Source organism: Zosterops lateralis (assembly GCF_965231275.1).
Source record: "Zosterops lateralis genome assembly, chromosome: 19".
NCBI classification, from domain to species: domain Eukaryota; kingdom Metazoa; phylum Chordata; class Aves; order Passeriformes; family Zosteropidae; genus Zosterops; species Zosterops lateralis.
In genome coordinates, this window is record NC_139779.1 from 4,663,494 (window position 1) to 4,733,970 (window position 70,477).

General features: G+C 44.5%; 4 protein-coding genes across 4 annotated transcripts; 3 read left to right on the plus strand and 1 right to left on the minus strand.

The window, feature by feature from the left end:
- Positions 1-647: 647 nt before the first annotated feature.
- On the plus strand, positions 648-4,432 carry ALDOC (aldolase, fructose-bisphosphate C). Its single transcript, XM_083875516.1, has 9 exons — positions 648-740; positions 1,646-1,768; positions 1,853-2,064; positions 2,157-2,211; positions 2,316-2,476; positions 2,973-3,056; positions 3,140-3,314; positions 3,394-3,593; positions 3,935-4,432. The coding sequence occupies exons 2-9, from the start codon at positions 1,657-1,659 to the stop codon at positions 4,028-4,030; spliced, it is 1,095 nt and encodes a 364-aa protein (XP_083731642.1). The 5' UTR covers positions 648-740; positions 1,646-1,656; the 3' UTR covers positions 4,031-4,432.
- A 214-nt stretch (positions 4,433-4,646) lies between these two features.
- On the plus strand, positions 4,647-8,798 carry PIGS (phosphatidylinositol glycan anchor biosynthesis class S; the record flags this gene model as incomplete). The annotated part of the gene is made up of 13 exons (XM_083875308.1): positions 4,647-4,655; positions 4,898-4,967; positions 5,068-5,207; positions 5,281-5,392; positions 5,828-5,917; positions 6,049-6,140; positions 6,254-6,452; positions 6,723-6,865; positions 6,958-7,072; positions 7,243-7,388; positions 7,493-7,593; positions 7,917-8,127; positions 8,225-8,798. 13 exons carry the CDS (start codon positions 4,647-4,649, stop codon positions 8,498-8,500), a joined length of 1,704 nt encoding a protein of 567 aa, XP_083731434.1. The 3' UTR covers positions 8,501-8,798.
- A 613-nt stretch (positions 8,799-9,411) lies between these two features.
- On the plus strand, positions 9,412-27,599 carry UNC119 (unc-119 lipid binding chaperone; the record flags this gene model as incomplete). Its single annotated transcript, XM_083875334.1, has 5 exons — positions 9,412-9,529; positions 19,104-19,217; positions 20,107-20,209; positions 20,962-21,134; positions 22,080-27,599. 5 exons carry the CDS (start codon positions 9,412-9,414, stop codon positions 22,190-22,192), a joined length of 621 nt encoding a protein of 206 aa, XP_083731460.1. The 3' UTR covers positions 22,193-27,599.
- Positions 27,600-36,525: 8,926 nt separating this feature from the next.
- Positions 36,526-56,593, minus strand: FOXN1 (forkhead box N1; the record flags this gene model as incomplete). The annotated part of the gene is made up of 8 exons (XM_083874987.1): positions 36,526-37,345; positions 38,989-39,537; positions 41,357-41,564; positions 46,222-46,318; positions 47,136-47,263; positions 52,439-52,549; positions 54,707-55,213; positions 56,474-56,593. 8 exons carry the CDS (start codon positions 56,591-56,593, stop codon positions 37,074-37,076), a joined length of 1,992 nt encoding a protein of 663 aa, XP_083731113.1. The 3' UTR covers positions 36,526-37,073.
- Between the last annotated feature and the right edge of the window lie 13,884 nt (positions 56,594-70,477).

Here is a 70,477-nt window from a genome sequence, read left to right on the forward strand (position 1 = left end):
CCACCCTGCCCTGGAGGGTCTGGGGCTCAGTGCTGGGCACAGAGGTGGCCCAGATGGGGTATCCTGCACAGTAACAGTGACACCAGCCTGGGGGTGGGACAAGGGGGTGCCTGGACCAGAGGTGATGAAGGAAAAAATCTCTATTTTTAGATAATAATGGAAATAGGGGGGCACAGCCTGGGGGTGGCACGGAGGGATCACTGTCCATAGCTGGCAGTGGCAATAGGGGGATACAGCAGGGTCCCCAGCAGCAGCAGGGGGGTGTCAGACGTTCCTGCCCATAACCAAGCAGGGGTGGCGGGACATAGGGGTCTCCAGCAGCAAGTGCAGATTGCACACTGGATTGCCTGGGAAGCACGGGGGGAGCCTTCCCATGACTAGGGGTGACTCAGCTATGTCCCTGGGCGGGGACAGGGGGGGCACAGAGGGGCCCCCATCACCACCAAGACGTTGCAAAGCGATGATACACTGGGGTCCCCAGGCTGGGATTGTCACCTTAGGGTCCCCAGGAGCGGGGGGGGTGTTGCCGGCAGGGGGGCACGACCCGAGCGGGGGGGGGGGGGGTGTGTGGCCGCCCGGGGACCGCGGGCGGTGGCGGGGGCGGGCCGGGGCGGGGCGGGGGGCCGGTCCTGCCCGGTGCCGCCCCGCCGGTCACGTAGCTCTGCGGCACCGCAGCCACATTTACCGCGGGGCCGGAGCGCGCAGCCCGCAGTCTGTGCTCGTCGCCGCCGCCCTACACGGTACGGGGGGTCGGGGAGAGCCGGGGGGCCGGGGGGAGATGCCGGGGGGTCCCGGCGGAGGGAGCCGGCAGCCCCGCCGAGCATCCCGGGGGTCTCCGTGCGGCATCCCGAGGGTTGGTCCGCGCTGGGGGGCTCCAGGGTGGAGAGATCCCCGGGCATGGGGGTACTGGGGGCTTGGGGGACCCAGGATACTCCTCCTGCGCTGGAGGAGCTCGAGTTTTACGGTGCCGGCCGGGGCATGGAGCGCTCCGGCTCCCGGGGGCATCACCGGCCCCGCCACGGCGCCAGCCCGGGATATCGCCATCCTTGGGGTACCCCACACTTTGGGTACCTCCATCCGCGGGTTGTGCCGCCCTGGGGCGGCTCCGTCCCCCATTCCCGGGCTGTTTCCGTCCCCCCCCCGGTATCCCCATCCCGTGTTATCGTCATCGCCCGCGTAATCTCCCCGCGGGTTATTCCCGGCTGTGGAGTGTCTCCGTCTGCGGGGTACCCCAAAGCCCGGTAACTCCCGACTCAGGTAGTACCTCCCCGGGGTTTCTCTTCTCTCTCTTCCTGCAGTATTTCCGCCCCTCGGTACCCCCATCCCCGGGCTGTTCCCATTCCTCGCGGGATGTTCCCATCCCCAGGGCACCCCCATCCCGGTCCCCCCGTGTCCTGCGCGGGTCCCCGCGGAGCTGCGCGCCCTCAAGATGGCTGGGCTGGGGGCGGGCTGGCTGGCAGGCAGCAAAATGGCTGGGAGCCGCCCGGCATCCTCCACGATCCCTGCCACGAGGCTTACACAACGTGCCCTGGCCGCTGGGGTCGGTCCGGCAGCCCCGGGGGGTCCGCGCTCCCCGGGGAAGGGGCTACGTGTGGTTTCGGGGTGTCGCCCCGGTGTGCGTGACTCAGTCCCCGTCCGCTCGCAGCCACCGCCAGCATGACGCACCAACACCCCGCGCTGACGGCCGAGCAGAAGAAGGAGCTGTCGGACATCGCGCTGAGGATCGTGGCCCCGGGGAAGGGCATCCTGGCAGCCGATGAGTCCGTAGGTCAGTTTAGGGGGGGTAAATCTGCCCCGCCGCCCCTTTTCCCCACGCCGGATGGAGGCTGATGAGGGTGCTGGCTGCCTGCAGGGAGCATGGCCAAGCGCCTCAACCAGATCGGGGTGGAAAACACGGAGGAGAACCGCCGGCTGTACCGCCAGATCCTCTTCAGCGCCGACAGCAGGGTGAAGAAATGCATCGGGGGCGTCATCTTCTTCCACGAGACCATGTACCAGAAGGCTGATGACGGCACCCCCTTCGTCCAGATGATCAAGGACAAGGGCATCGTTGTGGGCATCAAGGTGTGGGGACTGTCCTGGTGGGTTTGTGGGGTGCTGAGGGTGCTTTGGAGGGTGCTGGTGAGGCTCAGCACTGCCTTCTTCTCATTCCACAGGTGGACAAGGGTGTTGTGCCTCTGGCTGGGACCGATGGCGAGACCACCACACAGGGTAGGTGTAGCAGGGGCTGTGGGGGTTTGGGTCTGCAGGGTTTGGGTCTGCAGGGTTTGGGGCCATGGGGTTTGTGGCTGTGGGGCTGACATGCTGCCCCACAGGTCTGGATGGGCTGTGGGAGCGCTGTGCCCAGTACAAGAAGGATGGGGCAGACTTTGCCAAGTGGCGCTGCGTGCTGAAGATCAGCGAGCACACTCCCTCTGCACTTGCCATCATGGAGAATGCCAACGTCCTGGCCCGCTATGCCAGCATCTGCCAGCAGGTACGTCCTGCTGCCATCACCCCACAGGGTGGGCAGTCACCTGTAGGATGAGTATTGACTTGTGTGGGCAGGTATTGCCCCATGGGGGTGGGCACAGATCTGTGAGGCTCAGCACTGCGCCTGTGCAGTGATGATGATCCCTGAGGATCATCCCCAGGGCTGGACATGACCCCTGTGTTGGGTAACACCTCACGTGGGTGGACATGGGGCACTGCCCTGTGGCATGGGCATCACCCACAGGGGTCAGGTGTCAATCCGTGGGGCCAGGGGTTGCTACATGCACCTCACAAACATGGATATTACTCCATAGGGCTGAGAATTGACCCTCCCAGTTTGGGCATCCCCCCTTGGGGCTGGGCATAACTGCCAAGGGGGGCATTGAGCCTCGGGGTTGAGCATCACTCCGCAGGTCTGGGCATTGTCCCATGTAGCCAGGGGGCTGAGGGATGCCCAGGGACATCACTGTGATGGCATCTGTCTGTCCTGCTGTTTGCAGAACGGCATTGTGCCCATCGTGGAGCCAGAGATCCTGCCTGATGGTGACCACGATCTCAAGCGGTGCCAGTACGTGACGGAGAAGGTGAGTTGGTGTGGTGACAGCAGGGCAGGCACCATGCTGTATCATGCCATGCCAGGGGACTCCACGCTGCCTGTCCTCCCCAGGTGCTGGCAGCTGTCTACAAGGCACTGAGCGACCACCACATCTACCTGGAGGGGACCCTGCTGAAGCCCAACATGGTGACCCCTGGGCACTCCTGCCCCACCAAGTACAGCCCTGAGGAGATCGCCATGGCCACTGTCACCGCTCTGCGCCGCACCGTGCCCCCAGCTGTGCCAGGTACTGCCCTTGGCCTGTGGCAGACACCAGGACAGCCATACCCTGTGTCTCCTCCGTGCCATAACCCCGCTCTCCACAGGCGTCACCTTCCTGTCTGGGGGTCAGAGTGAGGAGGAGGCTTCCATCAACCTCAACGCCATCAACACGTGCCCGCTGGTGCGGCCATGGGCCCTCACCTTCTCCTACGGGCGGGCGCTGCAGGCGTCGGCGCTCAGCGCCTGGCGTGGCCAGAGGGACAACGCCGACGCTGCCACCGAGGAGTTTGTCAAGCGTGCAGAGGTGATGGGGGTGGCCCTCCTGGGAGGGGACACCCATGGCTGTGTGCCCTCCCACAGGTGGGAGGAGGGGTGGCTGAGGACCATGAGAGAAAACACCAAGGGCTGTGCCCCTATGGACAAGGGATGCCATGGTCCCCATGGAAGGGACACAGTGCTGTCTCTGTGCAGGGACAGTGAGAGCTGTGTTCCCATAGGGGAATAAGGGGTGTCAAGGGCCACATGCCTGGGCTCTGCTCCCCAGCTGTCCCCATGAGCTGGGGGATGCTGAAATCTGTGTCCCCAGTGACTTGGGGACCTTGAGTGACACCCAGAGTGACCACTGACCTTTCCTTCCCCCCGCAGGTGAACGGGCTGGCAGCGCTGGGCAAGTACGAGGGCAGCGGGGACGACTCGGGGGCCGCCGGGCAGTCCCTCTACGTGGCCAACCACGCGTACTGAGCCCCGGCCGGGCACCCCACCGGCCCCGGCCCCCGCCCCGGCCCCCTCCCCGCCACCGCTCACACCCCGCTTCCACCCCAGCCGCCCAGGGGAGCCGCCACGCGGGGAGGGGAAGGGGGGAGCGCCCCGCGGGATGTCCGCAGATGGAATGAGGGCTCCGGCTCAGCCGGGCCCTGTGGGGAAGAGCCACCCGGGTGCGGTGCCCCTTTGGCCGGGGGCTCCGGCCGGGCCGTGAGGGGAGGAGGGCAGGCCGCGTGGGGGGCAGGAGGGGAGGCCTGGGCGTGCCCCTGCCCTGCCGTAGCTTTGCAGTCCTGGTCGCTGCCGCCGCCCTTGGGGCGCCTGTGTTGTGTTCGCCGTGTGCACCCCGTGTACCAAATAGCCTAACAACGAATAAATGGTAGAGACAGCGCTGTGCCGCCTCTTTCCTCGCCGCGGGGCACCCGGCAGCTCATGGCCCTTCCCCCGCTCCCCGCTCCGTCCCCTCCGCCGCTCCGGGCATCACCGGCAGCGTGTTGTGATCGCTTATGCAATGAGATGTGCTGGGTCTCACCCCGCCCGCACACATTGTGAGGATCTATGAGCTTGGCAGGGGGTGGGTGGGATCCCCCTAAGGGCGATGGGGCGGGTGAGGAGCTCCTGTCCCCCTTTCCATGTCCTGGTCCCGGTACTCGGACACTCCCCCGGTGCCCCCCGCGGTGACGCTACATGTCCCTCCGCGGCACTCGTAGCGGGCAAAGCCCGCCTCCTCACGGCCGGTACACCTACTGATTGGCTCCGCTGCCCGCCCGTCTGTGCCACCGTGTGGCGCACGCCGCGCCCATTGGCTGCCTTAGGTATTGTGAGCCCTGATTGGCTGGGCTGGCGCAGGCACGGCCTCACCGGCAGGGCCAGGAAGTGAAGATGGTGGCGGCGGCGGCGATGGCGGCGGACGAGGCAGGTACTGGCGGGCTCGGATGCTCGGTGCTTGTTCGCTGTTTCCCGGCTTACCGACCCCGGTCTCCGGGGCGCCGAGCCGGTGCTGAGCGCTGTCCCCGCAGAGCGGGCGCGGGGCCGGCGCGCCGCCCTGTCCTTCGCGACCATCGCCGTGGTGCTGGGACTCCCGCTGTGGTGGAAAACCACCGAGACGTACCGAGCTGCCCTGCCCTACTCGGACATCGACGGGCTTGCCCAGCAGCCGGTGAGCACTGGGCGGGCCCGGGGGCGGCGGGTCTGGGGGCTCGGGAGCCCGGGCTGACGCTGCCCCCGTGCAGGTTCAGCTGGTGGTGCCCATGGCCGTGGTGTTCGGCCCGGGGTCGGTGCCCGGGGACCTGCCGAGGCCGCTGCCCTTCAGAGACGTGCAGGAGATGGAGATCTCCGTGAACTGTGAGAGACCCCCTTGTCTGTCCCTGCCCCGTCCGCTCCTCATGGGTGGCCTCGTCCTTTCCTAGGGGTCCCAACCTGCCTGTGACTTCTCTCTCCAAGCCCCATTCACCGGCATCATCCTGCCCTGAGCTGGCAGTGCAGGGAGCAGGGGGTGGGACAGCGAGGTCCCAGGGTACTGCAGGGAAGGGACCAGCTCCATAGCCTGAGGATGGGGACGATGGAGTCCTCGGAGAGTGGGGTGTGTCTCGCTGGTGTGGGGCTGTCTTACTGCCAGTCTGGACCAGTGATGCTACATCCCATAGTGGTTCTCTGCACTGGCACCCAAAGCACCTCATTCCGTGTGTCCCCCTGGGGTTGTCCCTTATCCCTTTGAGCACCAGGCTCCTGTGAAGGGCATGAGATCAGCAGGTGCACTCAGGTTTTCTGCCCCTGCAGTGAGAACCAGTGTCACATCCCGCTATGAGATGCGCTATCGCAGCACCACGGGTCAGGAGGAGGCAGCACTGGCTGCGGCGACTGCACGAGGTATTGGAGCAGGGAATTGCTGGGGAGCTCCTTTCCCTGAGGCTGGCTGAGCAGAGAACACACCTTGTCTCAGACTGAGACAGGGATTGGAGTGAAATTCCCAACTCTGCCAGTGTTTCCATCTTCCCCAGAGGCTGACGCTGCTCTGCACCCGCTGCAGGACACCACCTTGGGCTCTCTGACTGTGTATGTGGTCCCTGAAACCTCCTCTCTCCTGCCTCAGGTAGGGAGCAGCACCCTGTGGCTCCAACCTCTGTGTGCTTCCCGCCTGGGAGGTGGATGTGTCACAGGTGGCTGTCACAGGTGGCACTGTGTGACACCCCGTGCCATCCCCAGGGCATCAATGTGTACGTGGGGAAGCACCGCAGCGCCCTGGTTCGGGCTGTGGGGAGCCTGGCTGCCCTGCAGGCCCGGCTGCGGGAGGTGACACAGGTGATGTCCTTCACGGCCGCCTCCATCGCCGCCGCCCTCTCGGACCGTGTGCCCGACGGCCGCCTCAGCCCCGATGCGCGGCGGGACCTGAAATCCAGCCTGGGTATGGATGTGCCCTCCAGACCTGTTCCCTGGCCTCGGGAAAGCCTCTGGCTCCTGGGGAACATTCCATTCCTGCTCTGACTGTAGCATCCCTGGATGTCTTCTGGGCTAACAGACCCCTTTGCCTGTAGCAGTTGTTCTGGCCTGGGATTGTGGTTGTTCTGTTGGTGTCACCCCGCAATGGGGTGGGCCAGGGAGGAGGGGACCGGCCCTGCTGCTCTTGGGAGCTCTGTCATGGCCTTGGTGGGTCACAGGCTGTGGGTCCTTGCAGGGTATGAGATCACCTTCAGCCTGCTGAACCCTGACCCCAAGTCCCACACCGTGGACTGGGACATTGAGGGGGCTGTGAACCGCTATGTGAAGCCTGTCCTGGACAAACTGAGCTTGGTGGCCAACTTCTCTGTGGACTCACAGGTGAGGGCTGGGAGAGATGGTGGGGAAAGCCCTGCCCTGAGCTCCTTGGGATGTGCTTCTCTGCCAGCAACGTGTCCCTTGTGTGCCTGCAGATCCTGTACTATGCCGTCCTAGGAGTGACACCACGTTATGACAAGGAGTCCTCCAGCTTCCTCCTGAGTGCTCACAGCCTCCCACACGTCATCAATCCTGTGGAGGCCCGGCTGGGTGAGCACCCTGCCCGTGGCTCACTGGGATCTGTCTCATGGCACCGTGGCTCCCTTTCCCCTCAGCCCATGTGAGAGCTGCTGGGGTGGCTGTGAAGGAGGAGCTGGGCTGTGGGCTGCTCTTGCTGTCCCTGCCAGCCACAAGAGTTCTGTGACTCTGTCCTACTGCAGGCTCTAGTGCTGCCTCACTCTACCCCGTGCTGAACTTCCTGCTGTATGTGCCAGAGCGCTCCCACTCCCCCCTGTACATCCAGGACAAGGATGGAGCCCCAGTGAGCACCAATGCCTTCCACAGCCCTCGCTGGGGTGGCATCATGGTATGGGAACCATGAGGGCAGTGCTGGGACAAGGTGGTGGCTCCCTGTTCCCAGTTGGTGGCCCTGAGGCCCTGGCTATGCCTCACTGACATGTTCTCCTGCAGGTTTACAACGTTGAAGCCCCTGCTTCCCCCCAAGCCTCCTTCCCTCTGCATGTGGATGTGGACATGGCACGAGTGATGGAGGTTTTCCTGGCCCAGCTCCGGTGAGGATCTGCTCTTCCCTCCCCAGGCCTCTGTAGACATCAGTGGGAGTGAACAGTTTGTTCACTCTTCCCTCCGTGGCCTCTGGGAGGCTGAGGGTGGCTCTTTATGACCTTCGAGGTGCTGGCTACTGGCCATCACTGCTCTGTGGCCAGGGATGCTGGCACATCACCCATCTCCTCAGGTAGGAGGCTTGGCTTGTTGTGCCACACATCCAGGAGGCAATTAGGCAGGACTGGGACTAAACAAACAGGGAAGAAAATCAGGGAGCTCATGGGAATGCAGGCTTGTGATGTTGAGCTGGGACCATCCCTTCTACTCCCAGGTTACTCTTTGGGCTGTCTCGGGAAGAGGTGCCCCCTGAGTTCCTGCTGGAAGGCCCAGGGAATGAGGGGCTGGCTGACTGGGAGCTGGACCACCTGCTGTGGGCCCACACTGTGGAGAACATTGCCACTGTGTCCACCACTCTGACCTCGCTGGCCCAGCTCCTGGACAAGATTGGGAACATTGTCATCAAGGATGATGTTGCCTCTGAGGTAGGGCTGGGGCACCCTGAGGTGGGGACCAGAGAGGGCTGAGTGTCCCTGTTGCCCTCCCTGGCCAGGACTGACCCTTGGTGTTGTTCCCACACAGGTGTACAGGGCAGTGGCCTCAGTCCAGAGCGCTGTGACCAAGCTGTCCCTGGGCCACCTGCACGCAGCTTTCCAGGCCAGCAAGGAGGCTGTCACCTCCTCAGAGAGGGCTTTCTTTGACCCATCTCTCCTCCACCTCCTCTACTTCCCTGACGACCAGAAGTTTGCCATCTACATCCCACTCTTCCTGCCCATGGCAGTCCCAATTCTCCTATCCCTGGCCAAGATTGTCCGGGAGACCAGGATGCGTAAGAAGGAGCCCACCAAGATGGACTGAGCGAGGCCTGGGGCTGTCCCCACCTTGTGGGGTGGTGCTGTCACAGACTCATGGCCCAGAAAGGGCCAGACCTGGCTGCTTGGCTTGGGTGTGCCAGGGCCAGGATGCAGGAGTGGGAACAGAGGCTGCTTTGGGAAGTGGGAAGGGGTCTCAATTTGGGTGCTGGGCCCTCCTGTACCCACAGAGGCAGAGAGGGGAGGGAGGGTGCTTTCTTTGTGCACCCCCAGCCTGGTGCTGTATTCAGAAGAAGCTGCTGTGTAAATAAAGAACCCCCTGTTCTGTGAGGGGCTGATGTGGGGCTGTGTGAACCTCCTTTAGCTTTCTGTGGGTTACCTATTACCCTGCCCAGCTTTCCTGCCCCCACTCCATTGCGTTATTATTTTTATTTATATTTTTATTATTTATCTTTATTATTTTTATTTATTATTTTAATCTATCTTGTATTTAGCCAAAAATACTTAGCTGGGGAGGGAAGGAAAATTCCTGGAGGGCAGTTCCCGGGGTCTATCCCATCCGTGGTTGCAGAGCCCCGGGGACAGCCCAGCTTAGCGGGGTCCAGCTCCTCCATTGTGTGTCGGTCTGAGGGCGCTTGGGGCGGGTGTCCCTGTGTCCTGGGCCAGGTGTGGGGTCTGTCCCCACCTCACCTGCGCTCATTGAGGGGCTGGACCCCATGGCGGAGGGGGGATACCCCAGTCTCCTCCAGCAAAAAGGGTTTGCCCTGAGCCCCTGGCAGCAGCACGGGGGGGGGAGCCGCTTTCCTCCCTTGCCCTGGTTCCTCCCCTCCCCGCGGAGCCGGGCGGCGCTGCCGGGCGGGGCGGGCCGGGGGCGGTGATGGCGATGCCCCTCCCGGTGCGGCGGCGCGCAGCGGGGCCGGGGCCGCTCACACCGGCGGCGGCGGCGGCGGAGGGGCCATGAAGGTGAAGAAGAGCGGCGGGGCCGGGGCGGCGGCGGCCAGGACCGAGGAGGAGCTGGGCCGAAAGGCGCTCATCGGGCCCGACGACGTGCTGGGGCTGCAGCGGGTCACCAGCGGTGCGTACCGGGGATGGCGGCGGGCGGGGGGAGGATGGCGAGCGTGTCCCTGGGGGGCTTTTCCCGGGGGGAAAAAGAGCAGCCGGTCCTCCTTTCCGAGGGGTCTAAACAGGGGGGGAAAGAGGAGCCGTTCCGCCTTTCAAGGGGGCTAAGCCAGAGGGAAAAGGGGAACCGGTCCCCTCTCTTCCCGGGGGACAAGAAGTGGGGATGCAGCACCGCAGGGGACAGGGTCCGCACCGGGATGTGGCACCACGGAGGGCTGGGTACCATGGAAAGGACGAGGGGCTGCTCGGAGCTGGGGATGCAGCCCCCCAACTCTGGTGGGAGGTCGGTGTTGGGATGCTCCTGGCTCTCCCCATCACCCGTTCCCTGTGCCTGCGCCCCAATGGAGCTCCCACCCTGTGCCCACGGCCATGGGATGGGCTGGATCCCTGGGCACAGCATGGGGGGACTTCACAGCAGCCCCCCAGCCCAGTTTCCCCCTGTCCAGTATAGCACCTGTGGTCCTGAGGGCATCTTGGAGGTGGTGGTGGGAGTGTGTGGCTGGAGGGGCTGTTGTGCTTGCCAGAAGAGCTCGGGACAGCAGCACACGGGGCTGGGGAAAGGCCAGGACAGGGGGGAATGGCTTCACACTGATAGAGAGCAGGTTTAGATTAGATATTAGGGAGAAATTCCTCCCTGGGAGAGTGGCGGGGCCCTGGCACAGAGAAGCTGTGGCTGCTCTATCTTTGGAAGCGTTCAAGATGAGGTTGGACAGGGCTTGAAGCAACCTGGGCTGGTGGAAGGTGTCCCTGCCCATGGCAGGGAGTTGGAACCAGATGGTTTTTAAGGTCCCTTCCAACCCAAACCATTCCATGGGAATGTGTGTGCCTCAAGCCAGCCTGGCCTCAACAATGCCCAGAGACAATCTGCCCTGGTGTCCCAAAAAGTCCTTTTTCCATGTCCTAGGACCTTTGGGTTGTCTCTCTGGGCTGGCCTGGGGTCTGGCCGTGCTCCCTGTGCCTCGCAGTGCTGTGTGATGTGGCCTCAAAGCCAGCTGTGTGTGTCACAGCCCCAGCCTGTGTCACAGCCCCGGAGAGGAAGGATGCGGCTGTGGGTGCTGGTGCGTGCAGGCAGCCCCTGGGGCTGCTGTGTGAGCAGGATGGGAGGAGGACAGCCCGGCAGGGATTCCTGTCAGCCCTCAGGAAGGGCTTACAGAGGCTCCTCTGAGAGGGGCTGCTGTTGCTGGGGACCTTTGGGTCCCTTTCTGTGAGCTGAGCTGCTCTGCTGGTGCAGCTGCGTGATTCAGTGCCCAGAAATCCCCTGCCTGTGGCAGGGAGAGCCACGCAGCAGGCACTGAAGCATCCTGCCAGCATCCTCAGCTGGATAGTGCATCCAGGCAATGGCTGTGTGAAGCACTGTGTGCTCACTTCATGGCAGCCTCTGTGTCCCTGCCCTGGCCAGGGCTGTCTAGAGGTGACAGGGCCACCCCACACCCTGATGTCACCTTGTGTGGCATCAGTGGGGATGGTGGTTCATGCTGTTGGTGAGCTCCTGCCTTCCCAGGGAGCTGGTGAGCCAGGCTTGGAGCAGAGCTGGTTGTTGTCTGCCTCTTCCAAGCCTGGGTCAGAGTGCTCTGGAGCACAGGGAGGATGTGAAATGCATGAAAATGTTGTGTTCCCCTCCTGCTATGAGACTTGCTGGTACCAGGGGTGCAGATGGGTCATGCTGAACAGAGCCAAGCACTGTGATGATGCCCCAGGCTTACCATGGGAAGTGCTTCCTGTTCTGCTGGATGTGTGAGAGACAGGAAATGTTCTCCACACCTGAAACCCTCAGTGAGTTTGGGGACAGAGGTAAACAGTACATCCATGTTGAACAGATTGTTTCTTATCACCCAGGATCAGTTTGCAGCTTCCCTTCTCAAGCTCAGTTTTCCTCCTGGTGGGTTTAACAGGAAGCAAAAAATATTTTTCGTATCTTTAATCTTTAATAATCATATCTAATGATTATTTTGGGCATTCTATGGCCTTTACTCGTTTCTACACCCTTAAAAACAGGTAGCCAAAAATAGCCATGTGAAACTGTTCCACTCCTCTGCTTCAGATAGGGGAGGAGGAAGGACCAGGCTGTGAGAGAAAAGTTCACAGCTGCCCCAGCATTTTGGACGTGCTGAGTGTCAGGGCAGACACCACACCCTGTTGCAGCAATTCTACCTTTCACAGTTTGAAGTTGAAGGAGGTGTTGGTGGTGGGGCTGCAACAGAAATGTCCTGGTGCCCTGGATGCCCTTTGTTGTTCCAGAGAGAGGATAATCCATCTTTATCCAAACTCATACACAGGCCAGTAGCACGACAGCTCACACTGTCGAGGGACTGCATTAAACTGTGTCCTGCCTGGCACCTGGGGAGGGCTGGCTGTGTTTTAGGGCTGCTTCATCAGCCAAAGCCCAGCAGGGCTTGGTACCACAGGAGGGTGTGTTTTAGAAATGCACACACTAGGAACAGCCTTCCAGGTTGTGCAGGGAGAGGTGGAATTCTGGCTGTAGCACAGAATGGCTTGGTTTGGAGGGAACCTTAAAAACCACCTTGTTCCAACTGCCTCACCAAGAACAGAACACCTTCCACTAGATGAGGTTGCTCCAAGCCTCATCCAGCCTTTCCTTGAACACTTCCAGGGATATGGGGCAGCCACAGCTTCTCTGCCCAACCCGTGCCAGTGCCTCAGCAGCCTGACAGGGAAGGATTCCTCCCTAATCACCTTTCCATCAGGCAGCACAGCTGGACTTTGCTCTCCCAGTAGGTGCAGCTGACCAAATGTGAGGTGGCTGGGCTGGGAGGGTGGCGAGGCAGGATGTGGCTCTGTGGGCAGCCACAGGAGCCAGCTGGCCTCTGCTCCTAATGTGCTTCTAATAAGCTTAACTGGGGAGTTGTGTGAACTGCCCTGCACATTTTGCGTCCTTCCAATGTGAAATTCCCTGGCTGCTCCGGTCCCACAACGTTTCCGGGCACGCTGGGGTCCAGCCTGATGGATTTGGGATTCTGCCCTGGGATATCTGGGCTTTCTGGCCAGGCTGGCTCTGGCTCTGCTCCAGCTGGATCAGGTGTAAAGGCGAGAGAACCATTTCCTTTGCAATTAGCGAGATTTGTCACAACTGTGGTTGGGAAAAGCGGAAAAAGCTCATGACGTGATTAATTTAAGATTAGCAAAGGAGTGGGGCAGAGCTCAGTTCAAATTGCAATTAATTACTGAGGCAGCCAGAGGATCAGAGGAGTCAGATGTGTAACAAAAGACGAGCTCCAGCCTCTGAGGCTGCCCTGCTTATCACCTGCACACTTTGTCTGTAATACCAGATCAAATCTTACATTTTAACAGATTTTATTTTAGTGAACTAAGGGGTTAAATCATTGATTACATGCTCGGAAACAGTTTCAAAACAAACCCTAAAAATAAGGAACACACACGTAATCATTTCTGAAAGTAATCTCTTCCTCGAGCTGTCACTTGGGATTTCTCTGAGACTTCTCTAGGCAGCTTTAGCTAAAGGCCAGCTTGGCACAGGACTGCCTTGATGTTAGGCAGGCTAGACCCTTCTTGGGGGACTTTCATACCAGTTTCGTACAGTTGATTAAAGAGAAAAACCCAAATAAACTCTTCCCCTGCCCTCTGCCTCAGCAGTTCAAGTCTTGTAAAGCTAAACCATCCAGGATCCATGTTCAAATCCATTTCTAAATCCATGGGGTTTGGATAGGCAAGGAGAGAGGGAGGCACTAATAGGAATGTGAGGCAGATGTGCATGAATCCATCTTCAGAGCCACTCGTGGACCATGACTTCCCTCCCCAGTTAATGGGGAGAATGTATTTGACTGTGAGCTCTGAGGAGCTGTGCCTGTCTGCGAGGTTAATAAATCCCTGTTCTGCCGTGTCCAGGGCTGTGATGTGTGGCTGTGTTTTGACGTGCTGATTTCTCGTTGCAGAGCCACATCCCAGAGCTGTGCCAAGCTGCTCTCCCCACGACCCTTCCATCAGCATCCCACACAGGCTGTGAGCTTTTCCAGGGCTCTGTGTTTCCCAGAGTCTCACAGTGCAATATGGGCTGTTAACATCCCCAGGGGCAGCACATTTGGGGTGTGTATGGTGTGGGATTCCTCCTTCTCCCAGGGTTGTGGGTTTGGGCCATCCCTGGTGGAAATGGCAAAGGTAAGAGGAAAGCTGAGGGAGTCAGCCTGAGGGCCTGGGCAGAGCTTGGCTTTGGCTCAGCCCAAAAATAGCTGATTTAGTTGATGTTGTGCACATGGTTCCAGACTTTGAATGCAATCAGCGTGAAAAGGGGGGCAGGAGAAAGTGTTTGGGTGCCTTGGAAATGGGGGAAGAAGAGCAGCTCCATCCACAGGCTGCAGGGCTGTGATCGAATTAATTGTGAGAGGGCGAAGTCTGGAAAGCTCTAGCTAAAACTGAAAAAAAGAGAGAAAAGAGATGAGCAGGCTGCCACACAAATCAGAGCCTGGTGAGCTGTGCAGTAGGGCTTAGCAACTGAGGGGCTCTGGGGACCTTGGGAAGTGCCTCAGCCTGGAGCCTCCTGGCCTAAATCCCTCTGCTTCCTTGACAGTAAATGTGCTGCTGTGGAAAAGCCCCTGTGGGATCCTTCTGGTGCAGGATTTTCCCTTTGGGATTCTGCAACAACCTAATTCCAGAGCTAGGTCAGAGGGGAGCTGCTTCCCTCCCCTGTCTTTGGTTCTCCAAACCCCATGGTTTGGGTTGGAGGGAATGTGTTTTAAAGGAGTAGATCCTGTTTCCTGGCTGACTTGGTTTCATAGGGCTTGAACTGCTGAGGCAGAGGGCAGGGAGATGGTTTATTTTTTTTTTTTTTTTTTTAACTGAACCCAGGTTGTCTGGGCAGGTGTATCAATAGCACCTGAAACCTGCCCTGCCTTCCCCTCAGGTCCTGCTCCGTGTCCTGCGTCACTGCTTGGCCTCTTCGTGGGGTCTGGGCTATTTTTGTTTCCTCCTGAGACTCTTCAATCTGATAATCTCCTAATCTCCAGCTCCTGGCAATTCCCCTGCAGTTGTCTTGGCTTTATACCTGGCTTACGTCCTGGGAGTTGGCTTCAAAATAGCTCCTGACCTTGTTGGTTAATGCAGGTTAGGAAATGGGCTGTATAACTACAGGAGCCTTCTCATCCCTTCCCTAAATTATTGTTGTCTGTGTCAGGGAGAGAAATTCCTGTTACAAGTCACTGCTCTTGCCTCAGTCTCTTGTACAGCATCCTCCTGATTTACACCCATTTCCAGGAGCAGATTTTCAGTTCTTTCTTACCCTGGCTGCACTCTGCTTTCCTTAGTGGGCTCTTGAGGCCTTAAAATAGGAGCTGCCCCATCTGAGATTAGACTCTGATGAGCACAGAAATATCCCTGGTGTCTGTGAGAGGGGACACGTGCTTCCTCCTGATTGCAGAGATGGAGAAGGCATCTTGAAAGGAGAACAACAAAGAGTGTGAATCCTATTGCCCGTGAGCTTGTGCTAAAATGTGCCTGGTGGGGTGGTTGCAAAGAGAATTTGGAAATGTAGGATCAAATTTTAGCTGTCTGTGATGAGGATCAAACCTGATCTCGTGCATTTAAATGACAGGGAGAGGTCCAGAGGAGAAAGTGCCTTTGTTTGCTTTCCTGTGTTATTTAGCACTGTATTATCCTTATCCCTCACCTTTTGTGCTCCTCTGTAATGCCAGCTGCTAAAATACACACCTGGAATTATGCACCAGGGCTCAGGACGTGCCAGTGTTCACAGGCAGTGCCTGCTGGCATTGTCCAGGCTGCTCTGCTGGTTGGTTTTGTAATCTTGGTTGGGTTTGGGAGGGCAGGAAGGTTTCCTGGATAAAAACTGTCTCTTCCCTGCATTAGGCAGTGGAAATATCACCTCAGAGCTGTACCAGGGGAAGGAGCACCTGCTGATTCTGGGGGCAAAACTAGAAAACACTGAACTGTTTGGGGTCACTTTGGAATCACTTTTTCCTACAAAGGGAATTGGAATTGTGAAGGAATTGAGCCATATTCAGGAAGCCAATCTCCTCTGCTGCTGCCTCAGACCACCACAGTGGTGTTGGTTGTGATCCAAACTCTTCACAACTGTGATAAGTCTTAAGATAGAACTTGTCTCTAGAAGTGGGGAGTTGCAGATCTTTGGGCATGATCCAGAGGTTGTGGGAAAGAAGCTGGAGAGGCACCATCAGGAATGGTGTGAGGGACAAGTGGCTGCTAATACCAGGGGAATTGTTTTCAGGAAGGGTTTGGGGATAGAGGTCTGGGACATGACAATTCCCTGGGCTTTAGGAAAGGGTAGGAAGTACTCCTCTTTTGTGACCTTTTCTTTTTGCACTACTAAATGTGGGTACTTTAGGATTAAGAACCAATCTGCTGGGTTTTCTATGGCAGTGCTGCTGTGTCCATGCCTTCATCCCTAAAGCAGGTGAGTACTGAGGGCTCAGGGACGCACCACGATGGCTCAGTTCTTAACAGGGAAAAACAGCACAACTTGCTTCAGGGGAAGTGGAAGAAACAAGAAAATATTCTGTCCTGAGAGACCAACCCAGGAGGTTTGTGGAGGTTTGATCTGCCTCATTCCCAGCTAAAATAACCACGGCTGCTGCCTCCCTTCCCCGAGTCGTGGCGACGGTGAATTTGGATAAGGGAAGCAGATGATACATTTAAGTGAGTCACGGAAGTGTGGGCAACTGGGCCCTACAGTAATTTAAAAATAAGTGTGTGTGTGATGAGATTAGCAAATCTGACAGTGCTCAGCTAAGCAGAAGGATCTGCCAATTGCAAGCAGCCCATTCCCAATAAGACTTTCCAGTGCAGCCTCAGGCTCTGGTTACGTGTTGAGGGGAAAAAACCAGCACGTGGCTACTTTGATTGATTTTTGAGCAGGAATAGCAGAAACAAATGGAATACAGACTGAGAGGAATATATATTCCTCTGGGTTTGTTTTTTTTTTTTTTTTTTTTTCCTTTCTAGGAGACTGGGCACTGCCAGAGGAGGAAAAAAACCCCCTTGATTGCAGTATTCTGGCAGCTGATCTTCCTGGATGGCACCCAGTTGTATATTGGCATGCTGATTAAAAAAAAAAAAAAAAAAAAAAAAAAAAAAAAAAAAAAAAAAAAAAAAAACCAAAACACAAATAAAAAGGGTTTAAAATATTATCAGGGCAAAAAAAGAGTTGGAAAATAACAATATAGGGGTGCAGACATCAATGAGCAGGAGCCTGGTGGGGATTCTACCCGGGGTTTACTCCTCTTTGGAGGCTCTGCTTGGCTCTCCTCTGCTCCAGATGAGTCATGGACACTGTTACTGCAGCAACGCTGCTGCCAAGGAGGGGGATAAAGCTGTTGCCATGGTGCTGGATGGGCAGGAATTCTGCAGGAGTAGAAACACTTAATAATTAACTTGCAGACAAACGAGGCTTCAGATTTGCCAGCGTGCTCCAGGGAAGGTGTCCTGGGCTCCCGGGCAACTGCTGCCTGTTCCCAACAGCCTTCCCAGGGAACAGGCAGTGTCCATGGGCTTAGGAAGGGGAAGGAGAGCTCTGGGAAGCTGTGCCTGCTTCCATCAGTTTGTGTTTTGCATGCTGGTGCTCGGAGCTGGGAAGTTGTGGGACGGGTTAGGAACTGGGGTACCTGATGTGTCAGAGCCTAAAATCGCGGTGTAATTGCAGGACACCTCCCTGAGGAATGCTAAACATCAGGGCCTAAGGCAAGGGCTGGGTTAAAATTCATATCTTGTCTTCTTGGCTGCTGTTAAAGACACAAAAGAAGATTTTTTTTTTTGCAGTTTTTGGGATATTTGACCAAATACAGGCTTGTGTTTTCTTGTGGTAGTAAAAAGGTCGAGCTTTTAGTTTGTTCTTCCTGACAGGGTGAGTGCTGCTGTCAGTTTTTCCTCGTGCTGTGTTGATAGGGAAGGGGAAATCCCTGCCAAATGCCAGGGATGCTTTGAACACTGTCCTCTCTCTGGACAGCCATTTATAGAATTGCAGAATCTCAGTGTTTTGGCTTAAGAGAGGCCTTGAAGATCATTCTCTTCCATCCCTTCTGCCATGCAGGGACACCTCCCACTAGACCAGGTTGCTCCAAGCCCCATCCAGCCTGGCCTTGAGCACTTCCAGGGATGGGGCATCCACAAATTCTCTGGCATTCCTCTGAGCATTCACCATATGGGGTTGTTGGAGAGCAGTAAAACTGTCCAGGGAGAACATTTAACACCTCTGCTCCTTGTACTGAGTTTACTTGGACAGTTCTCCAAATTCTGGAGATTTGGAAGGAATAAAAGGCTTCTAGGAAAGTGCTGGTGGCAGGTGTTGGTGCCCAGGAGCTCAGAAGTCTCTCACAGTGGCCCTGGATTTCTTAGCCCTGTGCTGAAGTTGGGTTGGCATGGGCAGGTCTGAGCTCTGAGCACTCGTAACTTGTTTTTAGGTAGTCAGTGACTAAGCCTCAGGTGGATGGATTTGTTGGTGTTTCAGAAATAGGAAAGCAGGCAGAAATAAGTGATCAGCTCAGATTAACACCAGGAATTAGTAGCTGAGAAAGTGCTTCAAATTAGAATGTTAAAGTATTATTTTCACCTTGGAACCTCCAGAACCAGTCTCCTACAACAATCAAATGTGCTCTCGTTTGAAAGTTGACCTGACTTGTCCAGATAGAGCATTTCTTTAGATTTGTCAGGGTAGACTAAGTTATTGGAGCTGCTTTCAATCTGTGCTCTGTGTGCTCCTTCCCCAGGGAGGAGGAGGATGCCTGTGCCAGGAGCTGGCTCAGGGCACAGCAAGGCTGAAGGCCAAAACTGGGGGGATTTTAGTAGAGGAATCCTCATCTCTGGAAGTGCTGAAAAGGCCTGTGGATGTGGCACTTGGGACATGGTTAATGGTGACACACAGCAGTGCAGAGAGAAAAGTTGGGCTTGATGATCTTAGAGGGCTTTTCCAACCTTCAGGATTCTGTGATTCCATCACTTTCTCTCAAAGATACCCAAAGCAGGGAAGGGCTCCACTCCTTGTTTTCCTTCAACATAATTTTCAGTGCTGAGGGAAACAAACCCTGGTGTGGGATGAGCATCAGTGGAGAGAAGAGGCCACCCTTTGTCTGCAGGGGGCTGGAGCAGGGAGGTGGCACAGGGGAGGAGACTCCTGTTCCAGTTAAGTGCAGTCGGCTTAGGGCTCCCAAAGCTGCTTAGCCCTCACATTCTGCCACAGGGCAGTTTTTAAAACAGGCAAAGCCTCTTAACACTGGAAAGGCTGGGATTTGATGGAGGTGCTGACTAGTCTCAATACCCTGGGAGGAAATGGGTGCAGAAGTTGCTGGCACAGAGCTGGGAAAAGGTGATGGCCTCGGTGTGTTGGGGGAGAGAATTCTTTCCCCTGTCCTGTCTGAGCAGGGCAGTGTGAGCCTCCAGAACTGAGAATGTCTTCAGAGACATCAGTTTTGAATTAAATCAGGCAGTAGTGGAGATGCTGCTCTCACTGCTGGTGTGTGGCCTCCAGAGAACAGCCAGAAATTCCTGCTGTTTCAGGGCAGCCTTCATTTAAATTTGCTTCCCCCCTGCAGATTATTTGTGCACTCCAGAGGAAAATGTTTACAAGATAGACTTCACCAGGTTCAAAATCCGGGACATGGAATCTGGCACAGTCTTGTTTGAAATCACCAAGCCAGCAGCTTCAGGTGAGTGCACACACAAAATAAGGTTTCCATGAACAAACAGTTTCTTTTGCCTTTCCCTACCCCTTTTAATTCATTCATTTCCCAAAAGTAGCAGAATCTCTCCACTGCAGGAGGGCTGGAGACCTGTCTTGCAGCAGGAATGTTTCTCAGGTGTCTCTTTGTACCAACAGGGTGAGCAGAGCTGGCTGCTGCTGTGCTCTTCCTGTTGCCATCTGTGATGGGAAGGGACAGATGGATGTTGTAAACAGGAGCAGAGGAGGAGGAGGAGATCACTGGGTGCTTTTTTTCTTGGCTGTTCACCAGTTTGTGCCCCCTGCACATAGTTGAGCTGTTAGTTTAACATCTCTCACTGAGGAGTCAGGAAAACGGTATTTCCAAAAAGGAGAAACTGCCAACGGGCAAATTAAACAAACTGAACATTTGCCTTTTTTTTTTTGTGTGTGTGTGTTTAATTAATTTTTAGGTGTTACTTGTAAGCATTCAAGTGTTGCCTGTTGCCAGTGGTGATAAAAACCCAGGGCAACTCTCTTTTCCTGGCCAAGCACTTTTAACCCTTCCCCACCTCCCTGCAGGTGAGAGGAAGTTTTCTGTAGCTTATAGATAGCAAACCAAGCATGCTAAGGGGAAATGGCTTGTTCAGAGCCACTCTGCAGTCCTGACATGAGGTAGGAGCAATAGATGAGGAATAGAAATCCAAAAGATAAAAAAATCACTCAAACCAAAGCCCATCTTGCAACATTCCATCTCTGAGTGACCAGTGGTGGACACCTCAGGACAGGACAAGGGTGGTTTCCTGGCTTACGTGACTCAAGAACACCCCCACAAATATTTCCCCTGAGTTTCTGACTCTCAGGCAGCTCTGACAGAGCTTTCCCTGGGCTTTTTGCAGAGCGGGAGCACAATGACAGGAAGGACGTGGACCCCAACGCCGGGCGCTTCGTGCGCTACCAGTTCACCCCGGCCTTTCTCCGGCTGCGGCAAGTGGGAGCCACGTGAGTAACTCCTCCTCTGCCTAGCCCAAAAAACAACTGAAATATCAGGGAAAAACACCCCATCTCTTCCATGTTCATCCTGCCAGGAGGTTGATTGAACTCTCATTTGTTATGAGGGTCTCCAAGTGTCTGGCCTCCTCTGTCACTCGAGGCTGTTTCTCAGCCTGGTGCTGAAGATAAATGAGGCAAAATAAAGTGGGGAGACTCTCCAAAGAAGAGAAAGCTCTGGGGAGACCTTAGAGCATCTTCCAGTGCCTGAAAGGACTCCAAGAGAGCTGGAAGGGGACTTTTGGAAAGGAGCTGGAGTGACAGGACATAGGGAATGGCTTCCCAGTGCCAGAGGGCAGGGTTAGATGGGATATTGGGAAGAAGTTGCTCCCTCGGAGGGTGGGGAGGGCCTGGCACAAGTTTCCCGGAGAATCTGTGGCTGTTCTATCCCTGGAGGTGTCCAAGGCTGGGCTGGATGGAGCTTGGAGCAACCTGTGATAGTGGAAGATGTCCCTGCCCATGGCAGGGGTGAAATTGGATGAGCTTTAAGATATTTATCTAATGGTGTGGTGTGTCCCTGTAGAATGCTTTAAGTGAAAGAGGAAACATTAATGATTAGCACTGTTGCTTTATATTTTTGGCTTTTTTTTTTTTTTTTTTTTTTTTTTTTTTTTTTTTTTTTTCAGAGCTCTTCTGCCTTTCAGGAATGGTGCAGATCTTACTGAAGCGTAAAAGCTCACATCAGTTTTACCCTTCTTTTTCAGGGTGGAATTCACAGTAGGGGACAAACCCATTAATAATTTCCGTATGATTGAGAGGCATTACTTCCGTGACCAGCTGCTGAAAAGTTTTGATTTTGAATTTGGCTTCTGCATCCCCAGCAGTAAAAATACTTGTGAGCACATCTATGAATTCCCCCAGCTCTCGGAGGATCTCAGTAAGCTCTTTAATTATAAACTTTCATTTCTGGCTTGTCACACCATGATGTTCATCTGAGGTGGTTTTGGGGGGAGCCCTTTCTTAAAAGCTGTCTCTAGAGAGTGGGTTGGGTGGAATAATTCATCCTTTTATATCTATGTTAACACTGATTTTATTTTCTAGTAGGATGTATCTCATCACACACGAGGCAGTTGCTTAGATTTTTTTTTAATTCATAAAAGGGAAGCTTTGATATCAGGGAGAAAAAAAGATAATTGTGTTATAAAACAAGCAAAAAAAAGAAGATTAAAAAGACATCCAATAAATTGATAACTTAAATGTTATGATCTCTTTTAATGTTTGATGTGCTATATTGTGAGCTTGAGAGGTTTTAGTATGAACATAACTTTTATTTTCTCTCCTCTCTCCCAAGACACAATAGCACAAGCACTAAATCTCTGTGATCTTCCTCTTTACAGCCCCTAATTGTGTGTGTCAGCACTAATATTACAATCTGTGGAAAACACAAGGAGGCCCTGCTGTCAGGCCAGAACAAATTTACTTTGAATTTGCTGCTTTATCACTGTTTTTAAAAACAAAACAAAAAGAACCCCAAGTCAAAATGTAATGGGTTCTTGTTCTGTGATGCCTTAATGTATTTGGATTATGAGCACTCTTCATCCCTGAAAGTGTTCAAAGAAAGTGTGGATGTGGCACAAGGGTTTAGTGAATTTAGGTTGGATTTTAAGGCCTTAGAGGGCTTTTCCAACATAAAAATTCCATGATTATGCTTGAATTGTTCAAAAAACTCCAGCAAGGAGCGGGTTGGGCAATTCCCATTTGGGTTTTGATTTTTCACCCGATTTTGCAGCTGCTTGGGTGACACTAAACAGTGCTTGAGCCCAGCATGGAGCATCACCCTTAATTTTATTGGATTTTTGTTTTCTTTCTTTCCCCCTCACAGTTCGAGAGATGATCCTGCATCCCTACGAGACACAGTCGGACAGTTTCTACTTTGTAGACAACAAGCTGGTGATGCACAACAAGGCAGATTATTCATACAGTGGAGGACCTTGAGCGTGGGCTGGACTGGCCCTGGCTGCACTGGCCTCCCCCTTCCCTCTGGAAGTCGTCAGGGATCCCAAAACCTCCAGCTCTGCTGCCTGCAATGTCACCTGGACAAGGACCCGCCAACCAAGGACTCTTTGCCACAGTAGGAGTTTCATGACATCCCTTTTTGAGCTTTGAAGCAGACCCGGTTCTTCAGAGGTTTTAAGCTAAAATGATCTTTGGATATCCCTAAGTTCTTTTTAAGTGTCTGCTTTGAAAATGGCCTTGTGGGACCTGAGGGGTTTCTTCCTTTATTCTGTGAATTCATGTTCTTGCCCTCGAGTATCTTTTAGGATTGCTTTCCCAAAGAATGTAATCAGAGAAACCATGGGAGGGGATGGGTGCAAAGGCAGAGGTTTGGGTGGTTGTTTCTCTTTGTGAATGCTTCAAAGGCCAATTTAACTTGTCCAGCCTGTTGAAAATATCGAGCAAAACATCTCACAGAGGCAAGATTTCATCCTCAGATTGGCTCTTTCCATGAGTATTTCATCTTTTAGTTTTGATCCTTCTGTGCCATGTTCTGTTTGACCTTGGAAACACCAAAACCTGCAATGAGGAGCAGAGGTTCAGTGACAGAGCTGTGTTAATTGGGTGTTTTTACATTTACACTCCTTTTACATTTCAGATGAGGGTAAAATGGCACTGTGGGTCTATGAACCTCCATAAGTACATTCCATTAATTTCAGGTTTTTGCAGAATAATCAGGAAAACCAGAAGGATTTTTGCTTTTTTTTAACAGTCAGCCTTTTCATGCCACACATTTCCCATGTCTATTTTCTTTCATCTCTGCTCGATACCAAGATCAGGACTTCAACACTGCTTCTTAGAGCAACATTTTAATTGTCTAGGACAGCTGAGGAGTGTGGAATTTCCAATTTTCTACTTATATCTGCATTTAAAGGAGGTTAAGACAGCATTTCCCCTTTGTTAAAAATGTTTCTCATCAGATATTAATACAGGTGATACTAAATCTTATAATCAGCAACTTTAACATGCAGGAAAAAAATTAGCACAAAAATTCTCTCTTCAGATTCTGGAAGAAGTTAAACACCAATTTAGCCCAAGAAATAGAAACACCAAGAATAAACTAGTGTGGGGTGACCTGTTGTCATGAAACCCTTACTCTGAAGGTCAGTTCACTGATACTTAAAAAAAAAAAAAAAATAAAAAAACCCAACAAAAAATAAAAGACAGTTGCAGTCTGTAGATATTGCTATAAATACTTGATGTCTCCATGTCTGTTTCTGTGAGTTGAAGTGGAACATTCTATGTTAGCCTCGGAATAGGTGTAATAATTGTAATAATTTTTATAAAAAATACCGTTTTTCCAGTCGTGCATCTCTGTAGTCGCAGCCTGCGTCAGACAGGACCACAAACAATTCCAAGTGTAGCCTAACTAAGGACAAGGGAGGTTTTTGTGCTCTTCTTGGGGTTGTGGTCACTTTTCAATGTGTCACCGTTTGTATTTGGCTTTTTTTGACTGCTGAGAGAGGAGGCAGGTTGTTTTTTTTTTATTTAAAAACACAGTGAATTTAGGTTACAGCACAGTTTTTATTGAGCTTGGTAGCTACAAACGTGTGTCAAGTTCACTGATTTTACACAAGTAGTAGCTTGTAGTAATTCTTAGCACAGTGAGACTTGTATTTATCACTATTTTTTGTCTCTAGTGTGTTAAATCATACCAGTCGCCTACAGCTGACTGATCAGTTTGAGAGAGACAAAGGATTTAATCATTATTTGTGCAATACTTTGAGCTACTGACCGTTAATTTTATAGCACAATAATTACTAAAGATGAAAATAGTTTCAGAAAGTTTTCATTCCTCCCCCAGCCTTTTTCTTTTTTATTTTTTTTTTAATCAGGGCTGTTAAATCATATATCCAATGACATTTTGCAAGTTTTAAGTATTTCTGGGTTTTGTTCCAATTTGCAGGAGAAAAAAATGTTAATTTAAAGACAAAATAGAGTGTATGTTTATAAATACCACCCTGTACAGGGTTTTTTTGGGAGGGAGTTATTTTTCACCTGTTGTTCATAACAGTCACTTGTGTACAAAAGATTTTTAAAAGTCTTTTAGGAATGGAATTTTCCCAGAATTGCCAGTCATATATGTAATATGCTGGGATGAGCTCAGTTGTACCTTGGTGTGGACTCTTGGGTAATTTGATGGAGTTTCCTCTGAAACCGTCATGTTCTGCTCCTTTTTTATGCTACCTCCTTTCAAGACTTATATAAAAAAAAGAGTAATTCCATAAAAATTTTACTGTAATCAAGGGAAATTTGAGTGCTAGACATGCCCCTTATAAAAGACCCAAGAGAAAGTCAAGAGTGCAGAGTGTGGATGGAATTTCTGACATTTTTCTAGGGTAGGTTTGAGGTTAAACACAAGAGGATGAATTATCAGCTGCTCCTCTCCTGAAATCTTTTATAGTTCAGATTATGTATGCAATAATTCCAGCCTCACAGAAAATTTAGTGTGAATCCTATGGGAGATAATACACTGAGTGAGTTTGTTGCTTAATATTATTAGGAATATTTTAAGCCAGAAATAAAGATTGGACATTTTCGATAAAATCAATTTCAACCGATTTTAGCCGGGACAACTTTACTCAAATTAAAAATCCCAGAATTTGCCACAAGCAACAAATTCTGATTCCTAAACCAAGGCAAACAGCAGAACTTTCTGTGGGAAATGCAGTGAAGGTGCTTTTTCCTGTGTCCCACTGAGGCAGTTATCACTGTTCTCTCTCTGTTTCACTTGGGAACTCTTTGTTAGCATTTCCTCAAGGTCATGCACATCCACAATCTTCACAAACATGTGGGAATCCCTGTCCAGGAGGGAGATTTTGTTCCTTTCCCACCTGGTCGTGCAGCAGCATCACACGAGGTGTTGACATGAGGCACATAAACAGCATTTAAAAAAAAAAAATCTTCAAAAAACATTTGGCTGTAGAGTTGCTGTTTTAATGCCACTTATCTCCTTGTTTTGCTTGAAAAAAACACCTTCAGAATTTCTTGTTAAAGACCAAACTTTGTGCAGCACCCAATAATTTCAACTTCCTTCTGGAAAGGAGCTGAGTTTGCTGCCCCGTTGTGAAACCCACATTTTTTTTTCCCATAAATTGGCAGCTGATTATTATTATAAACCAGTTGAGAATGAAGTCTTAGCAGCATTGTTCACAGAAGAATTTATTAATCTTCTTGACTAGCTATTAGTTTGTATTTTAACATTCATCACTGTTGGGTTTACTTTGGGAAGTTCATTGCGAAATTACCAAATATTGGCTCTGGGATAAAAAAAAAAGAATTGTTGTATTTTCTTCCTTGATCTCATTTAAACATGACTTTAATTAGCACTCCAGCTGTGTTTTAACAAGCCAGCCTGGCAATTTGGGATCTGACTTTCTGAAAGTGAAAGAAAACATCCAAGAGCTCCCCAAGATTATCTGCTAATAATGCCCGGCTGTTTCCTGTCATAAAACAGGATTAAGTGTGTGCTTTACACAGTGACTTAATCTTGGAAAAAAGAAACTGACTCTCTCTGAGTGCTAATAGTGACATAATTTTTTTCTGAGAGACAGGGAAATTACAGCTCAACACATTCTTTCAGGGGAAATTATAATTTGACATATTTTTTTTTTTCACTTTGTCACTCTTGGATTCCTTTAGTAGTCAGGGTTTTTAAGAAAAGCAGCAATACATTCATGGTGAGCTGCACAGTCTAACAACTCACACTTCCACGGCAAGGGAAAGAATAATTTCTTTTTTTTAGAATTAACACATTTTTAGCTGTGGTTGAAAAGCCTAGAAACTTTGCTCTCAGTTCAGTGGCAAAAGCCAAAATTGTTTTTCTGTGAATTATCCGTTACGTGGTGACATTTCTGAAATAACTGAATGATCCACCCTGCCTGACTCAGAGGAGTTTATTTATTTATTTATTTTAGTGTAGAAAGTCTCTCTGGGGTTGAAAACAATCTGCTGGGGTTTAGTTCTTGCTCATAATCTCTCTCTGTGTTCTGGTTTTTTTTTGGTTTTTTTTGAGCAGGTCGGTAAGATGTTCTGTTTTCCACCTCTGTCCTCTGAGTTTTATTCCAAAAATCTTGTGTGGTGTCACAGTGGTGGCTGGCTGAGTGTGAAACATGCAGGCTACCAACTTCCAAATCCCTTCAGTTTGGGGAAAAAACTGTTCAAGTATATTGAGAATTATCCTATATAAAAAATTAACCCAAATCTTCATGGCAAAAGTTAAAGGGAACTCTTAGTCATGCAAAGATTGGGGCTATTTAAGGTAAGAAAATGCTAATAGCCAACTGGCATATTTAGTGAGTATTATAAAAATGCCCTATTAATTATTCATAACCTGGAAAAGATGGTTAACAGCTCAGTTTTAATTAGATCTGATTAGGAAGGAAAACCATAGAAATCCTTGCTGTTGTTTGGGGCTGTGGGGCAGCAGCTGGAACTGTGTGTATGGCACAAAATTTGGGCAGGTTTTTTTTGCATTCGGGGAGGAAAGGTGAGGGAAAGGAGGACAAGGACAGAAAAAAGAATTAATTTCAGCTATTTGGACCCAAGAGCTGGTGAGTGACTCGATTTTCTCCTGTGTCTGAGGCAGCTGGGAGCTCCTGCTCGTGGTTCTTCTCTCTACCCCCAGCGTGAACACTGCCTAAATTTACAGAGCCTTTTTAGTATTAATGTGAAATACCACTGAGAGTTCATATCATTTAATCCACATGGGGATTCCTGATTTATTTCAGGGGTGTGATGCTCCAGGTGTCACCTTGCAGCTCAGTTGTTCTCCCCATCACTGGTCAGTGGGTGAAATGGTGTTTGTGTGTCTGCAGCCCCCCCAAAACCCCCCTGTGCTCCTCCTGCTCTGGTGTCTGCTTGTATCTTACCCAGCAAACCTGTTTGAATGTGACTTTTTTTTCTTCCTTGGCATAGAAACAGAATTGTCTGTATTAAAATGTATTTATAAAAAAATATATATATATCTCTATTTTTTGTGGAAGGAAAGTAGGATTGTGGTTGCTACACCACTGGGGAAAACGTTAGGAGCATTTTTACCGAGTTCATTTCTAATTCTTTGTACCTTGGTAGTGATTTGTTTGCTAGGAGAACATCCACTGTGGCCCATCCTGTGGCAATGCAATGAATGCACTGTCATGCAGAGAATCTGGTTTTCAGAAAACTTGGGAGTCTTTTGTTTCCTTTTTGGGACAGGAGGGAACTGAGGAAATCACCAGGAATAGAAGGAACCTTGGCACAGAATCTGTTCTGTGGCTTTGGCTTCAGCCTGTTTGACTTTTTGCAGATGAAATAGAGAGAGAGAAAAGGTTGAGACTTCAGGATTAAAAAAAAATAAAAAAGAAAATTAGATGCTACAATTTAGTCTTCCTGTAGGAGAAGGAGAGTCCTTAAATTAATTTATACAAGGTTTAAATAGGGACTGCACTTGCTTCAATTGATTTAATATTGGCAGCTTAGTCATTGATGTGCATCCTAGGGAATATGCTTATCTTTTTCCATTACCTTGGAAAATGGTTCAAAAACACGTCACTTCCATTAGCAAGTGTTTCTTCTCCTGTAACAAATTGCAAAATGTAAAAAAAAAAAGAAAAAAAATAATAAATTATTGATCCTAGAAACAAGGGTGATTGTCTATTTTATTTAAGTATTTCTATGAATAAAACATTCAAACTTTCATTTCAGGTCTCTTACATCAGTATTCAAAGTCCAATTTTTGTGCAAATGTGTGTGTGCAGCTTCATTTTTTGGTGATTGATGGAAAGACTCTGCAGTGGTTTGGGTTCTGGGGGTAAAACCATCACATTAAAAGTGTTCAATGGGATTTAACTTTCAGATTGGGAAAACGTCTTGGGGTGTGATGAAATTAAATTGGTATTAATTACATTAGTGGGACTTGGGAGTTGCACAGATCACAGCTGTGTGTCAGGCTGTGACTTTAAAAAACTTACAAATTCGAAAAGTCAGTTTGAAAAACAAAGTGAAAAAATGAAAAAAAAAAAAAAAAAAAAAAAAAAATTAGTTTCAAAGTATAAACAGAACCTTGGATCACTCTTACACACCAGATTGTGCTTCTGAAGGATTTCTGGCTGCACTTTGGAGAATCAAGTTTTGAAATGAATGTGAAAATTGCTGTTCTCTGCCTTATCGACTAAAACTGAAGCAGCTGCCGGGGCTGAAGTGAGTTTTACTGCAGTAATTCCATCTTGATGCTTTTGATATTTGATTCAGAAATTCCTGGGAGTACCTCTCTGTTTCTCAGGGGGAAAAACAACTCTCAGGAGAAGAGAAGTAGGGTGTTTTTGTTGGAAAATGTCTTCTATAACTCATTTTGATTCCACAGAATTCCTGGGGACTCCTCAATATCCTGCAGGACAAAGTTCTGTGCTGGAATTTGAGTAAGGAATTTATTAATACAAGGGTTTCCTTTTTGGATTGTGGCTTGAAATTCTTGCAAGGACTGGATGCTGATTCACTGAATACCTTCAAAAAACAACAACAACAAAGAGCAAAATCATCAGTGCTGATAACTAATAAAGCAGATTAAACAGTCTCTCTGATTTTTGGTGCACAAGTATAATTACCTGGACTTGCTTAGAAATCTTCTGAGATTGCAAAGAACCTTAAATAAAAAAAAGAATTTTATTCCCATGAAAACTCCACAGTGTTAAATGTCTGCCAAAAATACACTGCATTACCAATGCTTCCCCCCTCTTTAGCTGGTTTGTCAGCCTCATTTATTAATAAATCTGCCTAATAGTTCTGGAAATGTTCTCTCCTTCTCCTCAGATTCTTATTTCCTTTGGCATTTCTCAGCTGCTGAATTATTGTGGCAAATCTTGAGTGTTCACCTCGTGTTTCTATTTTATTTGTCATTGTTCAAGGGCATTCATCTATCTCTGACTTGCATTCCCTTAACGTTTTTCACTTGCAGGAAGAACACTTCTCAGTGATAAAGTACTCCAAATTTCCCAATTTTTCCCTCTAACACCATAGGTCTTGCTTTAAAGATAATTTTAGAGATTACTGAAATCTCTCATTGCATGCTAGGATAACCCAGAACTATTTATTCTCCCTATTCAAGTCCACAAAATTGAGCAATTCCTTTATAGAGATGATTTTTTTCCCCTTCACCAGTGCTGTACAAGAACTCAAAAATAGGAGGTGAAATCATCCTGGATAATGTATTTTAATTAAAAACTACAAAGAGAATTTAGGTAGGTAGAGCATAATTGCAGTTGGATGATTCCCAGCCATTATTTTGAAAACTGACTTGGGACCTTATATAACAAAGGCCTGTTTTATTTAATAATAATTTAATTATTCTTGAGGAGGGCGTAAACCATGTTAATGAGGCTGCATATGAAAGCAATCTGTAGCAAGAAATAAAAACAGGCAGGGAATTTACAAACAGCAATAGAGAAAGCACATAATTAAATTTACTTTATGAAAGAGAGATAACACAGACAGGAGGGAAGAGTTCCAAACACCTTCAGTCCTTCTTTTCCTGTGGAATGACGGGATAAATCAGAGGAGAGGAATAACAACTGGGTTTAAATTAGATATGAGGAAGAAATTCTTCCCTGTGAGGGTGGTGAGTCCCTGGTAGAAGCTGCCCAGAGAACTACATGTGCCAGACCTGAAAGCTAAAAATATTTAGAATCTATTTTGGTAAAAAAAACCCAAAACACCAAAAACCAACCAAACACCAAACCCAAAACTCCAACCCAAACTTTGTTTTTTATGAGTGATGTGAAGGGCACAGTGCACCAATGTTGTGCCAGTGTTACTCTGTTCACTGGCATTTAACTGGGGTTGAAAATCGTGTTTTTATTTCCCAAATGCATTCCTTACCATCCTGATCTATAATTAAGTGTCTAATTAAACCTGCTGCCTGCTTTGATGTCTGCACAGGTTCATAAGTCAGGAGAACAGAGGGTTCACTCTAACCCTTAAAATTAAATGTGCACAGAGACCTGAGCGCAAGTTCAGAGGAACAAAACACTGACCCAGACACTCCAAGGCTCTTCAGCACTGAGATGTCAGATTTTAAAGATATTTCTCCACTGGAATCCATCAGCTGGCATTGCTCATAACCTAAATTTGAAATAATTAAGTGCAAAAATGTTCCTTGCAGCTGACAAACACCGGGCTGTGCTTCCTGTGGCTGTGTGGCAAGAGATGCTTGGAGGAAACACAAGCACAAGTGTCACCACTCTGATAACTTTTTAAGAGACATTATTTCAGCCAGTGTTCCAATGAGAAAGTTCATATATTCATATGTTAAAATGAGAAAGATAATTTCCAGCCAAAACAAAAAAAATTGCACTTTTTAAATGCCTTTAATGCCAACTAAGCATTGCAGTTTCCTCCTTAGATTAACTGGGTATTTGGTAGAAAATGTTTTTTTCTGTACATTTTAGGGGTATTTAAAGTTGATCTAGAGGGAAAGGCAAGTATAATAAATGCCTGAAGGTGCCTCCAGCAGGCCTGAACACGCTGAGCTTATTCATCTATTTGAAATTAAATTCTTCAGCAGCTTCCTGGACGAGCAAGATCTTGAATTCTGTGTTCAGCCAAATAATGTGAATTCCCTTCTCCAGCATTTTTGTGCCTGAGCTCTCAGTGGGTTTTTTTTTTCGCCCTCATCAGCTGCTGGAATGTATTTCCTGGTGCTGATGGAGTGAGTGAGGAATTAATTGATGTCACTAATCAGGGCCTTTGCTGCACAGCCAGGCCTAATTGGTTTTGGCAGGAATAAATCTTTATTGGCATCTCTGGCCTCTCCTGTGCCCAGGTCACAGCTGGATCCATCCAGAGAGGGATTCTCCCATCCATCCGAGCAGCAAAATGGCTTTGGGGTGAACTTTGTGGTCTTCAAGTGTCCAAAGGGGATTTTGAGGAGTCAGGACAAAGAGAAATGGCTTCAAAGTGAGAGAGGAGAGGTTCAGATGGGATATGAGGGAGAAATTTTTGGCTTGGGTAGTAGAGTCCTTCCAAACAGCAAAACGGTTTTGGAGTGAACCTATTGTGGCTTTCAAGTGTCCAAAGGGCCTCCAGAAGGGCTGGGGTGGAGATTTTGAGGAGTCAGGATGAGAAGAAATGGCTTCCAACTGGGAGAGGAGAGGTTCAGATGGGATATGAGGGAGAAATTTTTTGGCTTGGGCAGCAAAAATCCTTCCAAGCAGCAAAATGGCCCCAGGGTGAACCTATTGTGGCTTTCAAGTGTCCAAAGGGTCTCCAAAAGGGCTGGGGTGGGGATTTTAAGAAGTCAGGACAAGGAGAAATGGCTTCAAAGTGAGAAAGGAGAGGTTCAGATGGGATATGAGGGAGAAATTTTTGGCTCTGAGGGTGGTGAAGCACATTGAAGTTGAGGCTCAATGCCAGTCTTGGAGCAACCAGACCCAGTGGAAGGTGTTGGAACAAAATGGGCTTGAAGGTCCCTTGCTACCCAAACCATCCTGTGATTTTATGATTAAAAAAAGGACCTAAAAATTATCGATTTCATATTTCAGTCAGCATTTATTATGATTATACCCAATACCTGGTATTTGTCATCAATGTGCTGCTTGAATCAGAACCCCCAGGTGAAATAAGTGCCATGTGCATTAATGATCTTCCCACTGCTGTAATTTTCAGTAATTTCCAGTAATTTCAGTGTTTTCCATGCAAACAAATATTCTTTGTGTGTGCTTATTTCTTTGAACTAAAAAGGCTTTTATACCCCTTTTCTCCTTCTACACAGACTGCATATAAATTCTGTTTTATGGCAACTCCATCATTCATTATTTTAGTAGTTCTCAATTCAATTTTTTGCTGTGACCACAGATGGAAAATGCTTCTTTAAAGCTTCCATTTATATCATTGCAGAGAGGGAATGCCCAGTGAACCAGAGAGTTCATCTCCCACTACTGAGGGTTTGGGGTTTGATGGATTAGGAGGTCAGGAAAAGCTCATGTTAAAGTGTTTGCTAGTTTTGATATTTAATAACCTAAACACAAACATTAACACACAGATCTGCAAGCTTGGAGTAGAAAAAATGAAGCAGCAACCCTGGCAAAATAAATTCTGCAATGCAAATATTTATTCCACTACTTTAAATTTGTTTGAAAGTGCCAATAAGTCTGTTGCACTTCTCAAGCTTTGTGTACAATAAAGCTGATGTGATAGTCAGTGTTTTATCTCTTCCATAATTCCAGTTAATCACTGCTGGGTTTAAGTAGCTCAGTGCTGTGCCAGGGGTTTAAAAGAGAGAATTCTTCTCAGATCAGTTCCTATCTCAACAAAAACAAGTGAATGTTCAGGGGTGATGTTTTTGTATCAAAAACAGGCAAATATGGGAGACAGAAGTCTTGTAATCATTTGGGCCCATGAGAAGAGAAAAGAGCTTCAAAACACAGTTCCAATATAAATGGTTATTTGAATGTTTTGAAGTTGAAATGAAACCTGCAATAAAAAAAAGGTTAAGCTAATAAATCCTAAACTTTAGAGTGCAAATTTTTCCTAATCATATGTTGGAGAGGGCAGCAGTGAGCACTTTATTCTGTTTGGTAATAAGATATTTTTATGGTAATTACACTTAAGGTTATTTTTTTCTCCTAGACAGGTTTGCATAATCTCTTTGGAAGAAGCTGATTAAGCAGACAGCATTAGCCTTGGACTGGGAAAACCTCATTCTTTCCTCTCTTTCTCCCCATTTTCAGAGTGCTGCTTCAAATGGAATTTAATGCAAATGTCTCTAAAATAGATTTGCAATGTGTGCAAAATACTGATTTTATGGTAGGTACAAAATAAGGTGTCACTAAGGAAATGATTATGTGCTATCAGTATGTCAAGTTATTTCAAAAGTCAAAATTAAGGATTGCACAAGCTGAGGGTTATTCTTGTATATAAACTTAAATAAAAGTAGTTAAATAAACATATTTTCAAACTTTCAGTATTTGTTTTGGAATTTATAGTATAACTCTTTTTTCATGAACTCGTTTTTCAATGAGTTGCTTTTGTGTCTACCAGAATCACTAATGCTAAACTGAAGCAAGACAATAGAATTTCAAATGTAGGAGCCTGAAGTGGAGCAGGAAGGGAAACCCAAACCCAGACAATTTATATTAGTTAATAACTTGCAGTATAGTTTGTTTGTTTACTTAAACAGAACCCTTTTAAAATAAAAGTTATTACAGGACTTTTCTTATAACTCCTGTGAAATGTCCAACCATTAATTTAATTCCATTAAATATGGAATGCACTGGAGAAAATACTTTTAGGTGCTTTGAATAAATAACTTTATAAAGGGAAGACAAACCTCTGGTGTGGATACAAGAAACCCCAGAAAGCCCAAGGAAAAAAACACATTCAAGTGTCTTTTCCCCTTTTGTTCTTTATGTCTGATCATTCTTCAAAGACTCATTACCAAGAAAAAATATAGAATATAGTCTGAGAGTTGATTTCTTCTCTATTTCTTCCTCCCCCTCCAGCTTGTGCTCATGTGTGTGGTCAGAAGCATGGAATATATTGATGTCTCTGATGGAATGGCTGAGCCTGGAGCCACACAGGACACGAGTGACACACAGGAATTAACAAATCATGGATGGGTTGTTGCGCCCATAAATTATAAATCTTTGGCTCAGAAAAAGCAGTTTTGCTTTTCTCGCTTTCAAATCTGTGAATCTGGAGTTTCACAGATGTTTAACTCAGCTTGATAATGTTGTCCAGACTCCTCCTGCCAGTTTTGATGGATTTTTTTTTCACATACCACGGGTTTGCTTTAATCATAATTATTTTATTCCATTTCTGTCGTGTTTTTAGAGCGATGAGCCATCCCACTGCACTTCCTCTGGTGTGTTCTCATGCATTTTTTTTTCTTTGTTGTTGTTGTTTTCTCCCTCTACCAAATATAAAATCCTGCTCATTCTGTCAGGAATACCTTGCAAAGGCCTGTAGTGGTCTGGCCATGGTGTGGTTCACTGTGTATGACTCAGGAGGGGAATTTGTAAGGAGTTTAAAAAGGATTTAACAAGAATTTGGTGCAAACAGTGATTGAAAGTCGTGGAGAACTGAGCATCTCACCCCCTCGGGGTGCTGCAAATGTTTCAGAAAATCCCTGGGTCAACTCCTTGGTGTTTGCAGAGAAAAACTTGGAAACAGAGAGAGTCTTATCTGGAAATTCCCTGAGGATGGAGGTGTGCACAATTCCCTCTGGGACTGAAGTGGCTGGAAGGAATTTGAGGAGTTTGGAGGGTCTGGACACCTGGTCTTGCCCTGGGATCTTCTGTTGGAGTCTGAGCTCACAAACCCAGAGTAGAGGGAACCCACCCCTCCCCTGGGCCAGACCTGTGTCTAATATCCACAGAGAACATTATTTACTAATTATTATTTTTGGCTGAGGAGGGATGGTGACATATTTTAAGCCATCAGAGCAGCTGTGTGTTGGAGAGCCACAGGGATGCACAAACAGTGCCTGAGCACAGGGCAGGGGCTGCTTTGGTTTTGCTTTTCTTCAATGCATGTCTGTATTAAAATTAAAATTAAAATGCGTATTTTTTTTAAAAAAAGTCACTTAGGGTAATATTATCCTTCTAATAATATTTACTCAGAGGTATTTTGTTGTAAGCTGGTGACTCTTAAATTGCACTGTGTATATATATATATATGTATTTATACTGTATTTTGAATATATATATAGTGTTATATATATGCTGTTTATAAATAGTATTTTATACTGTTTATAAATAGTATTTTATATGTACATATAATGTTATATGTCCATATAATTTTCTGGTCATATACAGTGTTTTATATACACATACTGTGCTTTATATATACTGTATATATATTACACACATTGATATTTATATTTCTGTTTATGGGTGTGTTTAAGGCTAAGATATATTTATATTTATATTTATATTTATATTTATATTTATATTTATATTTATATACTGTTTAGCAGCTTTATACTCACTACATGCTTTAGTTTTACCATAATATTCACATTTCTAATAATAATACTTAATTTTTTCTATGTTTCTTTATCTAAGTGTTAAGATGGCCAAAACCTGACTCCCCCAGCTCTAATATGTTTTCATAACTCTCATCCTGCTGGGTTTTTTTTTCTCCTGGAGCAGCTTGGCCAACCTGGCTGCCTTTCTTCCGCTCCTCATTGTCTGTGCAGGAAGAGGAGTTGGAGTCAAGCGAGGATTTCTTGGTGTTGCGTGAGGGATTACAAAGCTGCACCACACGTGTTCCTCCTAAGTCGCCTTCATCTGTCTGCCCCTAATCTCATTTTAAGTCCGGACTGGTAGGGAAGGGTGAGGGTGCAGCTTTGGGCCTGGCTTTGGGCAGAGCTCCCACCTTGCTGTGAGACAGAGGTCAATCAAACCCGTGTGTCTTCATTTTAACAGTCCCACCTCCTTTGTTCCATCCTTGGGAATCCCTCCTCGCTTTCTCCTGGTCTAAATCACTCGATCTGACCCAAGTTTTAACCTCCTTGGTTTAGTTTGAGTTTACATCATCTGTGAATAGAGATCAGGGAATCCCAGAATGGGTTGGGCTGGAAAGGACCTTAAAGATCATCCAGTGTCACCTCCTGCCATGGGCAGGGACATCTTCCCTTGTCCCAGATTGTTCCAAGCCCTGTCCAGCCTGGCCTTGGGCACTTCCAGGGATGGGGCAGCCACAGCTTCTCTGGGCAACCTCATATTATTTTGACTTTCTAGACTAATTTCCAATAGTGCTGTTAATTTCCTTCTCCAGCTTACTCTGGGTTTATATTGCATCACTTAAACCCAAATTGTTTTATTCTATTTTATTTTTTTTTTTTTAACTTTTAAATTCCATCTTTGTGAAAAATCAGAGGGAGAAGGGTATTCCTGAAACGCTGACCCAAGTTTAGTTCACAGTAGGAACCTGCTGCAAGATTTGGTTCAGCATCACAATAAACCCCACTGGAGGTATCAGTTAAAACACAGATTCCCTCTGGATTTGGCCAACTGCAATTTCTCTCTTCTTTCTTACTACTATTAAAAAAAAAATCTTAATTTAATGTCTTAACAATTCATGATAACGTTTAGTTTATGTGGCAAAAGATAAGAAGCACGAGTGGGAATAATTTCCAGCCAAGTAAAAATTCTACTAAATAGTTTTGTTCTTTTTTTTTATTAAAAAAGCAGAGTTTAAAATTTCTTTTTAAATACAGTAAAACTTAGATATTTTCCACTGAAGTACATCTGTTACTTTGGTTTAGTCTGTCAGCAGCTTGTCCTCTATCTTCTAATACTTGCAGAATTTTCAGTCCACGTTTACCAAAACCCAGAACTTCTTTCAAGGGGTCTATAAATGTTTTAATAGGTAGATTTTATATTTTGAGTGGTGGATGTTGTTGCCATCAGTGGCTCCAAGCAATAAGTTAAATTGTTGTCTGCTGTGAGTTCTGTGTTCTTTTTACAAGCAGCTTTTGTTAAAGAGAAAAAAAAAAAAAAAAAAAAAAAAAAAAAAAAAAAAAAAAAAGAAAAAAAGAAGGTCAAGAATTTGTTTTCCTCTTATTTCTGGAAGATGAAGAAGATGAGTGGCTTGATAAAATGGGTGTTGACAAGTTCAGCTGGTAACCATATTATCTTTAAATAATATTTCATTTATTTATTTATTTATTTATTTAATATCTGTCTGTAGAAAATCATCATAGTAAAGCTACATATCCTGCGGGCGACTTCTGGGGAAAAAAAAAAAAAAAGAAAGAAAAAAAAAAAAAAAAAAAAAAAAAAAAAGAGATAAAATTCTCATTCCCACGGACACTGACATCACTGGGGTTTTTTTGGGCTGCGGTTCACATTAAGGCGATGGGTTTGGAGCCGGGGCTGCTCAGGTAGGAAGGGGACACCGTGTCCAGCTCCATGAAGGCGGAGTAGAGCGTGGTGAGCTGCAGCTCCGGCGCGCTCCCGTGCGCGCTCCCGTGCGCGCCGCCGGCCGGGAGGGGCACCCCGCCGCTCTCCAGCTGGCACTGCGAGGGAAAACACTGCGAGGGCATCGGCGAGGATGAAATGAGGACAAGGGGATCCACGGCCAGGCTGTCGTCTTTCAGCTCCTCCCAAAGATTCCCTACAATAACAACAACAAAACTTCATTAATCAACAGATCGATTCAACTTCCTTTGTGTTTTTCTCTCTGTGTGTTTCTGCATATCTGCTTTATTTGCATTACTGTGTTGTAGGAGATGTTGGTTAATAAACATTAATGTGCAGGTGATCCTAATCTCTTGGGATTAACAGATTGATCCAGCTTTCTTTATATTTTTCTCTCTGTGTGTTTCTTAATATTTGCTATTTCCATCATTGTATTGCAGGAATTGTTAGTTAATAAACATTCACGTGTAGGTGATTCTAATCTCTTGGGATTAATAGATTGATTCAGTTTTCTTTATATTTTTCTCTCTGTTTGTTTCTTTATATTTTCTATTTCCATAATTATGTTGCAGGAATTATTGGTTAATAAACATTCATGTGTAGGTGATTCTAATCTCTTGGGATTAACAGATTGATTCAGCTTTCTTTATATTTTTCTCTCTCTGTGTTTCTTAATATTTGCTATTTCCATCATTATGTTGCAGGAATTTTTGGTTAATAAACATTAGTGTGTAAATGATCCTAATCTCTTGGGATTAACAGATTGATTCAGCTTTCTTTGTGTTTTTCTCTCCGTTTGTTTCTTTGTATTTTCTATTCCATCATTATGTTGCAGGAATTATTGGTTAATAAATATTTGTGTGCAGGTGATCCTGATCTCTTAGGACTGAGGAAGGGAAGAGGTTGTTTAGATGATTATTGTTCATCTCCATAAATTTAAGAGAAAACAGAGTTAGTTTATGAAAATTCTTCCTAAAATTCTGTTAGAAATGTATATTTAAATGTGTATATATATATTCTATATGTATATTTTACAAAGAATATAAGAAGACACCTCAGAAAATAGAATTGTTTGGGGTGTAGATCCTATTACTGCCTTGGGAAGTGGAAAAGAACATCCTTTTTAGCAGAGATGTGAAATCAATATTGAGCAAGAAGAGCGCTAACATGTTAATTCAATAAAATTTATATTTCTCTTGGTGCCTTCCACTCGACAATTCTCTTGTAAGAATGGCACTAAATAGTTGTGCTCGAGTACCTTTCAGTTGAAAATAGGTCTGGATTTAAAGAATATATTCTAAATACTGTATTGCAGTATTTAATATCAGCAATTGTAGCCGGGGGAGGGGGAGCAGGAATGTTTTTTACATTCTTGGATGCAAATATGTAACATCCTTGGGAAACCTTTTAAAGATTTAAGGGCAAAATGTCATGGTGTTTATGTAAAATGTAACCCAGGAAGGTGAGGTTTGTTAAAAAGATGTAAAAAAAAAAAGGGTCAGAAATGGGTCTTGTGGAGGATGGGATGGGATGGGATGGGATGGGATGGGATGGGAAGGGAAGGGAAGAAGAGAAGAGAAGAGAAGAGAAGAGAAGAGAAGAGAAGAGAAGAGAAGAGAAGAGAAGAGAAGAGAAGAGAAGAGAAGAGAAGAGAAGAGAAGAGAAGAGAAGAGAAGAGAAGAGAAGAGAAGAGAAGGGGATGGGATGGGATGGGATGGGATGGGATGGGATGGGATGGGATGGGATGGGATGGGATGGGATGGGATGGGATGGGATGGGATGGGGTTGGGGATGGGATGGGATGTACCAAACCCGACTCTCCAAGACAAAACCACCTACCCTGGAGATCAAAATCAGTAAGGGAGGGATTAAGGGCATCGATGTCATTGCTGAGGTCTCCCTCCTGCAGCAGCGTGTCCTGCACCGTCCTGGCCGGGGAATGCTCGGGCAGCATCTTCATCCCGCAGCTCGGGGGGCTCTGAGCCGGCACTGGGGAATCCTGAGGGATGCTGGGCTGAGTCCGGAGCTGACTTTGAGCCTCCCCAGCACAGAACAGGCTCTGAGGGTCCGGCGTGTGCTGCATCAGCGCGGTGGGGATTTGGGGGAAGCCCTGGGGCGATGTGTAACACCCGGATTGCTGCTGCTGCTGCTGCTGCTGCCCGGCCAGCAAAGCGGGCAGGGGGCTCTTGGCGTGCAGAGCTGCCGAGGGGTGGATGCCGTGTAATCCCTGCGGGATCCCGGAGGACAGCGGGGGCTCGCACAAGGGATGGGATTGCGCTGCCATCTGCCTGGAGAGGGACGCGCCTGCAGCGCCCGGCGGGCTGCAGGACAGCAGGGATGGGGAGCGCAGCTTCTCGCTCTTCTCGCCTATCAGGGTGTCAAGTTCTTCTGGAAAAAACAAAAGGAAACCCGTGGTTGACTTGGCCCTGGATAGCTTGGGGCAGGGATTGTGGTGTTATCCAGGAAATGGCAAACATAAGTGATATTTCTTACATATTAAAATCTCCAAAGCTTGAAATGCTTTATTTTAAATTGTCCTTGCCAAGTGAGTATGTGCGGGGATGCTGGAATTGTTTTATAGGTTTTTAGTTATAAGTTTGGTATGGTTTGGACTTTAACCCTAGCCAGATAAGAGCTCCTGTCCTGGAATGTTCTTATCAGAAGTTGATAAGAGTTTCCAAGACAACCTAATCCTCTGCCTGGAGACTGGTCATCCCACTGTCTTTTCCCCCATCCCAATGTATCTTCTCCCCCTCCTGTCCATCAATCTCCCAGGCCCAAGACCTTCTGAGAGGTGTCGGCCAGTGGTTGGTGGATCCCCCAGGGACCCCACCCCAATTTACCTGATTTGTTAATGTTTGTGTATTGTATTTGGCATTACCCACCTTGCTTTGTTTCATTGGTTTTGCAACTTGAGACTTCTGGTGAACAAAAACCCCCTGCAGACCAGGCCCTGGGTCACTCTCCTGAGGCACAGGCCTGGGACCAGGGACTGCCCCTGTGTTCCCCAAATAAAACCTTCTTTCTGAGCCTCGAGAGTGTCCCTCTTTCAAACCACAGCCGTGACAGCCAAGGCAAAGGTGCTGCAGAGCCAAAAACCCACGCAAAGGTCCTGTTGAGGTGTATCAGAGCCAGCAGGGCGGTCCAGCCGAACGCTGGGCTGGCCTCAGAGACAGATACGTGAAACAACAAGTATTTGAGGCCAGGGATACCGATAATAACAGGGTTGGACTGAGACAGGAGTAGATACAACCAATATGGTTAATTCTACAAAGTCCCTCTGTTTTATCTAAAATGGCAGGTTATATACTTTTTTTAGATAGTTTACAAATACAGACACATTTTTATTGGCACACAGCAAAGGAAAGAATGTAAACACACATTGTTTGGTTTATCCTTAAGGCGGCTAACACCTGTATATTAACAATTCTATTCAATGACCTTCAACACCCTATTATCTTTCCCAAACACCTTAATATCTAATTCTTACTGCACCACAACTAACTGATTTTTTTTTTTTGCTGTGTCACAGGCCTTGGGCCTCAATTTAGGCCTCAGATTAGGCCTCAGTCAAGGTAGTTCAATATCTATATATAAATCATGTGGTTTTTTTTTTCCCTAAGAAATTTAGCAACAAGTATGTAATAAATTCTGCTTTTAGGTTTAAAGGTTGGATACTTAGCAGTTAATCTCAGGTTTTATTTGTTTCTCATGCTCTCTGTTCAATAATTCTCTGCTTGATATAAACAGTTGCGATGACAAATATTTGCATTCATGAATATGAATCAAGGGCCATATTCCTTATTTCAGGGGTCCTTTTATCACAGAGTGGTTTGGATTGGGAAGGATGCTGTAGATCATCTCATTCCACCCCCTGCCATGGACAGGGTCTCCTCTCACTGCTCCAGGCTGCTCCAATCCCCATCCAACCTGGCCTTTTATCTTAAAGCTCAGTGAGATATCAACACAGAATATTTTCTTGGTGAAGCTTCTCTGTGCTTATCTGGAAACACCAACAAAACCAGGTCTACCTTAATTCTGCTTTTAATTTTTTTTACTTGTTTTAGCAGCCAGGAAAAATCCTTATATGCTTCCCTAAATCATGTTTAAGTTCTCTTACAGATCTTGGTGAAAAGAAAAATTCTGGATCTCCCCAGAACTTAAAATAGTTTCTGTTTGAGAATTAAAACCCCAAGAAATGACTGACCTGGCTTTGCCATGCTCTTCCTCACAGCAACTGGGTCTTTCCTCTTCCATTTCTGAAGCTCCTCCTGCATCTTGTCGATCTTGGCTGGATTCAGAGCCCACAAACAGCCCTTCCGAGAAGAATTCCCTGATTTGTTCTCCACCTTCTCAAAGCACTTGTTCAGAGATAAATTGTGGCGCACGGAATTCTTCCAGCCATCTGGAGCTGTCTGGAGAAACAAACCCAATGTAAGAACAGAACTTGGAGCTAAAAAAAAAAAAACCCTTCTAAAATTAAAAATGTATGTGTGTGTGTGTGTATATATATATATAAATAGTTCTGTTTTGACTGGTGAGGTTACAAGAAATGCTGTTTAAGTTTGTGCCTTCTGCAGTGAGAAACTTGTACGTTAGAGGGAAGCCACAAAAATGTGACAGTCGTGTTGTGTGGGAAGGGAGGGATCAGATAAAATAGGAACTGATCTTCTAAGCAGAAAAGGTTGTCAGAGATCTGCTGGATCTTTAGGAGTGAATTTGCACGTCACGACAATCAAGTGTGTAAAAAATTCATGTTCCAGAACTAAACAAGAAATCTACCAGAATCTATTTTGGAACACTTAGAAATATTTCCAACTCTTTATTAAAAGTACTGTGTGCTACCTGAGCTCCAGTTCAGTGTCCAGGCAGACTTCAAAGGGATTTCTCAGGCTACTGTAGGTGTAACTTTGTGTGCTGGCCAATTACATAACCAAATGGTTTAATCACAAACCCTCCAGATGAGATACAGGTTTTCACAGCTGATCACTCATCCCCGTGCTTTGCATTTATTTTTAACTCAGCAGTAGCAGCTGGGAGGTTCTTTAAACTAGATCACGAAAATTATTATTTTCTTGTTTGCCAAAAAATCCTCCTATTTTTTTTTTTCAATTCCTCATAAGAACTGCAAGAAATGAAACAATTCTCTGAAATGTGGGGAAGTTGTCTGTGGCTTTTGATTCCTATTCATGGATGCAAATATTTGTCATCATAACTGTTCATATCAAGCCGAGAATTATTGAACAGAGAGCATGAGAGATAAATGTGGGTTTCCACAGTCTTTAAAAAAAAAAGTTAAAAATCAGAATTTCCTCTTAGGCTCATTAAGTTTTCCTTTTTTTTTTCCATTTTTCCTTTTTATTAATAGGATCCTTCTCTCACAGAAAGCCAGATTTTTGATAGTTTGATAATTTCTTTAATTGTTGCTTGGTCCATCAGACTTCCTCTAAGACCATCTTTTACAAATGGATCTGAGTCCATTTTGGCTTTCACAAGGCAGATTGCTGTGAATTCTGAACATACCTCAATGAAATAATTTTATCAGGATTTAATTTTTTGTTCATGCTTTTACAAGGAATGTAAAACCCGTTATTTTGTAGCTTGTAAAGAACTATTGCGTGGATTAAGGCATTAAAAGCCTTATTGCCCAATTGAGGGTCAAATTTAATACCCATTTTCTTCATTAAAAAATAAATAGGCGTGGAATTAAATACATATTGTTTATTAAAAGAGAAACTATTTTCCCTTCAGAGCAGCAGAGCTTTTTCCATTTTGGCCCACCTGATGTCAGCATTTCACTGTTCTGTCTCATGGGTGAGACAACACAAACTGTAATAGAAAGGAAGAGAGAGAAGAGAAGAGAAGAGAAGAGAAGAGAAGAGAAGAGAAGAGAAGAGAAGAGAAGAGAAGAGAAGAGAAGAGAAGAGAAGAGAAGAGAAGAGAAGAGAAGAGAAGAGAAGAACCCCAAACCTTTAAAACCTTTTCTGCCACAGGGTTATTTATACTGAACGTGACAAATCATTTTTTTCTACCTTGCAGATAACATTCAAGCAACTTTCTAGTAGTTCCAAAAGTGAATAAAACTGTTCCTCCCAGGTAAATTGTGTATTTAGCTACTGAACAATCTGACCTGGAAGAATATTCCTGTTTCTTCCCCTGCACAGAGGCTCCACACCCCCCTGTGTGTACCCAGACAGGATAATTGGTGTTTCTGCTCAGATGGGAGCGGCACAGGCTTCTCAGAGGTTCTCAGAACATGTGGGGGTGTAAATTAGGAGATGGTTTTAGAAACTGTACCAGCAAAAAGCACAGGGATTGATTTTGGAGGCTGCAGCCCGGGAGCTGAGCAGGTTCTTGCATTGAATTTGGGACTGTTGAGCTGTGAGAATTCATTTGCCCAGGTAGGGCTTGACACATTCAGTGGGTTAAGTAAAAAAACCACCGGTTTTTAAAGCAGATGTGAGTGTTAAACGAACAAACTTTGGCTGCTGGGGTTGCTCTTGGGTAATCTCCTTGCTGTGGCTGATTTTGGCCATTGCTGTGTGCAGGCAGCACACTGGGGTGGAAGTGCAGAATCCCAAAACCAGCCGGGGAATCCCAGAATCACTGAGGTGGGAAAAGCCCTCTGAGGTCACCGAGTCCCACCAGGGCCACCAGCAATCCATGTCCCCAGGTGCCACATCTACAACACCTCCATCCCACCACAGACCTTTCTGCCCTCTTGGCCCACTGGCAACAACTCCAATTAAAAGGATGAAAGCTTTTCTGTTACACTCACTAATCCCTACCAAAAGAAAATTATTGTCCAGCCCCACTGATCCTGACCAGCTCTTGAAGTTTAAAGACTTCAGTGATCTTGCAAAACCCTTTCTCTTTAAATCTAGGTTTCAAGAGAAGGGAGAGGTACATCAAAGACTAATTCAACTTTAGCTGTGTAGATTTTTTTTTTTTTTTTTTTTTTTTTTTTTTTTTTTTTTAAGGACGTAGGAGTTGGATTGCTCTGTTTCAACTAGAAATGAGATTGTTGCATCATAGAAACTAAATTTGCTGTGGCAGCAAATCCCAGTTAATTTGACTCGGCTTGTATCATCCCATGTCTCCCAGCAAGGCTCTGTGTGTTCTTGCACCCTTTTTCTCCTCAACCTAAACTTCCTCCTCTCTCTCTGTTGTATCCTGATTTTTAGTGAGCTCTGGTAGCAGCAGTAAAATATTCTTTGCTGATTTTTATGTGATTTTATTTTGCTGAAGACTCTGCAAAAGCAGGGAGGATGGAGGATATTTATTGTTGCCATATATTGGTAATTCTCTGCTGTAAAGACCAGAGACAGACAGGGATTGATGGCTGTAAATGTAACATCTGATTGCTCATTCTCCCCTGGTTATTTTAAGGATAAAATAAAATATTTATTTATTATAACATATAAAAATATATTTATTATAAAATAATATTTTATTTTATTTATTTTTATTTTTAGGCAAATACATTTGGCTGCATTTATAATTAAAATGCAAAAATAAAGCTGCTACAAAACAGGGAATGTTTGGATAGTACCCCCTGCACTATTCTCCTCCTACAGCAGTAACCTCATTCTCACCAGTTTTTAAACCAATTTGAAAAGAGGATATGAGGTTCTGAAAAAGCAGGAAGGACCAGGATGGTGACACCTGGCACAGCCACAGCTCTGAGGCCAAGGATTTCTGCCCATGCTGGCAACAGCAGCATTTGGTTTAAAGCTGCTGATTAATTTTATGATCAATTGTGCTGTAAGACAACAGAGAATTAATTTGTTTGATCTGATAGATAAAGCCTGTAAAAATTATTAATAATATTCCCTCCTCTCTGCTAGAAACTCTTGCTATTTTCTTGTGGATTCCTCTGGGATTTTTAATGGTAGATTTCTTTCTTTTTTTTTCTCCCTTCTCTTGCTTGTAACAAATGATAGAGTAGTCAGGGATTCCTCTGGGAGGAAATCTGGGAGTACAGGAGAGTGATGGATCCTGACAGTTCTTCCTCTGTGATAATATGTATTTTTCTCTGATTGCTGACATATTCAATCTTCTCATTTTTTTGTGTGTGTGCTCGGTGTCCAAACCCACTGCAAAATTGTATTGGAACACTTATTTTTCATTATTCTCAGAGTTCCTTTACTATAAATGTTTGAACAGCCTTGCTGTGGCTGTTTTGAATTTGCCTTGATTGCTGCAGGGCTGTTTGCAATAGGAAACAGGACAGACTCACTGGCCTTATTTTGATTTTTGGGCCTTGCTCACAGCTGAGGTCACCCACTGTGGACTTCAGTGAGTTGCTTTTGAAGAATCAGCAGAAACAAAGCTCTGTGTGGAGCAGCACTTGATGATTCCATTACAGCTCTTAAAAAAAAAAAAAACACCCACCTTAACTAATCCTCCCGCTTTTGGATCCCTGTGCTGAGTGAGCATTTTCCACCGGCATTCCAAGTGTGAGGAACCATTCCCTCCTAGCAGGGATCCAAATTTCAGCAGTGCTGCTGCAAACCATCCACCCTTTTCCCTCCCCAGCTCACCATGTAATTATGAGCTTAGTGCCATTATCACACACTGCACTTTGCTTTGTGCAGGGCAGGCACTGGATGCTGTTGCCCAAGAGGAATATCCCAGCTCCAAGATGGAGTGAGATCACCTGGAATCCTCTGCTTCCACACCAGTCTGGAGGTGCTGCTGGTGGCAGGGGAAGCTACAAGACCAGTTCTGCCTGTATTTTAGAGCTGAGATGAAGCAGTGAAGGTGTTTTTAAAATTATTTGCCCCTTTTTTATGGGCTGCTGGTGAGGAATGGTCACTGTTGTACACCCAAGCTCACAGCTGGAACAGTTCTTAATGTCTTTTTGAGTTAAATATTTCACACATTTCACGTTTCTGTCAAAGGTGCAAAATGCTGGGTAGCTTGTGATCATGAAAGTATGTAGTGTGTAATTGATTTGCATTAATCACCTAAGAAATGATCCCTTTTCATAGCTGGAATCCCATCCCTTATTCCCTCTGCTGACAGGGAAGCGCTGAGGGAGATTCCCCTCCCCACCCCTGTGGAACTCACCTTAAAGTAAGGGAAGTGTTCCGTCATGAAATTGTAAATCTCACTGACTGGCAAACTCCCTGTTTTGCTGTTTTTGAGGGCCATGAAGATCAGGATGCTTTAGGGAGAGAAAGAAAAGTGTTTTAGCCTCTTCTGCCTGGCTCCTCAAAACCAAAACCAGATAATTTTTCTCACTGTGTGTAGTTACTCTGACTTTCACTGTCATAGCACAAACACAGAGATGATTTTATGTTTCCACTCAGTTGTTTACAACAATCTCCTTAACTCCTACAGCTCATGGAGAAAATCCAACCTGTGTTCAAAATAAAATCATATAGAAAGTAGAATCAATTCCCTCAAATCCTGCTGGTGTGTATTTATTGCAGGTTTTGTTTGAATGCTTCAACTTTTGAAGGCCACAAAGAGAATCAAACTGAGAGTGACAGAGGGATAATTAAAATTTAATTGTCTGATCTACTTTGGGGGCTAAACCCATGTGGTAACTGCCATGGCTTATATGTTTTCTAGGTGCTTCCTCACTCCAGTAACTGAGGAAAAAAACAGTTTTAATCCAAGTGCTGGAATAGACAACTAAAGCAGCACCAGCCTCGTGCTGACAAAATTCCCAACACCTAAAATTTTGCATTAGAGAAACATCTCCCTTTTTTTTTTTTTTTTTTTTTTTTTTTTTTTTTTTTTTTTTTTCCTCTTTGGGGAGTGATCAGGACTGTTTCCCTGCTTTCCAACACTCGATTTCCCAGTGCCTTGGCTGGCCCCAGAGCCTGGGACGTGTCGTGATCCTCAGGGACAGGACAGAACACCCCGGGAACGAGACAAATACGAGCGAACGTGTTGCTGCAAACGATGCTGGAAAGGGGCCAGGGGTAAACAGGGTATTTCCTGTAAGGTGAGGGCTTGGAAAAAGATTGTGTTACCTGTAGGAGTAGATGGGTTTGGGGAACAGAGGCTGCTGGGATTCTTGGCTGCTTTGAGGAGCAATCCTTTGGTAGGGGTAGTGCGAGGAGGTGATGTAAGTCACGGGGTAGCTGCTTCCTGAGGGGTACTGGGGGGACAACAGAGATGTTATTTCCTTTAGCAACAAGCCCCCCCAAAAATCCCCCTAATAACAGCATTATTTCTGAGGATACTGTAAAAAAAAAAAAATTTCTTCTTTATTTCCTGCTATGTGAAAACCTGTGTTCTATTAATTGTCTCCAGATAATTCTTTATTTTATAGACCTAAAGCTTATCTCCCTGCAGCCATCTCTTCTGGAGTATTTCAGCCTGCTCAGCCTCCCCTGAACGTGCACCCAAATAATGAATGATGTCATTTTATTGACATTAAAACCCCCAAAACCACCAGAATAAAACGCTTCAATGTTCACCTTAGAAAAACCAGCTGCTAAAAATGTCAGAAGAAATAGGGAAGTTTTGCCTGAGCCTTATTTGGGTTTGTGTGCTATTTTTGTTGTTGATGTTGTTGTTTTTTCTTTAGGTGGAGAGGGCACAGAAAAGAAAAAAAAATAAAAGCATATAATATCTGCTCCTGAGGGAATAGTATCCCAAAATACCTGTTAAAATCGCTGTTACTGTGCAAGGCAGGGAAAAAACCAACAAACAACAACAAAAATGCACCAGAATATATTTAAGATGAATGTATTATTATGGAATAAGTCAGTGATGTCATTGCAGGGGGCAGGAGAGCAGCACAGGAGATATTTTGGGGTGATTTCACATTGCCTGTTTGGTGCTGCTCCCTGTCTGTTCCCCCACAGTCAATTCCAAGGAAAAGGCTTCTCTACAGGGCCAGGAATTCATGTGCTGTTAACCACCACCTCAAGTGACTTTCCCACTCCATTTTCTCTATCAGAAAGCTAAAAGGAATAGCCAGGACCCCTAAAATCAGACAATATTTATGCCATTCTTGCCCTCCCCCTGGAGCAGCCACAAAAGCCCCCTGAGGAATGCTGACCTGTCCCTTCAGGAGATCTCTAAGCCTGTCCCAAGACAAAATAAAGTGATGGTTTTTTATCACCAGGATAAAAAACAACCAGGTGAAAGATTGGAGATGATCCTCACAGACAGCCTGGATTGCACCAGAATTTCCATAGATTTGTTCTCAATTTTTTAACACAGCACTTGCTCTTATTCTTTTCTGAACATTCCATTATTTTCTTCCTCAAATTGCAGTTTAAACCCGCTGGAAAGGGACTTTCAAGAGCAAAGGGACACAATCCAGTTTAGGTGAGATAAAATCAGCCTCCTCTCTGGGAGCTCTGCACGAGAGGAATTTCTGCCTCTTCCAGGTGAACCTTTCCATGTGCCAGGGGTGAGGGCATGGCCAAAATTAGAAGCCCTATGCTATTAAAATAATAATAATAATAAAAAAATCTACCTGGATGCTTTCCCTGGTACTCAAAGGCTGCTGACCCCTATCCTGGTGTTTGACTGCTCAGCTCCAGCAGTTCTGTGCCATGAGCTTTGTAAAATTATAATGTAGCTCTCAAGACTCAGTGGGAAAAAAAATCCCTTGGACATCTCCTTAGTTGCTAACTGTAATTCCTTTATTTTTTTGGTTGCCCTTGGTCTTGGTCCCCTTAAAACAGCAAAATATTCACAGTTTATTTATTTTTTTCTTCTCTATTCTGAATAATTGATGTCATTTTCTCTCTGTAATTGTATGCTGGCTGTTGGAGTTTTTCCTTGCCTGTTTGCTTTTATCTTTCTAGCACTGAACTGCCTGAAATGGAATGTGGAAACCCAGACTGAATTGGACTCAGTTGTTTGCACGGTGAAAGAAATGAAATGTACATAATTAATCCTGTCCTGCCTTGTTAAACTAAATATTGGGCACAATTAGAGTCTCCAGAGGAGCTGAGGACTAATTTTTGTGTGCAGTGTGGTGCTCCCTGCCTTGTGCACTGGGTGCAGGTTTTTCCCCCAAGATTAGAAAACTGGACAATTCTGATTTTTATTGGTTTTGGTGGCTCTTTGAAAAGAAACAGCACCAAGGGCTGGTTTTGATGTCATCATGAAAGGCCAGACTTGGGCGTTTTAGGGATTATTTCTGTTTTATTGGTTTCATTAGTCCTTTCTGAGGGAAGGGGAATGGGCTGGAATGACAGGCTGGAGCTGGTTTTACAGTCTCTCGTGGCATGAAAGGTGTTTTATGGTGGGTGGGTGAGTGACTCCAGCCACTGTCTGCAGCTTCATTCGGGTCAATAATAACTCATTTTTCCTTCTGAGTCACCACTTCTGGTGTGTCCAGCAAAGGGGAAGGTGAGGCTGTTTTATCATCTGGACAAAATTAATGGTGGGGCTGAATCCCTCTCATCCCTCTAATGAAAAACTGAGGCTCAGTTTGAACATCCTTCACTCCAGGGCCCGTTCTCTGGAGTGGAACTTCCTTGGAGTGATTGAACTTGCACTGCCCCATTCCAGCTGGAAATGAAAAGCATTAATGACGGGGCTGCTCCGTGCAGAAGAGGTTATTCCACTTCTCCTCAGCTGCATCCCCTGGTCTTTTTCATTTCCCAGCCTGTGATTATGGCACAGGGATAACAATTCTACCTCTTACTTAATTCATGATTTTATTTTACCTTATTTTATTCTATTCTATTCTATTTTTATATATTTATATTTATAATATATATAATTTATTTTTATATATTCATTTTATTATAGATGTTTATTTATGTTCATATTTATATTTATATTATATAGAAAATTTATTTTATATATTCATTTTATAATATACTTATTAATATTTATATTATGTAAAATTTATTTTTATCTATTTATTTTATTTTAATTTAATTTTATTTATTTTATTTTATCTTATTTTATTTTTATATATTTATATTTATAATATATATAATTTATTTTTATATATTCATTTTATTATAGAGATTTATTTATGTTCATATTTATATTTATATTATATAGGAAATTCATTTTTATATATTTATTTTATAATATATTTATTCATATTTATACTATATATAAATTTATTTTTATCTATTTATTTTATTTTATTTTATTTTAATTTAATTTAATTTAATTTAATTTAATTTTTAAAATTATTTAATTTTTTATTTTATTTTATTTTATTTTAATATTTTTAATTATTATTTTATTTTATTTTATTTTATTTTATTTTATTTTATTCCTAAGCAGTAGAACACATTTAGAACAGACTTTTTCTACATTAACACCAAGCACAGCTATTGAAAAGTCTGACAGAAACCTGCTGCACTTTCAGAGATTTGTCCCAGTGCCAGCCTGCAGGTGGATGGAGGATTTTCCTCCTGGTGCCTGTTGGATCTTGCCTGGCAGCTCCCAGGAGATTTAAATCTGGAGGGTTTTTTTGGAGTGCAATCAGTACAGAAACAGCACTGGTATCAAACCAGGAGGGACAGGGGAAGGGTGCCTGCTGCAGAATGGATAATTAAATTAAAAATGTTCCATGAATTCACAAGTTAAGTAGGGTTTTTGCACACAGAAATGGCATTTTTACAGTCACTGAGATATAAGGAGCTGTGACATATCCACATTAGTTTATATTTGCAGCAGAGCCTTTTTTTGGCACCATTTTGGGACCATTTTCTTCTAAAATAACAATAATGGATTTGTAAATTGGGATGGTAGTGCAATGTCACCTTTCCTTTTATTATATCTATATCTATATCTATATCTATACCTCTACCTATATCTATATTATATATATTATTATATATTGTAATATATATTATATCTATATCTATATCTATATCTAATCTATATTATATATATGATATAACATACATATTATACATATGTATGATATCTACATCTATATCTATATCAATATTAATTTTAGTTTTAATTTTTACATTTATTTTTATTTTCACCTTTATTTTTACCTTTTATCACTTCTACTGAGTTTTAAGGTAACAAGAAAACACAACACAAGTAAATGAATTCTGGCAGCGTCAATAAGAATTTAAAGACTGTTGCCTTTTTGCCACGTGTCAGGGGAAAATAAGGCTCAGAAAAGTCTGGCTGGTGGAAAATCAGGGTGATAAGTAAAACAAAAAGGCAGGAGTGACGAGTGTTTCCATGACTCAGTGACACCACAGGAATGAACAATGAGATGTCACACAGGAAAACCTGGCTTTGGTTTTCTTTGCCCGGTTTGAAATCCCTGCTCTGTCAGTGACATCTTTATACTCCACGAGGCAGCTGAGTGAGATGGGGCAGCTGGTGGCACAAAATCTGTCATCAGTCCCTGGCATCAAAGGAGGCAGAACTCAGGTTTGAGCTTTTATCTCCACTTTTTTTTTTTTTTTTTTTTTTGAGTTTCCTTTAAGTTTCACTAAATTCAGTTCTAATAGTTGGATGCTTTTGTATGTGGATTTTAACCTAAAACCCTCAAAAAATCCTTCTTGCCTTAATTTCACCTCAAGTTTTTTGTTGTGGTTTTTTTTTTTTTTCTTTGCTTGTTTGAAATCAGCATATTTTCATCCTGAAGATCTCCCTGAAAATTTTATACCTTGCAGGTAATAATAAATTAAAATAAAGAGGCTGAAAGAGTAAAATTTCAAAGCACTGAACAGCAGCACCATTTCCATCTGAAGGGAATTATTTCAAGTGCCAATGACAAAGTTACATTAGAGAAGAACAACCCTAATCTTGCACATTCTCCTGCATCATCAGCATTATTGTCAATTATGCTTCAGCTGAATAATCTTTTTTCTGGGGATGATGTAAGAGGCAGAAGGTTTCAAAAGAGATGTCTGTGCCATCAAACAGAAGGAAAGTGAACATCATTTTGCTGTTCCAATTTCACTTTAAAATATTTTTCTATGGTCTGAATTTTAATGGTCACATCTATTTTTTTTTTCCTGAAGTTAAAGCACAGTTAATTAAGATCCTGAAATATCAGAAGTTGTGGTAATAATTGGTCTGGCTTCAAAGCAAATTGAAAATATAAATATGCAGCACCAAGATTCCATTTCCACAAGTTTTAGTTGTTTTCTTTTTCTTCTTCTTTTTCTTAATGACCATCTTAAAACCTATTTATCTGTGATTCTTTTTCCATCCTATTCTCATAAACAGAATACAGGAATATAAACACAGCCCTGCAAACCCAGAAATTTAAAGATATTTCAAAACCCTTAAAAAAAATCATTATTACAACAGTTATGGTACCATTTGAGTGCTAAAAATGCAATATTTTTGATGCCCCAGTTGTACTGACCTGATGGAAAGGGTGTGAGGGGCAATACATCTGCTGCACCTGGGGCTGGTAGCAATACAAACCAGGCTGCCCTTCCAGGGGGGATGTCCTGAGCTTCATGTCTGAATCCTGCTGGGAAACATTCAAGGAAGGAGTTATTAAACAGCTGCATTTCAAAGGGGATGATAATTCTGTTAAGTCACTGTCTGGATTTGCCTTTGTTATATTGATTTTTTTTGGGGGTTAATTCTGTTTTAGTAAGGGTTAATAGAGGTTGGTTGATGTTTTAATGGTGAAAATCTGGGGATGATCCATCCATTGGCCAGGTTGGACAGGGCTTGGAGCACCCTGGGAGAGTGGAAGGTGGTGAATGATCTTTAAGGTTCCTCCCAACCCAAACCACTCCATGATTCCACAAAGACATGAACCAATCCCTGCACTTCCATAATTACAACTCCAAAAAAAGGAAATCCTGGACCACATTCCATGCAAAGAGCAATTCAGAAAACATCAGGCTCCGTTTATATATATATATATATTTTTTTTTTTTCTCCCTGCTTCACCCCTCAGTGTGCACGAGTGTCTCCCTCTTTTTTTTTCATTCTGCCTGATTTTATCTTGCAGGCTGGCAGTGCCTCCAGCTGCCTCTGGAATTTTTGGCATTAGCTGGAGGGTGAGGTCTGTGATGGACAGGAAAGAGGTGGCAGAGAAAAATCACACTGGGCTGACTATTGGTTCAACCAAGGTGCAGGGAATATATAAAAATGAAGGAATCCAGTGAGAATCTTGTTTTTTTCAAGAATCCAATAGCACTTATCCTTCTCCTTTAAAAACCAGCCTTTTATGGCATTTTAGTCTGTCTAAAAAAATTGATAAATAAATAAATATACATTTCTTATATATCTCTTATATCCCTTATATTATCTCTATTTTATATATCATGCATATATAATATATCTAATAAATGCATACATGCATATATATGTATTATATCTAATAAATATTTAAAATATTCAGTATTTAGTGGTATATTATTAGAAGCACAAATTAGCCTCGGTTGACATCCACTACTAATAATCATCCACGCTATTTTGGTGACCACCAGATGAAGATTTTGAGAAATCCCAACTTTCCAGCAGCATGGAAGTGATTTAAAGTGGGAAGTTGGGCACTGGCAGAACCAGGGGAAACACCAACAGGGAGTAGCTACACCTGGTTGTAAATGGTTCCTGCAGTGCTGCCTTTGCATCCTGCACACTCTGCAGCCCAGGGATTTGGGAACACAATGGGAATTGTTTTTATTCATCAGCCGTTCATAGGTTTTGCACTGAACTCCTTTGACCTAGATGAGTGTTTATCCAGGAAATAAGAGATTTAGATCAATTTCCTCCTTAACCTGGATGGCTTCAATCCCCAGGTATGTTCCCTGACAACATCTCTCCATTCCCTGGTCTTAATCCAATTAAGACATTTTTTTATTTTTTTTTTAAACCCCTCCTCTTTCATTTAGTAGCCATTAATTCTTCCTTTCCCAGCCATTCAGAGCCAGCTCAGGGCCCTCCTCTGGCAGGTGGAATTGTTCATTTTGGCTGCTGTAGATGATCAAGATACAATTTACAGCCTTGGATCACAGCAGAGATATTGTGGAGATACTGCAGGGTAATTTAATTTGCTTTTCAGGGATCTCTGCTGCCCTAAACAGGCAGTTGCCTCAATCTAGTGTTGAAATTAGGCCAAGTAACTTGACACTGCCCATATAAACAGAGCTGATATTTATTTTTGGTGGCACTGATGCCTTGGAGTTTCTCTTCTATTTGTACTGAGAGAAGTGCAGCTGAGCCGAGGTGTTGGACCAAACCTGCTCCACATCCTTATGCTCGAAAACACCGTTTTGTGAACTTTCGTCTCTTGAAAACATCAGCTGATGGCAACTCCTGTTGTCAGGGAGCATTTGGATATTTAGGATTCGTGATTTAGGATTCATGTTCCCCATCTAATGGAAAATAATTTGTCCTTGTGCATCTTTCTGAGGGTTATTTGAGGAAAGGCCAGAAAATAGAGAATATTTAGAACATTTAGGAATTTTAGAAATTCAGGACTATTTGTCCAATAGAAAATATTGGACAAACAAACTTGGATGTGTCTAAATGTGCTTTCCCTGAGCTCCAGCCTGTAGAGCTCGACACAACCACAAACACCAATGTCGCCGCGCCGTAACAAAAAACCACTCCCAAAAGCACATTTTTACCACTGAAAACAGTGAAAACAGCTACAAAAAACCCCACTGACCATGACTTGAGAGCCATGGTCCTGCCCCGTGGTGCTGTACTGGAGGCTGCTGCACCACGGCTGCTCCGCGGAGATATTTGGGATGTGGGTGGGAAACACCTCCGGCTCCTCGGGACCAGCAGATCCTGGCAGACCCTCGAAGCCATCGATGCCTCTGTGATTTTTGAAGGGAGAAGCTTCTGGTGGCAGGGCCTGGTGAGCTTCCTGGAAAACATCCTCGCTGATCTGCCTCTTGTAGGGGTGGAAGGGGTTCCTGCTGCTCTTGAGGAACCGGTCGTAGCTGCTGGCGGCGTTTTCCTCGTAGCTGTAGCGCCGGAATTTTTCCGTGCTGAAGGATGCCTTGAATTTGTTCTTGCCACAGGGGAGTCCTTGGCTGGCAGGGTACCTCCCGTGGATTTGGTCCTGGGAGCCTGGGGAAGCTGGGCTGGGGCTGTGAGGGGATTCTGAGCTCCTCCTCTCTGTCCTGGTGTCTGGCTCGAAGGGTTGGCAGCTGTAGTTGAGGTTGTCCTGTGGTGGAATATTGACATTTATTTATTTAAGGGTTGGTGTTTAAGTTTGAGCAAATATTTTATTATTTTCCTTACCTAAGTTAGTTATTTATATTCATTTCTGAGATATAGATTTGAAAAATCCTAGCTGAGAAATCCTCTAACAACTACTAATAGTTGTGGAGTTTTTTCCACGTAGTTTCAATTTCAGAATTTAAAATTTGTGTTTTAATGACACTAAAAATGCATTTTTAATGGTAAGTATGAAATTATTGGTTCTAACCACCTCCATGCAGAAAACCCCTAAAGAGATCTCAAGGGTTTTCTGGTTCCTTTTTTCTATCCAAAACTATTCAGTAATTAATAAATAAAAGCAAGGCCAGGTTGGATTGGGCTTTGAGCAGCCTGGTGTAGTCACTGACATGGAACTGGATGATCTTTAAAGTCCCTCCCAACCCAAACCACTCCATGATTCCACCAGAAAACTGAACTGTCCTTGAAAAACAGGGCACCTCGACTCTGGTCTGATCATTTCAGGGAAAAGCTGAGGAAGATCAAGCGATGAAAGATTAAATGACAGGAATGTGATAAGTGCAAGTCTTGTCGCCTGCAAGTTTAGTCAAATCAGCTTGATCTCATCCCCTGGTGGTGTTACAGGCTCCAGATTTGTTGCTGGTTACATCACTGCCCTTCATTAGGGTGGCCACACTCATTTGGAGACACAAGACAGGCTCTGGGCAGACACTCCAACCTGCCTGTCTCATCTCCTCCCCTCCCTTGTGCACAGAGAGAAAACAGCAGCTACTGAAGTGCTCTTTCATCTGGAGGAGAAAAGGCTGAAGCAGGGCTGGAGTCTGGGTCGTGGCACTGCAAATATGCATATTTCCCCTGCCATCAGGGCTGGGTAATTACTGGGATGCCTTTGAGAAGACACCCAGCAGTCAGGAGCAGGGTGCTGTGCTCAGGGAGGGGGGAAATGGAATGTCCTGGGTCCCTTCCCTCCTTCCCTCTCCTAATCCGAGTTGGATTTTGGGAAATCCCACAAGAGGAAATAGGGATAGACCCAATCCAGTCATTTTAAAGAATGGAACAGAACATTTAGTTGGAGTTTAGGATTAGCTGAGCAGGAAAACTCAGGTTTCTACCCTTCAGGAATAAAACTTTCAGTATTTGTTTGGTCACCAGTACGGTTGGTGACCAATTTAGTACAGCCAAGAGCTGAATGTTGATTCTGATCTTTGAAGGAAGAGAACAGATCTGGGCCAGTTTATTTACTCACACTTTGCTGAACTGGGGATATTGAATCCCCCTGTGCCTTCATGAGGTCCTGCTGGTCCCTTTCCAGAGTGTCCGAAGGAGAAAATTTAATATTGGATTGGTCCTGGAGTAGGGAAACCATCACCAAACCCACGTCAGACAGAAATCCTGTTAAAGCAAAATCAAATTACAATAAGCATTTTTTAAAAACTTGAACTGTGAAACAAATCCCTTGTTGGGTGGGCTGGACAGGCTTGGATATGCAGCTGGAGCCATCCTGAGGAATTCCTGATACAGGGGAATTTCTTTTTTTAATCTCTTAAAGAAATGTTCTGTAGCTGCAATTCCGATGAAGATGTTGTATGGGGTTTCTATGGACTCACCACACAATTTTTATTAAAATAAGCACTTCCTTTGTTTTCTATAGGACCATAAATTAATGAAAAGGTATTGTTTTGGGGTTATGCAAATTTAGCAATATCACTTTGTTGAGAGGTTGGGATATAAATGCACCCCAGTTGTTTTCAGAGGGCTATATTTAAAAAAAAAAAAGAATGTTTTTCTATTACTACTCAGCTTGATGGTTACAACACACTTATATTTTCACTTTTGTTTTTTTTTTTTTTTTATTAGTCCCAATCCCTTCAGCCTTTCTGTTCTGTTTTGCATGACTTAAATGTATCTGAGATATGCAAATGACTTCATCATTCCATCCTTGTTTTTGTTAGTGGGATCTCCTCTCAAGTTCCCAATCTTTGATCTCGGGATGTAGGAGCCATATCTGATGGTGTTCTTCAGATTAAAAGGAATAAATTTAATCTTCTGGTGTTTTGTTTTCTTCCATGATTTTATTTTTTCCTTGTTCACTGTATCCTTAGAGTACAACAAAAGGAGAACATGCATCCTTTTATGTCGTGCACCAGGTTCATAAGTACATAAATGATTGTGCTCATAATTTTGATTTCAGGTGAACAAATCAGGGAAAAAAAAAAAAAAAAAGCCACTTTAATTCAAGAGTTAATCTGCCAGGTCTTTGCCACGTGTTGAAATAGCTGTTAGGTAAATAACTAAGGGGTTTGTTAGGTTTGCTTAACAAAGATGTATCACCTAAAAACGTGGAAACCTTTTTTTGCCTTTATAGTTCAAAGAGAAATCCGTATTTATGATGAGTAAGACTGCACTGCCCGGGGGTATGGAGCACAATGGGGCTTGGAAATCAAGCAGGAGACTTGGAGTAGTGCATCAGGAAAAAAAAAAAAAAAAGAAAAAAAAAGAAGAAAAAAAGATGTGAGATAAAGTTCAGAAATGTCTCAGGCACAGGCTCTTCTCCCAGTGGCTTCACTGGAGGCTGATGAGGAGAGAGATTACTCATCTTGAAAGGAGCAGGTGGGAAAACTGACAGCAAGGGAAGATATGTGAGTGTCTATTTGTAATTTGTAAATGTTCCACACTGCCTGCCCTCCCCGTGCTGCTTTCCCACTTATCTTCAGCTTATACAAAGCTGTCTCTGACCTCTCTTTTATACTGCAATTTTTCAGCCCAGCTGCCTCATTTGTGGTCTGGAGCGTTGGAGTTTTATTAAGAGCTTTTGCACAGGTACAGCTCTTGCCTGGTGACTTCTGCATTGTGAGAGAATTTGCACGAATCCTTTCTGAAAGCAAAGTGAATTTATTGGGGTTGTTTGGACCGTCAATACAAAAGGTCCAGGAAAACCAAACCATTCTTGTCCCTCCCCTCTGAGACCTTTGCCAGGTTCTGTTGATGAATCCCATTTTGGTAGGAAAGGAGGAGTCTTAGTCACACTTTAGACTAGAAAAATTTCCCCCCTGTGTAGGGAAACTATTTTCTTTTTATTAAATGAGAAGCAGCCACAGGGAAAATATTTTTCTTTTTTTTTACTGTTAAATGAGAAACAGCCTTATACTTAAACAATGCTGGGTTGATAATCTGCATTCAGTGGTGGTTTATTGAATGCCTTTGTCAAGAATCCATTTTGGAGGATTTCCCATACGGGGATAAATCCCAAGGCCACAATCCCAGAGCTGTTTTCAGTTTTCACACTGGCACCAGCAGCTCAGTAAGAACTGCACCTCCAGGTTCTCCTCCTCCTGGAATTGGCACACTGTGGATATTTCATGCTGTGAGAGAAAAACCTACTTCTGATTTTCATTTTATTCTTGGAGTCCAAACTTCTCACTCCAAAAGCCATTTGCAGTTTCACCCTTGCTGATGTGTCTCACATGCAGATCAGTTTAAACTGAAAAATCTTTGCTGTCACTGGTCATTAAATCTTTTTAAAATATCCTTTATAGACACTTTCTTTTGTTAAAGGAACATAAAGCAAACAAGGAAAACCCACAAAAATAAACCCAACAGAAAGCCCAAACCAAAACAAAACCCACTTTGCATTGTGAACACAGATTTTAGCAAAGAGAAATCACATCACTCACTGACAAATCTTCTTTAGGAGCAGAAATTACAGCCAGGGGGGGAGGTTGCCAATAATCAGGATTACAATAAATCATTTACAACAAACTGTTCCTGCGAGAGACAGAGCTCAAGGAAGTTGTGGGCTGCCCTGGATGTAGGATGTGCTAAAGCAAACAATGATGCTTTGATTTGGAAAGAGGTATCTGATGATCCCAGCTGCAGCTGGAACCGTTTCACCTCCTTTTGGCCGCCGCAAATGTTGCGTGACCGTGCGAGGCTCCTGTGATAAGAAAACCACCTCTGAAATAAGAAAGCAGCAGAGAAGCTGTAACCCCAGCTGGGTGTTGGGGTAAGCAAGGCAGCAGCAGCTGCTCTATTAGCTTTGCATGGCTGAGCCCCGTGGCAGAAATCCACGGCTGGAACAATCCTGGGGTTTGTGTCTCCTCTGCCTCTCTTGGAGCCACCTGAACTGGTTGGATGTTGCTGGGAGTGCCCTTCTCCAGCCCCTGGGGCTGAGGTTGCTTCTCACAAGAGGTGTTTGGATGGTCCTAATCCATCCTCTGTGCCCGCTGTAGGCAGCTCTCTCAGCTTGGCTTGACACCAGCCCGTGTGTCCCAAACCCCTAAATCATCCTTCTCCTCTCCACATCACGCTGATGTTTCCCAAATAACCCTCTGGCATCTTTTTTTTTTTTTTTCCCTCTCGAGTCTTTATGAAAAAGGAGCCAAAGGAGGTTTCAGAATTCCATTTTTCCTTTCACAGTTAAAAATCCATCACACGTCAGTCAGCGACGTCCAAATATCATGGAAGTGCCCAGAATGTTGTGACTAACACTTGTCATGGAGACAGGAATATCTCCGCACATAATTAATTATGGAAAACGTTCAGAAAAAAAGGATTTTTAAATAAGAATCAGTTGTTTTTTTTTTTTAAAAAAAAGGGTTTTAATGAATTCAAGGCTTTTCTAAGGTAATTTCTGCCAGGTTGCCACTGGAGGTTGTGCTGGCTCATCAAAGCTGTCGCTGCTCTGTTGATCCCTGACATTCCTGTCACTAAGGCTTGCCCTGTTTTTAGGAGACACTTTCAGGAACAGGGTTGGAACCTGCACAGCCCAGCACTAAACTCTGGTTTGGCCACATGAATTCCTCCTTGCTCCTCTTTACAGGATGCTTTGGACCTTGATTACAGGATACTTGAGTAACTTTACAGAGCTTCTAAGGACTGTAATTTAATTTCTTCTGAATTTAAATCTGCCAGCAAATTTGTTTAATTTAACTAGGCTATTTTTGCTTTCCTATTCAAGGGGTTCTGAGCTCAATTCTCTCACAGTTAGCTGTGATTGCTGCCCATAATTCCCTACCTCTGGAATTTTACATATTTTACATATTTTACATATTTAGAGAAAAAATAAGGTTAATGTGACAATCTCAAGGGTGACGGAAGAAAATTTGCAATTATGAGACCCTTTCCTCATGCAAGTGACACGGGATGTGTTTGCTGCCAGCTCAGTGGTAAAGCACTGAATTCCTGTCAGAGAAGGATGTCATTTTTAATTAAATCATTCCTGAATTATCAGGGTTTTTTCATTAAGGGCTACCTGTAGGCAAGGCTGACTACCAGGTGGACTAATTGGCACCATGTCCAGCTGTGCTGTCCAGCAGGGGTTGGGAACTCTGGAACATCCAGATGGATGAGGTGGTGAGGGAGAGTGTTTGCAGCAGGTTTTTAATCTACTCTAGGAACACATTTATAAAAAAACCCTACAGCTCTCTGTAAAAATCAACCCTCAAAAGGCATTTATCCCAAATCTGGAAAAAATATGGAAAAACCCCCCCATTTTTAGAGGCAGAACCAGGAATTATTTTTGCATTGCAGAAAATATACGGGTGATGTTTCACTGCGGTGTTTGATCCAGGTTCCCATCCTTACATCAGCATTTTAAGTTTTCTTCTTTACTTGTATTTTATCCTGCATCTTTTACTCCTGACACCAACAGTGAGGACAGAGGGCTATGTCTGTCCCTGCAGAAAACTTTCTGAATTTTTACATTTTTTCTTATTTTTCCAGATGAAACATAGTGATTTCCCATTCTGAAGCCATTCCACAGCTTAGATTATATTGTAGCCCTTTCCTGAAGGATTTCTAGTTCTGCTGCCACCTTTCTGGGCTGGAAAGGCCAAAACCACCTGTGATGTTTAAGATGTGCTGGTTGCTCTCCAAGCACACAGAAATCCCCCCAAAATAGAGGAAAGCAGCTTCTTCTCAGCTTTATTGCAGATCCTGTTTGTTCTGTTCACATTCTAAAGTATTAATTTATGCAGAAGTAGAAAGCCTGAACAAAAATTCACAGAGTGAGGCTGAAATAGCACTATAAGGACTTCCCTATTTCTTGTAGGCTGGGCAGACTCATCACCTGGGAAGTTCTTAATAGAGAAAAGTCCCTCTCAGGTTGCTGAACTTGCATGATGAGCCCAGCAAAGAGGGAACTCAGCACTGAACAGAAACCAAGCATGGAAAAATTTAGCTGAGGAGGTGAATGAGTTTGTCAGGTGCACTTGGTTTTCCCCTCACCTTTTCCCTCCTCACCCTGAACACCTGAAACACCTTTCCAGCTCCACAGTTAACACAGAAAATTGATGTCAGCTCTCCCTACCAGCCCTGCAACTCTGGCAGTATTTTCAAACCCAATCCTTTGCATACCCTTGTCCTGTTTTCTGGATGAATGCTTCTGCTGCTTCCTGAAGGAGGGGGATGAAATTTCATTGCTTTTATTGTAGACATCTAAGCATGAAGTCAGACACGGTTCCAAGGGCTGGGAGCAGTTGATATGATACAGAAACTGTGTGATTCTGGCCTGAATAACCAGCTGGGTTGGCAGGAGAAAGCAGCACAGGAGATAACGGGCTGATGGCAGCAAATCTGGGACTGAATTCTCTGGGCTCAGTTCAGAGTTTTGCTCTGGCTCTGGGGAGTGCCAGTGAAGAGATAATACAAATACAGCAAAGCTATCAACACAACCATAAAAATAATTCCTAGGAAGAAGGAAAGGTAAAAAAAAAAAAAAAAACAGCTACAGAAATAAATTGGATGGTGGATAAGGAGATGCTTCCTTTGGCTCAGAAATTCATGAACTGCAGGTTGCTGGAAGCTGGGAGGATGGAGCAGGGACTGATCACCTTGTCCTCCCTCACAGTCCCTGCACCTGTGCTTCACTCTTACCTTTTTTACAGCCCTGTTTCACACCATCATTTGTGAGCTTCGGTGTCCCTTTCTCCTATAATTATGTGTTCTGTCTCCCACGTATTCCTTTATCCATCCTTCCCTTTCCTCTCCCTGCAATGACAGCCTGTGTCACTTCACTTTCTTCTATCACATCATAAAGCCTTTCAATACATCCCAATGTATCCCTTTCCTTTCTGTGGCTGTCATGGTTCTGAGTTTCCGATCTGTCTACAATATTTTCTGTATCCACAATATTTTCTGTATACAGAGTATTTTCTGTATCCACAATATTTTGTATAAGGTTATTTTTTTTAGAGTCCACCACTACATTTGAATGGAAAGCCAAATACCTTGGAAATTCTGAATTTTCATTTGAATGGCAATGCAAACACCTCTAGTTGGTTTTAAAACCAGACATTAAAACTGGACATCGATTAATATTTCCAAAAATGTGAGGAACAGAACGATACAACAAATAATGTGGGTCAAGGACTGTCAGCTCCTCCAGACCCAAAATACAACAAGTGGTGGCCCTGCCCCTTGCTGCTTGTGCGTAATAAAAGATGATTAATGAGCAGCTCTTCCCATGAATTACCTATTGATAGCTCAAGGGCTGTGAGTGCCATGATGAACCCCAATTAATCCTCTCTGGGGAACAGGACACAGGGACGTGTAGAGGGGACACACACACGGTGTAAAGACTTTTTTTTTGGGGAGCCTCCTAATTTGTTTTAAGTTCCTTTTTTTCTCCCTGGGGTGAGTCACTCTCATCTCCCTGTGACTTGAGAGTTCATCTTGGGATCTCATGCCATCTTTTCTGCCTTTATGAGAAGGTGTGGATGATGATCCACCCTAATGGTTTCTGTTGCTGGCTGTGGCAGCATGTTTTATGACGGGCGTGGTACATTCCCATTTTCTCTGTTGTGCATGTTCAGCCCCACCCGTGGCCACTCCCACCCTCCCACTGGGAATCGCCCACAGTAAGCTCTGTAATTACCTTTATTTGATCTGAGGAATGGATTTGGGAATCTTATTATTACTCAGCACGGTCGTAAGCTGAGTATGTTAAAACAAAACAAAACAAAACAAAAAAAAATACCCCAAAAAACTCCCTCTTTGGATGATTCACAAAACAGGGATGTGTTAAGTGCGACACCAAAACACAACTTCAGGGACTGTTTAATTTCAGTTTCCTTTAGTTTTTCTTCGGAAATATCAGACTGCAATACGTGTTTACCTGCTTTGAATTCTTAATGTCAGCAGGCAGAGCTGCCCTGAGTTAGAGTTTGGATTGGAACAGATTCTGCTGGTTTTACGTGGAATTAAACTGAATCAGCTCAAACTGCAGCTTGTAAATGTTCTACATGTTTACAGTGCAGTTTACACTCTGAGCCTCTCAGAAAAAAAAAAAATATAAATTTATGCAGCACTGGTTCAAGCGTTTCTTTTTTTGGGGAAAACTTTGAAAAGGAGAGAGAAAACAAAATTAAAAATCCACTCAAATCCCAAGGCTAAAGCTCCTGCTCTGACTTCAGAAGATCAAAGCTCTTTGAGCATCCACGTAACAAGCAGTAGCTAATCCAGGCACTCACAGGAGCACAGCTGATGTGGAGTGATGTGTTCTGCTGACACCAATTCCTAGGCATGCATGAGAAATGGTGCATATAAAGCAGGAAAAATGGAGGAGCAGGTCATGGACAATGACATTTTTTCCCCCTCACCTTCCACTCCCTGCAAGAACTTCTCTGTCCACAAAGCTACAGGTGCTGGTATTTCCCACTGGTTTCAATGCTGGTTCTCATGTTCAGGTTTACTGGGGAAACTGGGCTGATGGTTTGCTGGGGTGAGCTGGAAGAGCTTTTGACAAGTTCATTTCCTCACCAGGTTTCAAAGGAACCAAATATCCACTGAAATCCTGAATATACAGACAGAAAATCTCTTTGCACTGATGAATATTTGGTTGAAAGAGAAAATAGAAGGTAAAATGTGCTGGGGTGATCTTTGGGATTTTTGTGGGGCTTCAAGTATTCCCAAATAACTTGGAAAAAGAGGTGCAAAACTCTCAAAGAGAGAACTTACAGCTGATGGTGTTGCTCTGAACAGTTATGATGAAGATGAGGTGGGAGGAACAGCAAAAAGACAGGATGAGGTTCAGTGATGGGGCATTATTAACCTGACAGGTTAAAGAGGAGTGAAAAAAACACTGTGAACCAGAACGGGGCTGCAATTCTGCACCAGCTCTGACAGGAAAGGTCTGTCTTTAAACACATCAACCCATAGAACATTTCAGCTTTCAGTGCCACGAATTCCCTGCAGTGCAAAAGGTGACATAATTCCAGAAGTTACAGCTAAAGGAGCAAATGCTGCTCAAGGAAAAGACAGAGACAGAACGAAATTGTGGGTGAAAAAAATAAAAAAGGCAAAAATTATCCCAACACTCTTGTCTCCCTTCCCCCAGAAAATTACAAAGTCATGGCCAGCCCAGCATCGAGCTGAGAACTCAGTTTTGTTATTTAAAGCATTGTCTTTGGGACTCTGAGAAAAGCACGAGACAGACAGGCTGAGGAATAAATGAGGGAAAAGTTTGGAGATTAAAAAAAAAAAAACCTTATGGGAAAATAGGGCCGTGACATTGTTTTGCAAAATGAGTAACATAGAAATATGTTAATCCTTTAGGGAGGAATAACTGTGGGAAGAAGGTGAGAGAGAAGTGACTTGAAATGAAGGAGGCTAAAAGAAGTGGGGATGGGGAAAGGAAAAGCAAATCTTATGTTGTAGACAGAAGTAGAGGCTGTGCATGGAGGCATTAAACTCCCCAGGAAGCGTTTTGTAAGAAAAAGAAAAGTTTTGGGAAACTTAATGTTTGCTATAAATATAAATACAAAGGAAATTCCCAAAGCAAGGTCTGAAAATGAGGGAAAATGTGAAATAGGCACAGCCAAACCCGTCTGTTTTACAGTTCTGAGCTGCACCAGAGTGTCTAAAATGTGTAAATTGTGGCCATGTCACTCCTTCCCCCAATTTCCCTTCTCTCCCTTCACTGCCAAATGTCCAAGGCTGGTTCTTCCCCTTTTCCTGCCCACTTCCCAACCTCTGCTACACCCACCTGTTTTCCCAATGCCTCATTTACTCCTGTAGCCTATTTCTGTCTCATAAACAGTGTCCTCACCCTGAGACACCAAGAGCAGCTGTTTGTTGTTATTTATATATTATATAATAATATAATCTATTATTATTATGTAATTTTGTTTTATTCTTCACCTACTTTAACTCATTTGGGGAAATTCTTTGTGGAAGCTGCTTCTTCTAAAAGAAAAGCAAAACTAAACTGAGTTTCCTTCCCCAGTTCTCTTCATTCCTGAGGGTTTGGAAACAGATTGTTCCAGCCAATGTTATTTTAAATGTTGGGTGCAAAACTTTTGCAAAATTGGTTTATCTGGGATGGATTTTTTTCAGCCTTGTGAAAAGTGAGAGGCTTTTATATTAATTTTAATTTTTTCCTCAGCAAAACCACGGAGGTGAAAAATGCCCAAATTTGTGATGTGCAGACCCTTCTTTGAGAGGTAAATGAAGATCTTCAGGGCTTCAGTCTTGAAAGTATTTTATCAAGGGTAGCTGAGAAATAGAGACCATGATAAAAGTCTTTTCCATGCTCAAATAGCTCAACTTTTAAATGATTTTCTGAAGCAATAACCTCCTTCAAGAGTTGTTGGTGCTCAAAACAGCATCTCTGCTTTCCACTGTTTCTGAACAAATTCCAAATTCAATCTTTTTTTTGTGTTGTCCCTGGTATTGAGTGAATCCCTTCAGGCTGAGCATGTCCATTGTATTGACATCTGAGACAACAAATGCTCTTTTGCTTTTTTTTTTTCTATCCCAAATTATGGTTGATATGAAAATATCTTATGGCATAGCATGAATAAAAAAAAATAAATAAAAGCTGGATTAAGTAAACTGAAAAACGCGGAGGAGGAATTCAGTTCTGTGATTTTATGAACACCTCTCACTTGCAGGAAAGCAAAAAAATAAAAACAAAAATAGGGATTTATTTACCTCAAAACCTGAGGTAATAACAGCTTTGAAATAAAGGACAGGAATTTCACAGAAACAGCAAACACCCCCAAACACTTTTCCCTGTGTGCAAAAACAGTTTTGCAATAAACACGTGGGATAAACAGTCCCTGTTTTGTTGAGGAAACACCATTTAAGCAAGAATATTGAATTGTGTACAAGGCTTTGAAGCTGTTACAAAATTCTTCATAGAGATAAGAATTAGAAGCGAGAAAATGGTTGAAATTAATTAAAAATCACCCAAATCCTGAATTTTCCTGTATCTTTGTGCAGTTTATGAAGCCCAAGAGATTTTTTTTCTGGGAACCTCATTCCTCCTCTGAACAGGGATTTTGCACATTCTCTCCTTAGTGTGAAAATTAACTCCTTTATTGTAACATAATCTTAAATTTTGGGGAGCAGCTGCCTCCAAAGAGGTTGAAACTACGCTCATTTCTTCCCTTAAAATATTAAATTTCAGTGATACATAAAACATAATTAACTGATCTAAGGGGATTACCACATTAAAGGCCGAGACATAAAACTAAACCTTATTACAAAAGCTGTTCTGTTTTCTTATACATAAAAAAAAAAAATCATGCAAATTAAACTTTTTATAGGTGTTTGTTTTCAACACATAAAGCACAGCTGATAAAGAATATTCATTAAGGGACTAGAAATCCAGTTTTGTGCTATTGCTGACGACAGGAGAAAAAAGAATTGATATTTTAATATGTTATTAAATTATATAAACCTTCATAAATCTTTATCAAGTTTGATAATGGCAACAACTCAACATTTTGCCTCGTCTCACAGAATTCTGTGGGTAAGCAAATTTTCACTTGTTCCAGTGGTTTTGTTTTCTTAGGTTTTCTAAACAAACTATAGGACTAAATTTATAATATTATGGGATTTGGGGCGTTATAGAGAGTGATGCAAAACCAGAACAAGGAGTTATGGGTTCAGTAGGAGAAAAAAAAAGATGTCAACATGGGAAAGTAAAAACCTGAACAAAGAGACTTTGTGGACGTTTATTCATAAATTAATGAATAAACTTGAAATTGAAGAACGTGTCTTTATTTTAGACCTTTATTTTAGACCTTTAAACTTTTTTAGGCCTGTAAACCTATTTTAGACCTTTAAACCTTTATTTTAGACCTTTTTGCATTCACAAATTTACACTCTCCGATTTAATTTTTTTTTTCCTATTAAACCCAGAATTTTATCTTGCGGCAGCTTATCAGTTATTAAGAGGAAAATGTGTTTTATAGCCAAGGAGATTTGTGCTTGGGGCGAGTTTTATCCGAGTCTGTTGTAAAGAAATTTCTGTGTGAGGAGTTTTTGTAGCTTTAGCTGGTGAAGAGGCACAAATTTCTATTTGGAAATGACCTCATACTTTGCTTTCTTTGTCAATTTTTTTTTGTGTGTGACAGAAGATCTCACTCCATGGTCAAAGACCATTTTCCTCCATGGCTGGGAGTCTTTAGAGCAGAGCTAAAATAGACCAAGGTTTGGATTGGAAAGCAATGTTTTCAAAGCCTTGGTTTCCAATTCAAACCGAGACCTACACGGCAGAAATATCACTGGAGAAATTCAGAGTGACAGGAGAACTGGGCTGGACGGGATTTTCTGGAGATGATGTGGGTCAGCTCTCCCTGCTATGCTGGGTTAAAGTGGAGACAAGAGGAGGAAAAGAATTCAAAAATAAAAAGCACGTGCCTGGTTCCTCCTGCCAGGGGAATCCAAACCCTGTGTCTGATCCAAACCCTGGGCATGAAGTTTGGGCATTAACATCCCTAATGAGCCCAACACCAAACTGGCTCAGCCAGGCCAAAGGAATCCTTATGGGTTCTCTCGTTTGCTTTTCTTACAGAGTTCCTTTTCTTCTCTCTCTCCAGATTAAATAATGCCACTTGTCACTTTTCTTATTGGGATCCCTGGTGTGTCTCCTTTTTTTGGGGGGAACTCAATGCTGCTGGAATAGGGAGTGTGCAAGAATTAGAATTTTTGTCTTGTCAAGAATGCAGATGTTTGCATTGGCAGTTTAGAAATAGAAGGTAAAAGCTTGACTCTTACAGGTTTTTTTGTAAAACCACAGGCAAGTGTCATAGACACATTTCATGCCTATTTTTCAGAATTTGGAGATGTTCAATTTGATTATACATAATGTTCATTTCATAGAGTTCACTCCTGACACTTCCTACCTTCACTTTCAGTATTTACAGATTCCACATTTTCATTCTCTCTTAAATTCTACTTTGCCTTTCTTTCTCTCTCTCTCTTTTTTTTTTTTTTTTTAACCTTAACAGTGTCTTATATAGGAAATTATTCTATTCCTGTATACCTGATCTTTTATTCTTTTATTGTTTTTGTTGAACAGATTTTAAAGAATGGCTTCTTCTGTGGAGCCTTTCAACAACGAGAAACATCATCAGTTTAAGCCAAATTTTGCAGTCCTGTTGAGCATTTCTGCATGGATAAACATGACTTATTTTGCCTGCTGAAAACAGTTCCCTGCTGTATTTTTTGTTGACCCAGAGAGGAAAAGGAGCAGGTGACAGAATTGTGCTGGGTTTTTGCTGTTAAATTTGCTGAACACTGAGCTGCAGGGCACTCTCACCTCTGTGAGGATGGGCAGAAATCTAAGAAGTTTTATCTTTTTTAAGGAAGAATTCTAAAGTGTTTTAGCTATTGAATTAATTTTTTTTTTGAGGCAAAGAGCTTTTCCATACAGGTATTTTATGCTGTGTGCTGAAGTGATACATACCCATGAACAATAAATTTCCATACATTTAAATAGGTGGTTTTATTGCTCAACACCTCACAAGACTGTGTGCAGACTATCCAAAAAAAAAAAAAAAAAAAAAAAATTACTTTGCATGAGTGGCTAATCTTGGACAAGTTGCTCCTGGTTTATAATTTTTCAGCCCTTTGAAAGGTTCTTATAAAAGATGTTGGCCAATAATATTCCGCTGCGTGTTCCCAAAACAGAATCCAGGTGTCACAAAGCTGACCCCAAATCCATAGGGCAGAACAGGTGCTCTGCATTTCAAAGAAAAAAAAAAAAAAAAAAAAAAAGAACCCATCCCAAAATCTATTCCTGGGTGGAAAAGTAGGGCAAACATTAATTACTGACCTTAAAGCACAGGGGAAAACTAACGGGGCATTGCCAAGTCAGAGGATGAGAAATTCTGGGGATATTAATGATGTTTGCCTGTGATCTCAGCCGTGGAGGAATACCTGTGTTCTCACCTCCCACAGGACAGGGCTGAGGCTTTTTGAGGTCTCCAGGTTCAGTGGCCCCAATTAATTTAGTTCTGGTGAATTTTAGAGAATCAGCTGAAATTACTGCAGAGCTGCAGGTCTGAGAATTGCCTGGCTACGAGTGGATTTGCAAGAACTGAAAGGAGGTAAATCACTCCCTGTCATCAAAGAAGAAAGGCTGAGGGAATTACAGGTGGCAGATTTAACATTACCTCCCAGAAAAGGACAAAATTTTAAACCCTTCAAGCTAAGAGTGGGAAAAAAGGCAAAAGTAGAAGCTGTTATGAATTTGCTGAGGAGGAATTGTCCTGGCAGTGTAGTTTCCCTGGATATTGGCCTTGCAAAGGACAGAATAATACAGATTATACAGCTGGGTGTTAGTGAGGCTGCTCTGCTTTTGCCTGTGATGTTCTCACAAGCAAGCTAAGAAAATGTATTTGAGATAAAAAATCGAGCAGAGAGGAGGCAAAACTGGGTGGAACAGAGGATCAGGAGGAGTTAGAGACTGGCTGCTGTCAGAGTGAAAGGCTATTTGGAATGGATTTCTTCAAGAGCCTGCCACTACTTGGTATTTTCACTAAAGACTTGAGTGATAGGCTGGAGAGGAGCTCTAATCAAATTTGGATACAACTGGAGGCAGGAGGCTTTGCCTAGCTCAATGGAGGGCAGGATTTAATACCCAAAAGGAGTCAGGAAAAAGAGTCTGAAGACAGCAAAATACACTGGAATGGTGACTGAGCTCAGCATCATTGCAATGAGGAACCCTGCAGACTGTGAGTGAGGAGAAGGCAGCAATTCTGCAGGGAAATTTAAAGGGTTGTGAACTGAGCCTAAATCAGCCAGGCTGTGGCATAAAGGAACAGGCAGACAGGCTGGCAGGGGTGAGGTGCTCACAGAAATGTGTTCTCTGGGACCTGGGAGGGGAAATCTCAGTCAAGTGTCAGCTTGAAGGTTTCAGGTTTTGGTCAGTGCATTTCAAAAGGTTTCCCTCCAGTTTGAAGTCCACAGGAGGGGAGGGAGAATGGTCAGAGCCCTGGGAATTCTGCCTTATGAGGAAAGA

Bases quoted from the DNA above. Each gene is read 5' to 3' on its own strand.
- ALDOC (XM_083875516.1), top strand. From the start codon at position 1,657: ATGACGCACCAACACCCCGCGCTGACGGCCGAGCAGAAGAAGGAGCTG. The intron at 1,769-1,852 runs GTCAGTTTAGGG...GGCTGCCTGCAG, and splicing joins GGCAGCCGATGAGTCCGTAG to GGAGCATGGCCAAGCGCCTC. The intron at 2,477-2,972 runs GTACGTCCTGCT...TGCTGTTTGCAG, and splicing joins ATGCCAGCATCTGCCAGCAG to AACGGCATTGTGCCCATCGT.